The sequence below is a fragment of the Triticum urartu genome, chromosome 2 (assembly GCF_003073215.2).
Source record: "Triticum urartu cultivar G1812 chromosome 2, Tu2.1, whole genome shotgun sequence".
NCBI lineage: Eukaryota > Viridiplantae > Streptophyta > Magnoliopsida > Poales > Poaceae > Triticum > Triticum urartu.
This window is the reverse complement of record NC_053023.1, coordinates 5,328,114-5,400,202: the sequence shown is the minus strand read 5'-3', so window position 1 is coordinate 5,400,202 and position 72,089 is coordinate 5,328,114. Positions and strand designations below refer to the sequence as shown.

The 72,089-nt window shown below is 44.5% G+C and overlaps 1 protein-coding gene, 1 non-coding gene and 1 pseudogene across 2 annotated transcripts; 2 read left to right on the top strand and 1 right to left on the bottom strand.

The window, feature by feature from the left end:
- Positions 1-9,992: 9,992 nt before the first annotated feature.
- TRNAD-GUC lies at positions 9,993-10,064 on the bottom strand. The gene has a single exon. It is a non-coding gene; the product is annotated as a tRNA-Asp (tRNA).
- A 34,130-nt stretch (positions 10,065-44,194) lies between these two features.
- On the top strand, positions 44,195-49,922 carry LOC125540575 (annotated as a pseudogene).
- A 2,862-nt stretch (positions 49,923-52,784) lies between these two features.
- LOC125540574 (cytochrome P450 89A2-like) lies at positions 52,785-54,709 on the top strand. The gene has a single exon (XM_048704184.1). The coding sequence runs from the start codon at positions 52,810-52,812 to the stop codon at positions 54,253-54,255; it is 1,446 nt and encodes a 481-aa protein (XP_048560141.1). The 5' UTR covers positions 52,785-52,809; the 3' UTR covers positions 54,256-54,709.
- The last annotated feature ends 17,380 nt before the right edge of the window (positions 54,710-72,089 follow it).

Genomic DNA, 72,089 nt, shown 5'->3' with positions numbered 1-72,089 from the left:
ACCATCTCATGCATCCGTGTCACGTGATATAAAGGCAGAGTATTAAGATGTCATAGGGAATAAAAGTTGACATTTATTACTTCCCTATATAGCATTTATTCCTTTTTTGTATAACAAATCAAATTAGGAGTGGTACGTATGACACATGATTTTATTGGATATATACGAACCCTGCGAATGTACGTAATTTTGTTAGTAGGTATTACACACCCGTATTAGATAGTTAGGAAACAAAATAAAATGTAATAGATTAAAAAATAAACTATTAGGTATATACGTACCTACATATGTACATAATTACGTTAGTAGGTATTAGATACCCATAGTAGATAGTTAGGAAAGAAAAACATGTACAAGATTTTGTTAACATGTATTATATACTCGTATTAAATAGTTAGAAAACAAAAAAAGAATGTAATATTTCACAAAATAATTTATTGAGTATATATACCCGCGTATGTACGTAATTTCGGTAGTAGGTATTAGATACACGTATTAGATAGTTAGGAAACAAAAACATGTACAAAATTTCATTAATAGGTATTAGATACTCGTATTAAATAGTTAGAAAACAAAAATAGAATGTAATATTTCAGAAAATAATTTACAGAGTATATATACCAGCGTATGTACATAATTTCGTTAGTAGATATTAGATACCCGTATTATATAGTTAAGAAACAAAAACACTTAAAAAATCATTAATAGGTATTAGATACTCCTATTAAATAGTTAGAAAACAAAAATATAATGTAATATTTCAAAACATAATTTACCGAGTATATATACCCGTGTATGTATATATTTTCGTTAGTAAGTATTAGATACCCGTATTAGATAGTTAGAAAACAAAAATAAACATATTAGATACCCGTAGTAGTTCAAAAAAATAATTAAACATTAATACGATTTATTGTATAGCAAGTGTTGCATGTCTAATAGTGAAAAATGGAAACAAAAAGGAACTATGGAAAGTCTTGCATGAAGAATAGTTAGGAAACAAATCAAACAGTCATTATGTAGCGCTACATACCTAAAACAATCAAGGTGCCCGGGCACCTAGGTGTCCCAGATAATCAAGCGTGGTAAAAGAAAAGCGATGCATGCGAGAGCGTTGAGGGATGCGAGGCAATTTGGCAATTAATTTAGGCTAGTTAATATCCTTCACTCGTGCTCACTAATTGGGCAGATTCAAAACCAAAATCTCGCGCCGATGTGCCTTGGTCTTGCCATCTTGGCAATCCTGTCGGTTGGTCCAATAAATTCGGACGCAGTAATTCTTAAGTTTCCAGCCTCTCTTATTTTCAGAAAGACGTGTCAGCTCAAGGGGTCAGCCTCTTAGCATCAATTGCTAGAGGTCTACTGTTCAATTCCTAGCACCGGATAATATAGATTTGTTTTATGAATTTTTACACCCCGCAAACAACGCACTTCCTACAGGCTACAGCCGTGACCAATTGGCGTACGCCCTATACATCATTTCGGCAGGCGGGCGACGTAATTTTGGAAAAAGGCCATCCTATCCTTTCTTGTGAAAGGGTACGAAGAAATCTAGACCATTGATGTGTTTAAAGGGGTTGTAGGGACGCAGAAGTGAAATTTTCAGTGGTAGAGGTCTGTTTCCTTATCCTTGTCGTACGTTTCTATAGTCAAACAGGTCGACATCATGGGTGTTGACAATAAGGGATGCAAAATGTGGACCACCCCGTATCCAACTTTTGACCTGCTCACGCGAGCTTCAAGACCAACATGATAAACAACACTAGCCCCGCAGAGAAGAGAGAGAGAGAGAGAGAGAGAGAGAGAGAGACACGGGTGGGAGGGGGGGGGAGGGGGGGGGGGGGGGGGGGGGGGGGGGGGGGGACACTGGACTACAAACCTATATAAACTCGTGCCGATCCATCTTATTTTAGACAAGGAACTTGAGTAGTTTCACAAGTTACAAATAACTTGGCTAGAGATGGCATCGTCGTCGATCGGAGTTTGTTTCAAAGCTCGTGGTTTGGTCGTGTTTGTGCAAGCCATGCTTCTCATGTGCGTGGTGATCATGAGCAGCAGCTACACAATCCATGGCGCTGGCCGAGGTATGAGTTCCAATTTGTTTTCCTGTATATTTAATTATTTTCTGGAATACTATACATGTGTTTATTTTGAATCCTTTTTTGTTCTAACTAGAAATACCCCGCGCGTTGCTGCGGGAATTGGTTACAATATATTTTGATGAGATTTAATTTTTGTATACATGAATATTTGATTGGTAGAGAAGTAAAACTAAAAAATACATACAATTTATTTTACTATTTAACTGTTAAGATTACATGTGTACATGTTGAGAAAAATATATTACTGGAATAATCTATTTAGTTATATAGAATATGATGGTGCACCAAGCATTGATGTGGTACTCTTCGCTTGCATTAAGGGTCTTGTTTAAGAAAAAGAAATATAAGGCTAAATTGGCATTGACAATTTCAACAACAACAATGTGACATGGATAGAGTATATATCAACTTTTCTTGCACAGAGGGCCTACCAGGCAACATCAATCATAATTAGGTGAAGTCAGCACATCAATTATGTATGTTAACAAAATCGTGCATTTTTTATTTATCCCTGTAGTTCCCATGATTGTCAGAGATAATCGAAATTAAATGGTGATGTGACTGATTACAACTTTCCTGCTCGCGTCGCAATGAAGGGGCGACAGTCACGTGCATCAAACCCGCATTGAAACATGCCCCAAATTCTTGTAATTAACTAGACAATACCCCGCGCGTTGCTGCGGGAATTGGTTACAATATATTTTGATGAGATTTAGTTTTTGTATACATGAATATTTGATTGGCAGAGAAGTAAAACTAAAAAATACATACAATTTATTTTACTATTTAACTGTTAAGATTACATGTGTACATGTTGAAAAAAAATATTACTGGAATAATCTATTTAGTTATATAGAATATGATGGTGCACCAAGCATTGATGTGGTACTTTTCGCTTGCATTAAGGGTCTTGTTTAACAAAAAGAAATATAAGGCTAAATTGGCACTGACAATTCCAACAACAACAATGTGACAGGGACAGAGTATATATCAACTTTTCTTGCACAGAGGGCCTACCAGGCAACATCAATCATAATAAGGTGAAGTCAGCACATCAATTATGTATGTTAACAAAATCGTGCATTTTTTATTTATCCCTGTAGTTCCCATGATTGTCAGAGATAATCGAAATTAAATGGTGATGTGACTGATTACAACTTTCCTGCTGCAAAGAACTCTATTATGTCATGGCTTCCTCTTGTGGTTGTACTGCAAATTCTTTCCCGCAGACTAAAAAAACGAAGTTGTATAGATGTAACTGAGGAGGGTGTTCTCATAATCTATACTTTAGCATAGAAATACTCCACTGGAAAAGTAAGGAATTAGCGTAAGGCCCTTGTATATGCACCAAACTTAATAATTAGGCTTGTTAGCTTACAAAATATGACAAAGGGTACAATTCCACATAAATATAGTTATCTGAGTACACGCAAAATCTAACTGACAAAATGGAGATTGCAGGACAAGATGAGTGAGAGGACTGCATCGGACATCGTTCGCCATGAGTTTAGTACTCACAACAAAACATTAATCGCTTCCTCCCATTAAATCCAAACTCTTTTATCCAGTACATGAACAAATTGAATGGGTACGAAGCAGGTGTCCATCGATTGGGAATTAATAAACACATCATTATTCTGAAGGAGTGAGAATCGCTGATAATTGAGGAGAGCGTACCCGTAGCCGACTGCTGATCTTTGGCAACCCCTTGGTAGGCAGCATGAGAACAGAACACATCAATACTATTCCTGAAAAAAGCATGAGAAAATTAGACATATACTATTAGCAATCAAACACATGTCCAGGACTCCCGGCAACATGTCCAAGACAACTGAAAGAAAATGAAAATAGCATTGTATAATATATGAAGAGCATGAGAACATATACATAGGTAAGCATTGAGATCCATATTCCCATGTAGTTAAAAATGACAATCACATGCAAGCAACTAACCAATAATCATAGAAGGTATTACTTTGACAATACTTTCAGTTAAGCGGCCGATTTTATTTGAAGCAAGGGCAGATAGGAGATCAAAATGGACTCTCTGCAGAATATTCGTGAAAAGAACAGACTAAATTCATGCAAACTGATAAAAGTATTTTCATGTGGCCATGATTCTGACCGTCAAGAGGGCAATACTGAATGCCTTTACTGAACCTAATTAATCTTCTGCTTCATCCATACTCCCCTCTTTAATTAAGAAACTGTTGGGAGATCGACAAATAATAGATACGAAGAGATCGACCAGTGGACTGCTCATAAAAGTATAGATCCAAACTTCTCTAAACAAAACCCAATGCACATGTATGTGCAAATGCAGCAGAGCAGATCGTTAAATCATAATATGTGATGGTTAATTGGTTACTAATTCAAGATCAAGTGCAATATGTCAATAATGAAATTATTGTCCTTTAGATTCCAAAATGAAAAAAGAATTAGGGAAAGGGTCATGCATTACCCATTTAGCTTGCACACGGTAACATTGACACCAACAATAGGAAGGAGTTCAGTTTGCACACTGCAATAAAATTCCACGTGCTTAAGGTGGCGCTAGCGGTATTGAGAAGACAGGAGAGACATGGGTAAGGAAATTGGTTTGGTAGTACATGCGAACAAATCTCAACTGCAAATAGGGCTTCTTCTTCCTCTCTCACCTCAAACCATGCCGACCGGCTGGCCGTGCTCCAGGCCGGAGGAAACGGAGGAGGTACTGAGGGCTGTACCATGGGCGGCGGCGGCAAGATTCTTTGTGATGCCACGACTATGCGGGGTGGCGGGCATGTGAAGCCGAGGCAGAAGATTGATGGTGGTCATCCAAACGAACCCATGTGGGAGCCAACGAAGAACTATTGGCATGCAGCGGTTCCATCCAGGCACGATGCGGTGGCGCTGCATCCAACCCAATCTTGGCATGAAGGTCGCTCGCACCGGAGCTCAGTTTTGACAGCCGCAACTCTATAAGAAATATGTATGTGGGAAGATGAGATGCGTGAGGAAGTGAGAGATGATGCATCTGTGATCTTCTTCCAGTTATAAAAGGAATGCATCATATGTTACGAATAGGAAAGGATGGATAGCTTCGAGGACAGGACTCCAAACGCATCAAGTAAAAACTGAATTCTAAGTAAATGACGAATCGTTTTAGTGACCAGAGTTTGCTGCGTACTAAAAAAATCTTGTGAAAATGATGTGTCGCTTCGCTGACCTGGATCTTTACGTACTAATGAAAAACCGAGTCCCATGATTTGTTGATGGAATTGTGTGGGCGCCAGCTGTTGGGTTAGTGATGATGTGGCTGCATATAAAATCAGTTTTTGCTTAGATGGCATGGTTGCTGATGTGGACAGCTTGCATGTTGAGATAAATGAGGTAGTGGGGGTGAACTTTTTAAGTATATAGAATTTGCTCCCATCTATATTTAATTAGTTTGTGCTTTGATCTTTTTTGCCTATGCAATCCCGCGACCGTTCTTCCGCGAGCCGAAGACACCGGAAGTGCACCTACCAGCAAAATGTCTCGTCCCGCCTTGCCACTAGCGGGTGAATCAGCTTCGTCTAGAAAACAGAACAATAAGCGAGTTGTTGAATAAGCAATAGGGAAGCATCCTCTATGGGCGCATGCATGTCGTGTATGGTGATATCAAGCATCTAGCTGATACAATATCTCAAAAGGAAGTTTACACGTAGTCAGCAAATATATGTAACCACCATGTGTTGTGTGAAAAACATTCATGTGAAATCTATTTATTTCCGCATCGTTCTCCACCGACATCAAATGTGATATCGATCATGTTAGCTTGTGGTTCTCAAAAGTGCATTACAGAGTCAGCAAATATATGTAACCCCTGTGTGTTGTGTCTACCGAATAAAACAATTTTCATGTGAAATATATTTACTTCCTCGTCGTTCTCCACCGAAATGAAATGCTTTACATGAAGGACCTATGATTTCCTCTGAACAACGAGGCGGCCCGAGATTATCAAGAGCTACCCAAACATAGTTCGGGCTACTAACTGCCATGCATGCTAGATTACTCAAAACAAACTATTCTAAAGTTGATTTTGAAGTTCCCGTGCACTGAAAAATTGTTACTCTTTCCTTCTTGTTGCGGCAGCTAAGGCAAAGTCCTCATCCCCTCTAGGCTCCAAACTGAAGGCTTAATTTGACGGCAGAGGATGAATAGTATGATGAGCAGTGTCTCGAAGGAAAGGAGAGGAGCGTTTTCCATCAACTTCAGAGGGCTGCCACGATGGTGTGTCGCACCATCCTTATGAACTAATGCTCCACCAGCTATCCTTATTTTGCATGGATTACGTGTAATCTTCTGCAACTATCCTTATGAGGGCATGTACAATGGTGCTATCTTAGGAATGTCACGTATGATAAATGATGACATGGAGGAGAGATAACTCATAAGAAAAGGCTTGTCTTCTCTTATTTAAGAGAAGACAAGAGGTGATCTCTTAGCATAATATGTCTCACCACATTTTTAAGAATTGCTAGTTATTGAAAATAAGACTAAAAAATGACCCATTGTAGACAAAAAGTTTTGTCATCTCTAAATCACATGCAAGACTTAAGATAAGACTATTTTATCAACCATTGTACATGCCCTGAACTACTGCTCCACCTGCTAGAATAGAGTAGATCCCGCCGTGTGCTTGCATTTATATACTACCAAGTCACATCTTTTTTATTTTTTGCCCAAAGGAGAAACAGCAGCCTCCATCTCTCTGTATTTCGGCCCAGGATAACTAGACCATCGCATGCACATAGGCCCGATTTAAGTGAGCCGAAAAAGGAAAAAGGCACATCAGCCCCAATTTTTTTGGGCGTCCCTATATCTCCCCTACAGAGAGCTAGCCAAAAATGCTACACACACAGACTCCCACCTCACGGACTTTACGGACCTGCTGAGTTGTCCTGTTTTAATTTGTCTAATTAATCTCCTTCTCCTAATTAACCACCCCCCCCCCCCTCCCTGATTTTAACTGGTGGGCTGGGTGCCCAGGCCCGTAAACCCCCCGTAACTCTCCGTCGATGTAGCAAAGCCGGAGAGCTAGCCCAACTTCCGATCGGCCGAAGGAGCGAGCAAGATGGGCCAGCCCACGCACGCTGCAGGCCACAGCTTCTTTTTTTTCATATTTCATTTTTACTTTTGTACCTTTTTATGCTTTAAATTATTATATATATTGAAAAAACTCTAGTAAACACATTTCCAAAATGATGGTCAAGTATTTGAAAAATTTTCAACAGGTATTTGAAAAATATTGAACAACTATTTATTAAATGTTTTTTTGTGAATAACTATTTATAAAATGTTAATCAAGCAATCGGAGAAATGTTGAATGTGTACAGAAAAATTGTTGATCATGTAATAAAAATATGATGAAATCTTTTGATCATTTATATAAAAATGCTAATCAAGCATTTTTAAAAATAAATGTTGAACAAGTATTTACAAAATGTTAATCAAGCTTTAAGGAAATGTTAAATGTATATAGAAAAAATATATTAAATACGTGATAAAAAATGTGGACTGTCCCGTCTCCAAGTTTTGACCTACTCACGCCAGTTTCCAGATTAACATGATAAACACTAGCCCGGCAGAAAAGAAAAATAAATAAGAAGAGACTACCCTTACAACCCTATATAAACTCTCGCTGATGCAACTTATTTCAGACAAGGAACTCTCACAAGGAACTTGAGTAGTTTCACAGGCACTGGTAGAAAAAGGGCCTATAGTCCCGGTTCGTAAGGGCCTTTAGTCCCGATTCCTAAACCGGGACTAAAGTGTCGGTACTAATACCCTGACCCTTTAGTCCCGGTTCAATCTAGAACCGGGACTAAAGGGCGCGGCCACGTGGAGCTCCACCTTTAGTCCCGATTGGTAACACCAACCGAGACTAAAGGAAAATTTATGATTTTTTTTGAAATTTTTTTTGATTTTTTTTATTTTCAAACTTCTGAATTATTTTAACCTCTAGTCTGTAATCACCACCCCTCATCACTTCTCAATTTATCCTCTAATCACCCCTCATCATTCTAAGTCATCTAACTTCTCGAACGGTCACCCATCCTCCCACTCCCCCAGCCTGAGCACGCTAAACTTTCGGGTTCTATTCTCCCTCGCTCCAAGTTTGCACTTGTTGTTTTCCTGACAATAGTAAGATGTCAATCCTATTAAGCTTCAGGAATTTTGCTTGAGCATGAAGTGACACATTTCACTGTTTGAGTTTGAAACTATTGTTTTAAAAAACAATAATTATTTAGTAACACTAATATTTCTTGAATAATTAGTTTGACCACAGTTTGACCAGATTTGACCAAAATTGAAATAACTAAAATAATTATTTAGTAACACCAATATTCTAGAATAATTAGTTTGACCATTGTTTGACCACAGTTTGCCCACTGTTTGAATATTTTTCAATTTTTTCCACTCTAGATCTTAAAAGCCCCGTAACTTTTTTTCTATTAGGTTTTTGAGGATTTTGAAAATGTTTAACGGGGTTCCCCCCATTAAATTTGGATGTAACTTTTCGAGTAGATGATTTTTCATATAAAGAACTTTTTCATCCGAGTTAGTATGCAAAAGTTATGCCCATTTTTACAAATTTCAGAGAGATTTTGCAAATAAAGTCAAAATTCACATTTGCAAATTTTCCCAACAACTAGACCACATATCACATGAGAAACTTATTTTCTTTTATTTTTTTTGACATTTCCATTATTTTCTTTTATTTTTTTTAAAACTGAAAAGGCGATCCAAGGGGGGTAGAGTTTGAAAATGGGACCTTTAGTACTGGTTCGTGGCACGAACCGGGACTAAAGGTCATCGCACCCTTTAGTCCCGGTTCATGTCTTAAACCGGGACTAAAGGGCCCGAGTGAACCGGGACTAATGCTTTAGCCGCACGAACCGGGACCAATGCTCACATTAGTCCCGGTTCTAGACTGAACCGGGACTAATGCCTTAGCCGCACGAACCGGGACCAATGCTCACATTAGTCCCGGTTCTAGACTGAACCGGGACTAATGGGCTGAGCCGGCCTGGACCATAGCCCTGTTTTCTACTAGTGAGGTTACAAACTAGCTATGGCGTCGTCGATCGAAGTTAGTTTCAGAGCTCGCAGTTTTGTCGTGTTTGTGCAAGCCATGCTTCTCATCTGCGTGGTGATCATGAGCAGCAGCTACACCATCCATGGCGCTGGCCGAGGTACCAGTTCTAATTTGTTTTCATGTATTTATTATTATTTCCTGGAATACCACATATTAGTTTTTTTGTATCTTTTTCTGTTCATATGACGCTGTTCGATTAATTGGTTTGTGCTTCGATCTGTTTTGCACATGCAGTCCCGCGGCCGTTCTTCCGCGAGGCGAAGACACCGGAAGTGAACCTACCAGCATATTCCTCGTCCCGCCGTGTCACTAATAGTTGAATATAAGCTTACTCTAGAAAAAGTACTGTTGAATAAGCAATAGAAAGCATGGTCTATGGGCGCATGCATGTTGTGTATGGTGATATCGATCATGCCTGCTGATACAATTTCTCAAAAGTGCATTTACAGTGTCAGCAAAATATATGTAACCACTGTGTGTTGCGTCTACAGAATAAAACAATTTTCATGTGAAATATATTTATAACCTCATCGCTCTCCACCGAAATCACATGTTTTTTATACGAAGCACCTATGATTTCGGCCCAGGATACCCACCCCATCGGATGCAAGAAACAGCAGCCACCGGTTTTCTGTATTTCGGCCCAGGATAACCACCCCATCGGATGCAAGAAACAGCAGCCACCGGTTTTCTGTATTTCGGCCCAGGATAACCACCCCATCGCACGCAAATGGGCCCGATCTAAGTGGGCCAAAAAATGAAAAATGCGCCGTTGCCGGGGATCGAACCCGGGTCACCCGCGTGACAGGCGGGAATACTTACCACTATACTACAACGACTTGCTTGCTTTAAAATGCAGGAACAAGTTGACATTTGCAGCGGCACAAGGCAGGATGTGACAGTAGATGATACCCCGCACGTTATTGCGGGAATAGTTTGCAACATATTTCAATGTGATTTATTGTATGAAACATGAATATTTAAAATAATACTCCCTCTGTTTCTAAATATTTGTCTTTCTAGATATTTCAACAAGTGACTATATACAGAGCAAAAAAAGTGAATCTACACTCTAAAATATGTCTACATACATCCGTATGTGATAGTCCATTTAAAATGACTAGAAAGACAAATATTTAGGAACGGAGGGAGTAATATAAAAAGCTAAAACTAAAAAACATATAAGTTATGATGTTTGATTGAAAATTCTCATGTATGCTTGCATGTTGAGATGAGTGTTTTTCCATAAATGTCATGATGAAGTGGCATGCTTGTATGTTGACACACATATGATAGTGGGGGTGGGCCTTTGCTCATGCATGTTGTGCGAGATGTGGCATACTTGCACGTTGAGAGAAATAGTTAATGGAGGCAAGCTATTTAGATATAGAAGATTAGCATTTATGTGAAATTTTTTATGGAAAACAATATATATAGGTCGATTGGTCGTACACAGAAATCACCCGCTCCATCGCGCGCAAGAGGAAAAGTCGCCTCCTCACCATGTCCAACATAGCCATGCTTTTTCACCCCACCTCGGCACCTACATCTAGCCCCCCCCCCCCCCTCTCCCTTCTCAGGGAGCTCCTAGACTACTTCTATCGCATGATTTTTTTGGAATTTTTTCTTCCACCATGGACCTTGAGCACAGCTCAATAATGAAGTCCTCCAAGCGCATCAAGCCTGACGGAAACACCTATACTATGGGGAATGAGTAAAAAGCGGAGCTCGTCACATGGTGCTACTAAATTGGATATTGTAGTTATTCTGTCTTTGTTTTGACGAGAAGCATGATTTATGTCACACCAGACTAACACAACTAAGGTGCCTTGTTGCATGTCTCCATGACCCACATGGCATAAGACACACATTCCGCTACATGAGCAATTTGTGTCGCTCTGTTTTCCCTTTGACCTCCTGGGTCCCGATAAAACTTCAAAGAGCTGGATTCGCTTAACAGATCATTGTGTATGTGTGTGTGTGTGGGGGGGGGGGGTGCGATCTTGTGAAGTTCCCCCCCCCCCCCTACTGGTTCGAAGACGGGCCTTCTTCAAACATGCCTTTGTAAGTGGCTAAAAAATTATTAGCCAACCAATGCCAACACCATGACCATGATATGCATTTTCAAATCGAAAACAACTCATTTTTGAGAAACCGACTTGACTAACGCCTTCTTGTCAAGAAGGAGCTGAATGATGTTGTTTTTCACCGATAGGTCTTAATTGTTGTTTATTCAACATTGAATTTACGACTCATTCAATCTATTTTTGCAATTGTCTAGTCATTTTCTTATTCAACATGTTGGATCCTTGCATCTGTTAATTTGCTCAACTTTCCGCGGAATTCAACAAATGAGGGTCTTCATAATTCTTTCAAATGGCATTGAAAGTGGCAGAGCTAATCACAAATTATAGGGTGTGCCACCTAGAAAAACAATCGGCATAACACACGAATTGACCATAAAAGGAATACGAATAACCCTATTAAAATAGAAACCTAAAGTTTTTTGTGGGTTCTCCCAAAATCATTGTCCCCATGATATCGGGGGGTTTCTCAAAATTGTAACATCACATACGTCACACGTGAGAGATGAAGTAGTCATTCGAGGCAAGAGGGTTGACTCTGCGTGTCTCGCATCAATCGGGGGCAAAGAGGCCAATAGATGTTATCCATCACCATGCCCGACGCATATCACCGCGCCCCATTTCAAAACTCGGTTTTCCCGCATTATGGATTTATATGAGAGAAAAGGTTTTCAAAAACTCAGCCTCCAACACCGAAGCCCTCCAAGCGCATCGAGGTTGGCAGAAACACATGGACTATGGGAAATGAGTCCAAAGTGGGGCTCGTCGGATTGTGTTACTAAACTGGAGATGGTTTTTCTTTTGACGAGAACATGACTTATGATGAGACTAAACAACTAGGGCCCTCGTTGCGTGTATCCATTATCCACATGTTCTCATGTTCTGCTATGTAAAGCAATTTTGTGTCACTCTGTTTTCCTTTTCACCTCCTGTCGTGGAATTGTCACGGCAGATGTCCTTAGTGTCAGGACTTAGTCGCGAGGCCAACGCATCTATGTGGTAGTTTGAGAGGGGTTGAGCGGGACGAGAGACGCATGTTTTACCCAGGTTCGGTCCCTCACGGTGGAGGTAAAAGCCTACATCCTGCTTCATTGATATTGATTATGATGACCACGGTTATAAAAGTGCTCTTATCTCGAGAGCTATTGTCTAAACCTAACTTGTCCAAGGTTGTGGAACTTGTCCCCTTTTGGGGAGCCCTGCCCCTCCTTATATATGTTGGAGGGGCGGGTTACATGACTAGTCCTAGTTGGATTAGGACTAGTCTCTTTTCTATTACAAGACGGATAGCAATCCAGGTCTTATTCAAACTGTTTAAGTCGGCCTGCTGGGCCACCTCCCGTGATGGGCCGCGGCCTACCTCCATGAGGATACCCGTGTCCCATATCCACGACAGTAGCCCCCAAGCTTTCGGGTGACTCGAAGAGTCGGGCGGAAGGTCTTGATTTTGTTGATGCTTTTGTCTTCCTTGAACGTGGAGCTTTTTTCCGGGTCGTTGACGTAATGGATGCCGAAATGTTGATGATGTTGAAAATATGCCCTAGAGGCAATAATAAATTGATTATTATTATATTTCCTTGTTCATGATAATCGTTTATTATCCGTGCTATAATTGTATTGATAGGAAACTCAGATACATGTGTGGATACATAGACAACACCATGTCCCTAGTGAGCCTCTAGTTGACTAGCTCGTTGATCAATAGATGGTTACGGTTTCCTAACCATGGACATTGGATGTCGTTGATAACGGGATCACATCATTAGGAGAATGATGTGATGGACAAGACCCAATCCTAAGCATAGCACTAGATCGTGTAGTTCGTATGCTAAAGCTTTTCTAATGTCAAGTATCATTTCCTTAGACCATGAGATTGTGCAACTCCCGGATACCGTAGGAATGCTTTGGGTGTATCAAACGTCACAACGTAACTGGGTGGCTATAAAGGTACATTACAGGTATCTCTGAAAGTGTCTGTTGGGTTGGCATGAATCGAGACTGGGATTTGTCACTCCGTGTAAACGGAGAGGTATCTCTGGGCCCACTCGGTAGGACATCATCATAATGTGCACAATGTGACCAAGGAGTTGATCACGGGATGATGTGTTACGGAACGAGTAAAAGAGACTTGCCGGTAACGAGATGGAACAAGGTATCGGGATACCGACGATCGAATCTCGGCAAGTAACATACTGAAGGAAATATGCCCTAGAGGCAATAATAAAGTTATTATTTATTTCCTTATATCATGATAAATGTTTATTATTCATGCTAGAATTGTATTAACCGGAAACATAATACATGTGTGAATACATAGACAAACAGAGTGTCACTAGTATGCCTCTACTTGACTAGCTCGTTAATCAAAGATGGTTATGTTTCCTAACCATGAACAAAGAGTTGTTATTTGATTAACGAGGTCACATCATTAGTTGAATGATCTGATTGACATGACCCATTCCATTAGCTTAGCACCCGATCGTTTAGTATGTTGCTATTGCTTTCTTCATGACTTATACATGTTCCTATGACTATGAGATTATGCAACTCCCGTTTGCCGGAGGAACACTTTGGGTGCTACCAAACGTCACAACGTAACTGGGTGATTATAAAGGAGCATTACAGGTGTCTCCAAAGGTAGATGTTGGGTTGGCGTATTTCGAGATTAGGATTTGTCACTCCGATTGTCGGAGAGGTATCTCTGGGCCCTCTCGGTAATGCACATCACATAAGCCTTGCAAGCATTGCAACTAATGAGTTAGTTGCGGAGATGATGTATTACGGAACGAGTAAAGAGACTTGCCGGTAACGAGATTGAACTAGGTATTGGATACCGACGATCGAATCTCGGGCAAGTAACATACCGATGACAAAGGGAACAACGTATGTTGTTATGCGGTCTGACCGATAAAGATCTTCGTAGAATATGTAGGAGCCAATATGGGCATCCAGGTCCCGCTATTGGTTATTGACCGGAGACGTGTCTCGGTCATGTCTACATTGTTCTCGAACCGTAGGGTCCGCACGCTTAAGGTTTCGATGACAGTTATATTATGAGTTTATGAGTTTTGATGTACCGAAGGAGTTCGGAGTCCCGGATGAGATCGGGGACATGACGAGGAGTCTCGAAATGGTCGAGACGTAAAGATCGATATATTGGACGACTATATTCGGACATCGGAAAGGTTCCGAGTGATTCGGTATTTTTCGGAGTACCGGGTAGTTACGGGAGAAGTAATGGGCCTTGATGGGCTTTAGTGGGAAGAGGAAAAAGGCTGCTGCGCCCCCCCTCCCCTCTAGTCCGAATTGGACTAGGGAAAAGGGGGCCGGCCACCTTTCCTACTCCTCCACTTCCTTCTCCCTTCCTCCCCTCTTGATGGACTCCTACTAGGACTTGGAGTCCTAGTAGGACTCCCATCCTGGCCGCACCAATGGCCTTGGCCGGCCTCCTCCTCCTCCATCCTTTATATACTGAGGCAAGGGGCACCCCATAGACACACAAGTTGATCTTTGAGATCGTTCCTTAGCCGTGTGCGGTGCCCCCTGCCACCATATTCCACCTCGATCATATCGTTGTAGTGCTTAGGCGAAGCCCTGCGTCGGTAGATACATCAAGATCGTCACCACGCCGTCGTGCTGACGGAACTCCTCCCCGAAGCTTTGCTGGATCGGAGCCCGGGGATTGTCATCGAGTGTACGTGTGCTAAGAACTCGGAGGTGCCGGAGTAACGGTGCTTGGATCGGTCGGATCGGGAAGAAGACGTACGACTACTTCCTCTACGTTGTGTCCAACGCTTCCGTTGCGATCTACAAGGGTACGTAGATCATACTCTCCCCTCGTTGCTATGCATCACCATGATCTTGCGTGTGCGTAGAAATTTTTTTGAAATTACTACGTTCCCCAACAGTGGTATCAGAGCCTAGGTTATTTATGTTGATGTTATATGCACGAGTAGAACGCAAGTGAGTTGTGGACGATACAAGTCATACTGCCTACCAGCATGTCATACTTTGGTTCGGCGGTATTGTTGGACGAGACGACCCGGACCAACCTTACGCGTACGCTTACGCGAGACCGGTTCCCTCGACGTGCTTTGCACATAGATGGCTTGCGGGCCACTGTCTCTCCAACTTTAGTTGAACCAAGTATGGCTACGCCCGGTCCTTGCGAAGGTTAAAACGGAGTCTATTTGACAAAGTATCGTTGTGGTTTGGATGCGTAGGTGAGATTGGTTCTTGCTTAAAGCCCGTAGCAACCACGTAAAACTTGCAACAACAAAGTAGAGGACGTCTAACTTGTTTTTGCAGGGCATGTTGTGATGTGATATGGACAAAGCATGATGCTGAATTTTATTGTATGAGATGATCATGTTTTGTAACCGAGTTATCGGCAACTGGCAAAATCCTTATGGTTGTCTCTCTATTGCATGAGATGCAAGCGTCCAATAATTGCTTTACTTTATCGCTATGCGATAGCAATAGTTGCAAGAGCAATTGTTGGCGAGACAACCACGTAACGACACATTGATATAGATCAAGATGATGGAGATCATGGTGTCATGCCGGTGACGATGGAGATCATGGCAATGCTTTGGAGATGGAGATCAAAGGCACAAGATGATCATGGCCATATCATGTCACATATTTTGATTGCATATGATGTCTATCTTTTATACATCTTATTTTGCTTAGTTTGATGGTAGCATTTTAAGATGATCTCTCACTAAATTATCAAGAAGTGTTCTCCCTGAGTATGCACCGTTGCGAAAGTTCTTCGTGCTGAGACACCACGTGATGATCGGGTGTGATAGGTTCTACGTTCAAATACAACGGGTGCAAAACAGTTGCACACGCGGAATACTCAGGTTATACTTGACGAGCCAAGCATATACAGATATGGCCTCAGAACACGGAGACAGAAAGGTCGAGCGTGAATCATATAGTAGATATGATCAACATAGTGATGTTCACCAATGAAACTGCTCCATCTCACGTGATGATCGGACATGGTTTAGTTGATTTGGATCACGTGATCACTTAGAGGATTAGAGGGATGTCTATCTAAGTGGGAGTTCTTAAGTAATATGATTAATTGAACTTTAATTTATCATGAACTTAGTCCTAGTAGTATTAGCATATCTATGTTGTAGATCAATAGCTCGCGTTGTTGCTTTCATATGCTTATTTTGATATGTTCCTAGAGAAAATTGTGTTGAAAGATGTTAGTAGCAATGATGCAGATTGGATCCGTGATCTGAGGTTTATCCTCATTGCTGCACAGAAGAATTATGTCCTTGATGCACCGCTAGGTGACAGACCTATTGCAGGAGCAGATGCAGACGTTATGAACGTTTGGCTAGCTCAATATGATGACTACTTGATAGTTTAAGTGCACCATGCTTAACGGCTTAGAATCGGGACTTCAAAGACGTTTTGAACGTCATGGACCATATGAGATGTTCCAGGAGTTGAAGTTAATATTTCAAGAAAATACCCGAGTTGAGAGATATGAAATCTCCAACAAGTTCTATAGCTAAAAGATGGAGGAGAATCGCTCAACTAGTGAGCATGTGCTCAGATTGTCTGGGTACTACAATCGCTTGAATCAAGTGGGAGTTAATCTTCCAGATAAGATAGTGATTGACAGAATTCTCTAGTCACCATCACCAAGTTAGTAGAACTTCGTGATGAACTATAATATGCAAGGGATAACGGAAACAACTCCCAAGCTCTTCGTGATGCTGAAATCAACGAAGGTAGAAATCAAGAAAAACATCAAGTGTTGATGGTTGACAAGATCACTAGTTTCAAGAAAAGGGCAGAGGGAAGAAGGGGAACTTCAAGAAGAACAGCAAGCAAGTTGCTGCTCAAGTGAAGAAGCCCAAGTATGGTCCTAAGCCTGAGACTAAGTGTTTCTACTGCAAAGGGACTGGTCACTGGAAGCGGAACTACCCCAAGTGATTGGCAGATAAGAAGGATGGCAAAGTGAACATAAGTATATTTGATATACATGTTATTGATGTGTACTTTACTAGTGTTTATAGCAACCCCTCAGTATTTGATACTAGTTCAGTTGCTAAGATTAGTAACTCGAAACGGGAGTTGCAGAATAAACAGAGACTAGTTAAGGGTGAAGTGACGATGTGTGTTGGAAGTGGTTCCAAGATTGATATGATCATCATCGCACACTCCCTATACTTTCGGGATTAGTGTTGAACCTGAATAAGTGTTATTCGGTGTTTGCGTTAAGCATGAATATGATTTGATCATGTTTATTGTGATACGGTTATTCATTTAAGTAAGAGAATAAATTGTTGTTATGTTTACATGAATAAAACCTTATATGGTTACACACCCAATGAAAATAGTTCGTTGGATCTCGATCGTAGTGATACACATAATCATAATATTGAAACCAAAAGATGCAAAGTTAATAATGATAGTGCAACTTATTTGTAGCACTGCTGTTTAGTTCATATTGGTATAAAGCGCATGAAGAAACTCCATGCTGATGGGCTTTTGGAATCACTTGATTATGAATCAGTTGATGCTTGCGAACCATGCCTCATAGGCAAGATGACTAAGACTCTGTTCTTCGGAACAATGGAGCGAACAACAGATGTGTTGGAAATCATACATACTGATGTATGTGGTCCGATGAATATTGAAGCTCGCGACAGGTATCATTATTTTCTGATCTTCACAGATGATTTGAGCAGATATGAGTATATCTACTTGATGAAACACAAGTCTGAAACATTTGAAAAGTTCAAAGAATTTCAGAGTGAAGTGAAAAATCATCGTAACAAGAAAATAAAGTTTCTACGATCTGATCGTAGAGAAGAGTATTTGAGTTACGAGTTTGGCCTTCAGTTAAAAACAATGTGAAATAGTTTCACTACTCATGCCACCTGGAACACCACAATGTAATGGTGTGTCCGAACGTCATAACCGTACTTTATTAGATATGGTGCGATCTATGATGTCTCTTACCGATCTACCACTATCGTTTTGGGGTTATGCATTAGAGACAGCTGCATTCACGTTAAATAGGGCACTATCTAAATCCGTTGAGACGACACCATGTGAACTATGGTTTGGCAAGAAACCTAAGCTGTCGTTTCTTAAATTTGGGGTTGCGATGCTTATATGAAAAAGTTTCATCCTGATAAGCTCAAACTCAAATCGGAGAAGTGCGTCTTCATAGGATATCCAAAGGAAACTATTGGATACACCTTCTATCACAGATCCGAAGGCAAGACTTTTGTTGCTAAATTCGGAAACTTTCTGGAGAAGGAGTTTCTCTCGAAAGAAGTGAGTGGGAGGAAAGTAGAAAACTTGATAAGGTAATTGTACCTTCTCCCTTATTGGAAAGTAGTTCATCACAGAAATCTGTTCTTGTGACTACTACACCAATTAGTGAGGAAGCTAATGATGATGATCATGTAACTTCAGATCAAGTTACTACTGAATCTCGTAGGTAAACCAGAGTGAAATCCGCACCAGAGTGGTACGGTAATCCTGTTCTGGAAGTCATGTTACTAGACCATGACGAACTTGCGAACTATGAGGAAGCGATGATGAGCCCAGATTCCGCGAAATGGTTTGAGGCCATGAAATCTGAGATATGATCCATGTATGAGAACAAAGTATGGACTTTGGTTGATTTGCCCGATGATCGGCAAGCAATTGAGAATAAATGGATCTTCAAGAGGAAGACGGACGCTGATAGTAGTGTTACTATCTACAAAGCTAGAATTGTCGCAAAAAGGTTTTTCGACAAGTTCAAGGTGTTGACTACGATGAGAGTTTCTCACTCGTATCTATGCTTAAGTCTGTCCGAATCATGTTAGCAAATTGCCGCATTTTATGAAATCTGGCAAATGGATAAACAAAACTGCATTCCTGAATGGATTTCTGGAAGAAGAGTTGTATATGATACAACCAGAAGGTTTTGTCAATCCTAAAGGTGCTAACAAAATATGCAAGCTCCAGCGATCCATCTATGGACTGGTGCAAGAATCTCGGAGTTGGAATATATGTTTTGATAAGTTGATCAAAGCATATAGTTTTATACAGACTTGCAGTGAAGCCTGTATTTACGAGAAAGTGAGTGGGAGCACTACAGCATTTCTGATAAGTATATGTGAATGACATATTGTTGATCGGAAATAATGTAGAATTATTCTGTAAAGCATAAAGGAGTGTTTGAAAGGAGTTTTTCAAAGAAAGACTTCGGTGAAGCTACTTACATATTGAGCTTCAAGATCTATAGAGATAGATCAAGACGCTTGATAAGTTTTTCAATGAGTACATACCTTGACAAGATTTTGACGTAGTTCAAAATGGAACAGTCAAAGAAAAAAAAAGTTTCTTGCCTGTGTTACAAGGTGTGAAGTTGAGTAAGACTCAAAGCCCGACCACGGCAGAAGATAGAAAGAGAATGAAAGTCATTCCCTATGCCTCAGTCATAGGTTCTATAAAGTATGCCATGCTGTGTACCAGATCTATTGTATACCCTACACTAATTGGCATGGGAGTACAATAGTGATCTAGGAGTAGATCACTGGACAGCGGTCAAAATTATCCTTAGTGGAATAAGGATATGTTTCTTGATTATGGAAGTGAAAAAGGTTCGTCGTAAAGGGTTACGTCGATGCAAGTTTTGACACAGATCTGGATGACTCTAAGTCTCGATCTAGATACATATTGAAAGTGGGAGCAATTAGCTAGAGTAGCTCCGTGCAGAGCATTGTTGACATAAATATTTGCAAAATACTTACGGATCTGAATGTGACACACCCGTTGACTAAGATTCTCTCACAAGCAAAACATGATCACACCTTAGTACTCCTTGGGTGTTAATCACATAGCGATGTGAACTAGATTACTGAATCTAGTAAACCCTTTGGGTGTTGACCACATATCGATGTGAACTATGGGTGTTAATCACATGGTGATGTGAACTATTGCTGTTAAATCACATGGCGATGTGAACTAGATTATTGACTCTAGTGCAAGTGGGAGATTGAAGGAAATATGCCCTAGAGGCAATAATAAAGTTATTATTTATTCCCTTATTTCATGATAAATGTTTATTATTCATGCTAGAATTGTATTAACTGGAAACATAATACATGTGTGAATACATAGACAAACAGAGTGTCACTAGTATGCCTCTACTTGACTAGCTCGTTAATCAAAGATGGTTATGTTTCCTAACCATGGACAAAGAGTTGTTATTTGATTAACGAGGTCACATCATTAGTTGAATGATCTGATTGACATGACCCATTCCATTAGCTTAGCACCCGATCGTTTAGTATGTTGCTATTGCTTTCTTCATGACTTATACATGTTCCTATGACTATGAGATTATGCAACTCCCGTTTGCCGGAGGAACACTTTGGGTGCTACCAAACGTCACAACGTAACTGGGTGATTATAAAGGAGCATTACAGGTGTCTCCAAAGGTACATGTTGGGTTGGCGTATTTCGAGATTAGGATTTGTCACTCCGATTGTCGGAGAGGTATCTCTGGGCCCTCTCGGTAATGCACATCACATAAGCCTTGCAAGCACTGCAACTAATGAGTTAGTTGTGAGATGATGTATTACGGAACGAGTAAAGAGACTTGCCAGTAACGAGATTGAACTAGGTATTGGATACCGACGATCGAATCTCGGGCAAGTAACATACCGATGACAAAGGGAACAACGTATGTTGTTATGCGGTCTGACCGATAAAGATCTTCGTAGAATATGTAGGAGCCAATATGGGCATCCAGGTCCCGCTATTGGTTATTGACCGGAGACGTGTCTCGGTCATGTCTACATTGTTCTCGAACCGTAGGGTCCGCACGCTTAAGGTTTCGATGACAGTTATTATGAGTTTATGAGTTTTGATGTACCGAAGGAGTTCGGAGTCTCGGATGAGATCAGGGACATGACGAGGAGTCTCGAAATGGTCGAGACATAAAGATCGATATATTGTACGACTATATTCGGACATCGGAAAGGTTCCGAGTGATTCGGGTATTTTTCGGAGTACCGGGTAGTTACGGGAGAAGTAATGGGCCTTGATGGGCTTTAGTGGGAAGAGGAAAAAGGCTGCTGCGCCCCCCCTCCCCTCTAGTCCGAATTGGACTAGGGAAAAGGGGGCCGGCCACCTTTCCTACTCCTCCACTTCCTTCTCCTTTCCTGCCCTCTTGATGGACTCCTACTAGGACTTGGAGTCCTAGTAGGACTCCCATCCTGGCCGCACCAATGGCCTTGGCCGGCCTCCTCCTCCTCCATCCTTTATATACTGAGGCAAGGGGCACCCCATAGACACAAGTTGATCATTGAGATCATACTCTCCCCTCGTTGCTATGCATCACCATGATCTTGCGTGTGCGTAGGAAATTTTTGAAATTACTACGTTCCCCAACACATACCGATAGACAAAGGGAATTGTATACGGGATTGATTAAGTCCTTGACATTGTGGATCATCCGATGAGATCATCGTGGAACATGTGGGAGCCAACATGGGTATCCAGATCCCGCTGTTGGTTATTGACCGGAGAACGTCTCGGTCATGTCTGCATGTCTCCCGAACCCGTAGGGTCTACACACTTAAGGTTCGATGACGCTAGGGTTATAAAGGAAGCTTGTATGTGGTTACCAAATGTTGTTCGGAGTCCCGGATGAGATCCTGGACGTCACGAGGAGTTCCGGAATGGTCCGGAGGTAAAGATTTATATATAGGAAGTCCTATTTCGGCCATCGGGACAAGTTTCGGAGTCATAGGTATTGTACCGGGACCACCGGAAGGGTCCCGGGGGCCCACCGGGTGGGGCCACCTATCCCGGAGGGTCCCATGGGCTGAAGTGGGAAGGGATCCAGCCCAAAGTGGGCTGGGGCGCCACTTCCCTTATGGCCCATGCGCCTAGGGTGAAAGGAGAACCCTAAGGAAGAGTCCCAAGGAGGGAAGGCACCTCCTAGGTGCCTTGGGGGGGAGGGAAACCTCCCCTGGCCGCCGCCCCCCTAGGAGATTGGATCTCCTAGGTCTGGCGCACCCCCCCCTTGGGCTCCCTATATATAGTGAGGGTAGGAGGGCCTCTTGAGACACACCTTTGCCTTTGGTGCAGCCCTTCCTCTCTCCCAAGTCCTTCTCCTCTCCCGTGGTGCTTGGCGAAGCCCTGCAGGATTGCCATGCTCCTCCACCACCACCATGCCGTTGTGCTGCTGTTGGATGGAGTCTTCCTCAACCTCTCCCTCTCTCCTTGCTGGATCAAGGCATGGGAGACGTCACCGGGCTGTACGTGTGTTGAACGCGGAGGTGCCGTGCGTTCGACACTTGGTCATCGGTGATTTGAATCACGACGAGTACGACTCCATCAACCCCGTTCACTTGAACGCTTCCGCTTAGCGATCTACAAGGGTATGTAGATGCACTCTCCTTTCCCTCGTTGCTGGTCTCTCCATAGATAGATCTTGGTGACACGTAGGAAAATTTTGAATTTATGCTACGTTCCCCAACAGTGGCATCATGAGCTAGGTCTATTGCGTAGATTCTATGCACGAGTAGAACACAAAGTAGTTGTGGGTGTTGATTTTGTTCAATATGCTTGCCGTTACTAGTCTTATCTTGATTCGGCGGCATCGTGGGATGAAGCGGCCCGGACCGACCTTACACGTATTCTTACGTGAGACTGGTTCCACCGACTGACATGCACTAGTTGCATAAGGTGGCTAGCGGGTGTCTGTCTCTCCCACTTTAGTCGGATCGGATTCGATGAAAAGGGTCCTTATGAAGGGTAAATAGCAATTGGCATATCACGTTGTGGTCTTTGCGTAGGTAAGAAACGTTCTTGCTAGAAACCCATAGCAGCCACGTAAAACATGCAAACAACAATTAGAGGACGTCTAACTTGTTTTTGCAGGGTATGCTATGTGATGTGATATGGCCCAAAGGATGTGATGAATGATATATGTGATGTATAAGATTGATCATGCTCTTGTAATAGATAATCATGGAGCCCCAAGATGGAGATCAAAGGAGCTATATGATATTGGCCATATCATGTCACTATTATTTGATTGCATATGATGTTTATCATATTTATACATCTTATTTGCTTAGAACGACGGTAGTAAATAAGATGATCCCTTACAACAATTTCAAGAAGTGTTCTCCCCTAACTGTGCACCGTTGCTACAGTTCGTCATTTCTAAGCACCACGTGTTAATCGGGTGTGATGAATCCTTACGTTCACATACAACGGGTGTAAGACAGTGTTACACATGCAAAAACACTTAGGGTTAACTTGACGAGCCTAGCATGTACAGACATGGCCTCGGAACACAGAAGACCGAAAGGTCGAGCATGAGTCGTATAGAAGATACGATCAACATGAAGATGTTCACCGACGTTGACTAGTCCGTCTCACGCATAGATCGGACACGGCCTAGTTGACTCGGATCATGTAATCATTTAGATGACTAGAGGGATGTCTATCTAAGTGGGAGTTCATAAGATGAACTTAATTATTCTGAACATAGTCAAAAGGATTTTGCAAATTATGTCGTAGCTCACGCTATAGTTCTACTGTTTAGATATGTTCCTAGAGAAAAATTAGTTGAAAGTTGATAGTAGCAATTATGCGGACTAGGTCCGTAAACTGAGGACTGTCCTCATTGCTTCATAGAAGGCTTATGTCCTTAATGCACCGCTCGGTGTGTTGAACCTCGAACGTTGTCTGTGGATGTTGCGAACATCTGACATACACGTTTTGATAACTACATGCTAGTTCAGTTAAACGGTTTAGAGTTGAGGCACCAAAGACGTTTTTGAAACGTCACGAAACATATGAGATGTTTTGAGGGCTGAAATTGGAATTTCAGGCTCGTGCCCACGTCAAGAGGTATAAGACCTCCGACGATTTTCTTAGCCTGCAAACTAAGGAGAAAAGCTCAATTGTTGTGCTTGTGCTCAGATTGTCTGAGTACAACAATCGCTTGAATCAAGTGGGAGTTGATCTTCCAGATGAGATAGTGATGTTTCTCCAAAGTGATTACCACCAAGCTGCTAGAGCTTCGTGATGAACTATAATATATCAGGGACATATATGATGATCCTTGAGATATTCGCGATGTTTGACACCACAAAAGTAGAAATCAAGAAGGAGCATCAATCGTTGATGGTTGGTGAAACCACTAGTTTCAAGAAGGGCAAGGGAACAAAGGGATACTTCATGAAACGGCAATTCAGCTGCCGCTCTAAGTGAAGAAACCCGAGGTTGAACCCAAACCCGAGACTAAGTGCTTCTATAATAAGGGGAACAACCACTGGAGCAGAATTACCCTAGATACTTGGTAGATGAGAAGGCTGGCAAGGTCGATAAAGTATATTGGATATACATTGTGTTAAGGTGTACTTTACTAGTACTCCTAGTAGCACCAGGGTGTTAGATACCGGTTCGGTTGCTAAGTGTTAGTAACTCGAAATAAAAGCTACGGAATAAACGGAGACTAGCTAAAGGTGAGCTGACGATATGTGTTGGAAGTGTTTCCAATGTTGATATGATCAAGCATCGCACGCTCCCTCTACCATCGAGATTGGTGTTTGCGTTGAGCATAGACATGATTGGATTATGTCTATCGCAATACGGTTATTCATTTAAGGAGAATAACGGTTACTCTGTTTATTTGAATAATACCTTCAATGGTCTTACACCTAAAATGAATGGTTTATTGAATCTCGATCATAGTGATACACATGTTCATGCCAAAAGATAGCAATGATAGTACCACCTACTTGTGGCACTGCCACGTAAGTCATATCGGTACAAAACGCATGAAGAAGCTCCATGTTGATGGATCTTTGAGCTCACTCGTTTTTGAAAAGTTTGAGACATGCGAACCATGTCTATTGGTGTATATTGTTGGGGAACGTAGTAATTTCCAAAAAATTCCTACGCACACGCAAGATCATGGTGATGCATAGCAACGAGGGGAGAGTATGATCTACGTACCCTTGTAGATCGCAACGGAAGCGTTGACACAACGTAGAGGAAGTAGTCGTACGTCTTCTTCCCGATCCGACCGATCCAAGCACCGTTACTCCGGCACCTCCGAGTTCTTAGCACACGTACAGCTCGATGACGATCCTCGGACTCCGATCCAGCAAAGTGTCGGGGTAGAGTTCCGTCAGCACGACGGCGTGGTGACGATCTTGATGAACTACAGCAGCAGGGCTTCGCCTAAACTCCGCTATAGTATTATCGAGGAATATGGTGGCAGGGGGCACCGCACACGGCTAAGGAACAGATCACGTGGATCAACTTGTGTCTATGGGGTGCCCCTTGCCTCAGTATATAAAGGATGGAGGAGGAGGAGGCCGGCCAAGGCAATTGGTGCGGCCAGGATGTGGAGTCCTACTAGGACTCCAAGTCCTAGTAGGAGTCCACCAAGAGGGGAGGAAGGGAGAAGGAAGTGGAGGAGAGGAAAGGTGGCCGGCCCCCTTTTCCCTAGTCCAATTCGGACTAGAGGGGAGGGGGGGCGCAGCAGCCTTTTCCTCTTCCCACTAAAGCCCATCAAGGCCCATTACTTCTCCCGTAACTACCCGGTACTCCGAAAAATACCCGAATCACTCGGAACCTTTCCGATGTCCGAATATAGTCGTCCAATATATCGATCTTTACGTCTCGACCATTTCGAGACTCCTCGTCATGTCCCTGATCTCATCCGAGACTCCGAACTCCTTCGGTACATCAAAACTCATAAACTCATAATATAACTGTCATCGAAACCTTAAGCGTGCGGACCCTACGGGTTCGAGAACAATGTAGACATGACCGAGACACGTCTCCGGTCAATAACCAATAGCGGACCTGGATGCCCATATTGGCTCCTACATATTCTACGAATCTTTATCGGTCAGACCGCATAACAACATACGTTGTTCCCTTTGTCATCGGTATGTTACTTGCCCGAGATTCGATCGTCAGTATCTAATACCTAGTTCAATCTCGTTACCGGCAAGTCTCTTTACTCGTTCCGTAATACATCATCCTGCAACTAACTCATTAGTTGCAGTGCTTGCAAGGCTTATGTGATGTGCATTACCGAGAGGGACTAGAGATACCTCTCCGACAATCGGAGTGACAAATCCTAATCTCGAAATACGCCAACCCAACATCTACCTTTGGAGACACCTGTAGTACTCCTTTATAATCACCCAGTTACGTTGTGACGTTTGGTAGCACCCAAAGTGTTCCTCCGGCAGACGGGAGTTGCATAATCTCATAGTCATAGGAACATGTATAAGTCATGAAGAAAGCAATAGCAATACTAAACGATCGGGTGCTAAGCTAATGGAATGGGTCATGTCAATCAGATCATTCAACTAATGATGTGACCTCGTTAATCAAATAACAACTCTTTGTTCATGGTTAGGAAACATAAACCATCTTTGATTAAACGAGCTAGTCAAGTTAGAGGCATACTAGTGACACTCTGTTTGTCTATGTATTCACACATGTATTATGTTTCCGGTTAATACATTCTAGCATGAATAATAAATTATCATGATATAAGGGAATAAATAATAACTTTATTATGCCTCTAGGGCATATTTCCTTCAGTCTCCCACTTGCACTAGAGTCAATAATCTAGTTCACATCGCCATGTGATTTAATACCAATATTTCACATCACCCTGTGATTAACACCCATTGTTCACATTGACATGTGACCAACACCCAAAGGGTTTACAAGAGTCAATAATCTAGTTCACATCGCTATGTGATTAACACCCAAAGAGTACTAAGGTGTGATCATGTTTTGCTTGTGAGAGAAGTTTAGTCAACGGTCTGCCACATTCAGATCCGTAAGTATTTTGCAAATTTCTATGTCAACAATGCTCTGCACGGAGCTACTCTAGCTAATTGCTCCCACTTTCAATATGTATCTAGATCGAGACTTAGAGTCATCCAGATCTGTGTCAAAATTTGCATCGATGTAACCCTTTACGACGAACCTTTTTGTCACCTCCATAATCGAGAAACATATCCTTATTCCATTAAGGATAATTTTGACCACTGTCCAGTGATCTACTCCTAGATCACTATTGTACCCCCTTACCAAAACAGTGTAGGGTATACAATAGATCTGGTAACAGCATGGAATATTTTATAGAACCTATGGCCAACGCATTGGGAATGACTTTCATTCTCTTTCTATTTTCTGCCGTGGTCGGGCTTTGAGTCTTACTCAGTTTCACACCTTGTAACACAGGCAAGAACTCTTTCTTTGACTGTTCCATTTTGAACTACTTCAAAATCTTGTCAAGGTATGTACTTATTGAAAAACTTATCAAGCGTCTTGATCTATCTCTATAGATCTTGAAGCTCAATATGTAAGCAGCTTCACCGAAGTCTTTCTTGAAAAACTCCTTTCAAACACTCCTTTATGCTTTACAGAATAATTCTACATTATTTCGATCAACAATATGTCATTCACATATACTTATCAGAAATGTCTGTAGTGCTCCCACTCACTTTCTTGTAAATGCAGGCTTAACCGCAAGTCTGTATAAAACTATATGCTTTGATCAACTCATCAAATCGTATATTCCAACTCCGAGATGCTTGCACCAGTCCACAGATGGATCGCTGGAGCTTGCACATTTTGTTAGCACCTTTCGGATTGACAAAACCTTCTAGTTGCATCGTATACAACTTTCCTTTAATAAATCCATTAAGGAATTCAGTTTTGTTTATCCACTTGCCAGATTTCATAAAATGCGGCAATTGCTAACATGATTCGGACAGACTTAAGCATAGATACGAGCGAGAAACTCTCATCGTAGTCAACACCTTGAACTTGTCGAAAACATTTTGCGACAATTCTAGCTTTGTAGATAGTAACACTACTATCTGTGTCCGTCTTCCTCTTGAAGATCCATTTATTCTCAATTGCTTGCCAAGCACCGGGCAAGTCAACCAAAGTCCATACTTTGTTCTCATACATGGATCATATCTCAGATTTCATGGCCTCAAGCCATTTATCGGAATTTGGGCTCATCATCGCTTCCTCATAGTTCGTAGGTTCGTCATGGTCAAGTAACATGACCTCTAGAATAGGATTATCGTACCACTCTGGTGTGGATCTCACTCTGGTTGACCTACGAGGTTTAGTAGTATCTTGATCTGAAGTTTCATGATCATCATTAGCTTCCTCACTAACTGGTGTAGGTGTCACTGAAACAGTTTTCTGTGATGTACTACTTTCCAATAAGGGAGCAGGTACAGTTACCTTGTCAAGTTCTACTTTCCTCCCACTCACTTCTTTCGAGAGAAACTCCTTCTCCAGAAAGTTTCCGAATTTAGCAACAAAAGTCTTGCCTTCGGATCTGTGATAGAAGGTGTATCAATAGTTTCCTTTGGATATCCTATGAAGACGCATTCTCCGATTTGAGTTGAGCTTATCAGGATGAAACTTTTTCATAAGCATCAACCCCAAACTTTAAGAACGACAACTTTGGTTTCTTGCCAAACCATAGTTCATACGGTGTCGTCTCAACGGATTTAGATGGTGCCCTTTTAACGTGAATGCAGCTGTCTCTAATGCATAACCCAAAACGATAGTGGTAGATCGGTAAGAGACATCATAGATTCGCACCTATCTAATAAAGTACGGTTATGACGTTCGGACACACCATTACATTGTGGTGTTCCAGGTGGCATGAGTAGTGAAACTATTTCACATTGTTTTTAACTGAAGGCCAAACTCGTAACTCAAATACTCTTCTCTACGATCAGATCGTAGAAACTTTATTTTCTTGTTACGATGATTTTTCACTTCACTCTGAAATTCTTTGAACTTTTCAAATGTTTCAGACTTATGTTTCATCAAGTAGATATACTCATATCTGCTCAAATCATCTGTGAAGATCAGAAAATAATGATACTTGTCGCGAGCCTCAATATTCATCGGACCACATACATCAGTATGTATGATTTCCAACAAATCTGTTGCTCGCTCCATTGTTCCGAGAACAGAGTCTTAGTCATCTTGCCCATGAGGCATGGTTCGCAAGCATCAACTGATTCATAATCAAGTGATTCCAAAAGCCCATCAGCATGGAGTTTCTTCATGCGCTTTACACCAATATGACCTAAACGGCAGTGCCACAAATAAGTTGCACTATCATTATTAACTTTGCATCTTTTGGTTTCAATATTATGAATATGTGTATCACTATGATCGAGATCCAACGAACCATTTTCATTGGGTGTGTAACCATATAAGGTTTTATTCAATGTAAACAGAAAAACTATTTATTCTCTTACTTAAATGAATAACTGTATTGCAATAAACATGATCAAATCATATTCATGCTCAACACCAAATAACACTTATTTAGGTTCCACACTAATCCGAAAGTATAGGGAGTGTGCGATGATGATCATATCAATCTTGGAACTACTTCCAACTCTCATCGTCACTTCACCCTTAACTAGTCTCTGTTCATTCTGCAACTCCCGTTTCGAGTTACTACTCTTAGCAACTGAACTAGCATCAAATACTGAGGGGTTGCTATAAACACTAGTAAAGTACACATCAATAACATGTATATCAAATATACTTATGTTCACTTTGCCATCCTTCTTATCCGCCAATCACTTGGGGTAGTTCCGCTTCCAGTGACCAGTCCCTTTGCAGTAGAAGCACTTAGTCTCAGGCTTAGGATCAGACTTGGGCTTCTTCACTTGAGCAGCAACTTGCTTGCCGTTCTTCTTGAAGTTCCCCTTCTTCCCTTTGCCCTTTTCTTGAAACTAGTGGTCTTGTCAACCATCAACACTTGATGTTTTTCTTGATTTCTACCTTCGTTGATTTCAGCATCACGAAGAGCTTGGGAGTTGTTTCCGTTATCCCTTGCATATTATAGTTCATCACGAAGTTCTACTAACTTGGTGATGGTGACTAGAGAATTCTGTCAATCACTATCTTATCTGGAAGATTAACTCCCACTTGATTCAAGCGATTGTAGTACCCAGACAATCTGAGCATGCTCACTAGTTGAGCGATTCTCCTCCATCTTTTAGCTATAGAACTTGTTGGAGACTTCATATCTCTCAACTCGGGTATTTGCTTGAAATATTAACTTCAACTCCTGGAACATCTCATATGGTCCATGACGTTCAAAACGTCTTTGAAGTCCCGATTCTAAGCCGTTAAGCATGGTGCACTAAACTATCAAGTAGTCATCATATTGAGCTAGCCAAACGTTCATAACGTCTGCATCTGCTCCTGCAATAGGTCTGTCACCTAGCGGTGCATCAAGGACATAATTCTTCTGTGCAGCAATGAGGATAAACCTCAGATCACGGATCCAATCCGCATCATTGCTACTAACATCTTTCAACCAATTTTCTCTAGGAACATATCAAAATAAACATATGAAAGCAACAACGCGAGCTATTGATCTACAACATAGATATGCTAATACTACCAGGACTAAGTTCATGATAAATTAAAGTTCAATTAATCATATTACTTAAGAACTCCCACTTAGATAGACATCCCTCTAATCCTCTAAGTGATCACGTGATCCAAATCAACTAAACCATGTCCGATCATCACGTGAGATGAGTAGTTTTCAATGGTGAACATCACTATGTTGATCATATCTACTATATGATTCACGCTCGACCTTTCGGTCTCCGTGTTCCGAGGCCATATCTGTATATGCTTGGCTCGTCAAGTATAACCTGAGTATTCCGCGTGTGCAACTATTTTGCACCCGTTGTATTTGAACGTAGAGCCTATCACACCCGATCATCACGTGGTGTCTCAGCACGAAGAACTTTCGCAACGGTGCATACTCAGGGAGAACACTTCTTGATAATTAGTGAGAGATCATCTTAAAATGCTACCATCAAACTAAGCAAAATAAGATGTATAAAAGATAAACATCATATGCAATCAAAATATGTGACATGATATGGCCATGATCATCTTGTGCCTTTGATCTCCATCTCCAAAGCATTGCCATGATCTCCATCGTCACCGGCATGACACCATGATCTCCATCATCTTGATCTATATCAATGTGTCGTCACGTGGTCGTCTCGCCAACAATTGCTCTTGCAACTATTGCTATCGCATAGCGATAAAGTAAAGCAATTATTGCGCTTGCATCTTATGCAATAGAGAGACAACCATAAGGATTTTGCCAGTTGCCGATAACTCGTACAAAACATGATCATCTCATACAATAAAATTCAGCATCATCTTTGTCCATATCACATCACAACATGCCCTGCAAAAACAAGTTAGACGTCCTCTACTTTGTTGTTGCAAGTTTTACGTGGTTGCTACGGGCTTTAAGCAAGAACCAATCTCACCTACGCATCCAAACCACAACGATACTTTGTCAAATAGACTCCGTTTTAACCTTCGCAAGGACCGGGCGTAGCCATACTTGGTTCAACTAAAGTTGGAGAGACAGTCGCCCGCAAGCCATCTATGTGCAAAGCACGTCGAGGGAACCGGTCTCGCGTAAGCGTACGCGTAAGGTTGGTCCGGGTCGTCTCGTCCAACAATACCGCCGAACCAAAGTATGACATGCTGGTAGGCAGTATGACTTGTATCGCCACAACTCACTTGTGTTCTACTCGTGCATATAACATCAACATAAATAACCTAGGCTCTGATACCACTGTTGGGGAACGTAGTAATTTCAAAAAAATTTCCTACGCACACGCAAGATCATGGTGATGCACAGCAACGAGAGGGGAGAGTGTTGTCTACGTACCCACGCAGACCGACTGCGGAAGCGATCACACAACGTAGAGGAAGTAGTCGTACGTCTTCCCGATCCGACCGATCCAAGCACCGTTACTCCGGCACCTCCGAGTTCTTAGCACACGTACAGCTCGATGACGATCCCCGGGCTCCGATCCAGCAAAGCTTTGGGGAGGAGTTCCGCCAGCACGACGGCGTGGTGACGATCTTGATGTTCTACTGTCGCAGGGCTTCGCCTAAGCACCGCTACAATATGACCGAGGTGGAATATGGTGGCAGGGGGCACCGCACACGGCTAAGGAATGATCACGTGGATCAACTTGTGTCTATGGGGTGCCCCTTGCCTTAGTATATAAAGGATGGAGGAGGAGGAGGCCGGCCAAGGCCATTGGTGCGGCCAGGATGGGAGTCCTACTAGGACTCCAAGTCCTAGTAGGAGTCCATCAAGAGGGGAGGAAGGGAGAAGGAAGTGGAGGAGTAGGAAAGGTGGCCGGCCCCCTTTTCCCTAGTCCAATTCGGTCTAGAGGGGAGGGGGGGCGCAGCAGCCTTTTTCCTCTTCCCACTAAAGCCCATCAAGGCCCATTACTTCTCCCGTAACTACCCGGTACTCCGAAAAATACCCGAATCACTCGGAACCTTTCCGATGTCCGAATATAGTCGTCCAATATATCGATCTTTACGTCTCGACCATTTCGAGACTCCTCGTCATGTCCCCGATCTCATCCGGGACTCCGAACTCCTTCGGTACATCAAAACTCATAAACTCATAATATAACTGTCATCGAAACCTTAAGCGTGCGGGACCCTACGGGTTCGAGAACATTCTAGCCATGCCCGAGACATGTCTCCGGTCAATAACCAATAGCGGAACCTGGATGCTCATATTGGTTCCTACATATTCTACGAAGATCTTTTATCGGTCAGACCGATAACAACATACGTTGTTCCCTTTGTCATCGGTATGTTACTTGCCCGAGATTCGATCGTCGTATCTCAATACCTAGTTCAATCTCGTTACTGGCAAGTCTCTTTACTCGTTCCGTAATACATCATCTCACAACTAACTCATTAGTTGCAATGCTTGCAAGGCTTATGTGATGTGCATTACCGAGAGGGCCCAGAGATACCTCTCCACAATCGGAGTGACAAATCCTAATCTCGAAATACGCCAACCCAACATGTACCTTTGGAGACACCTGTAGAGCTCCTTTATAATCACCCAGTTACGTTGTGACGTTTGGTAGCACACAAAGTGTTCCTCCGGCAAACGGGAGTTGCATAATCTCATAGTCATAGGAACATGGTATAAGTCATGAAGAAAGCAATAGCAACATACTAAACGATCGGGTGCTAAGCTAATGGAATGGGTCATGTCAATCAGATCATTCAACTAATGATGTGACCTCGTTAATCAAATAACAACTCTTTGTCCATGGTTAGGAAACATAACCATCTTTGATTAACGAGCTAGTCAAGTAGAGGCATACTAGTGACACTCTGTTTGTCTATGTATTCACACATGTATTATGTTTCCAGTTAATACAATTCTAGCATGAATAATAAACATTTATCATGAAATAAGGAAATAAATAATAACTTTATTATTGCCTCTAGGGCATATTTCCTTCATATATGCATGAAGAACCTCCATGCAAATGGACCGTTTGGACTCACTTGATCTTGAATCACTTGAGACATGCAAATCATACCACATGGGCAAGATGACTGAAAGCCTCGGTTTCAGTAAAATGGAACTAGAAAGCAACTTGTTGGAAGTAATACATTTTGATGTGTGCAGTCCAATGAGGGCTGAGGCGTGTAGTGGATATCGTTATGTTCTTACTTCATAGATGATTTGAGTAGATGTTGAGTATATTTACTTGATGAATCACGAGTCTGAATTATTGAAAGGTTCAAGTAAGTTCAGGGTGAAGTTGAAAGATCATCGTGACAAGAGGATAAAAGATCTATGATATGATCATAGAGATGAATATCTGAATTGCGAGTTTGGCACGGAAGTAAGACATTGTGGAAATTGTTTCACAACTAATACAGCCTGGAACACCATAGTGTGATGGTGTGTCCGAACATCATAACTGCACCCTATTGGATATGATGCATACCATGATGTTTCTTATCGAATTACCACGATAGTTTATGGGTTAGGCATTAGAGACAACCACATTCACTTTAAATAGGGCACCACGTAATTCCGATGATATGACACCATATGAACTATGGTTTAGAGAAACCTGAGCTGTCATTTCTTAAAAGTTTGGGGCTGCGACGCTTATGTGAAAAAGTTTCAGGCTGATAAGCTCGAACCCAAAGCGGATAAATGCATCTTCATAGGACACCCAAAACAGTTGGGTATACCTCCTATCTCAGATTCGAAAGCAATAAGGGATTGTTTCTAGAATCAGGTCCTTTCTCGAGGAAAAGTTTCTCTCGAAAGAATTGAGTGGGAGGATGGTGGAGACTTGATGAGGTTATTGAACCGTCTCTTCAACTAGTGTATGGCAGGGCACAGGAAGTTGTTCCTGTGGCACCTACACCAATTGAAGTGGAAGCTTATGATGGTGATCATGAAACTTCAGATCAAGTCACTATCAAACCTCGTAGGATGACAAGGATGCGTACTACTTCAGAGTGGTACATAATCCTGTCTTAGAAGTCATGTTGCTAGACAACAATGAACCTACGAGCTATGGAAAAGCGATGGTGGGCCTAGATTCCGATAAATGGCTCGAGGCCATAAAATCCGAGAGAGGATCCATGTAGACTTTGGCAGAATGGCTCGATGGTCGTAAGGCGGTTGAGTACAGATGGATTTTAAAAGGAAGACGGACAATGATGGTAAATGTCACCATTAAGAAAGCTTGACTTGTCATTAAGATGTTTTCTGACAAGTTCAAGGAGTTGACTACGATGAGACTTTCTCACTCGTAGCGATGCTAAGAGTCTGTTGGAATTATATTAGCGATTACTGCATTATTTATGAAATCTTGCAGATAGGATGTCAAAAAAAACATTGTTTCCTCGACGATTTTCTTGAGGAAAGGTTGTATGTGATACAACCGGAAGGTTTTGTCAATCCTGAAAAGATGCTAATAAGTATGCAAAGCTCCAGCAATCCTTCTAAGGACTGGAGTAAGCATCTCGGAGTTGGAATGTATGCTTTGATAAGATGATCAAAGATTTTGGGTTTATACAAAGTTTATGGAAACTTGTATTTCCAAAGAAGTGAGTGGGAGCACTATAAAATTTCTGATGAGTATATGTTGTTGACATATTGTTGATTAGAAATGATGTAGAATTTCTGGAAAGCATATAGGGTTATTTGAAAGGTGTTTTTCAATGTAAAACCTGGATTAAGCTACTTGAACATTGAGCATCAAGATCTATAAGGATAGATCAAAACGCTTAATGGTACTTTCAAATGAGCACATTCCTTGACATGATCTTGAAGGTGTTCAAGATGAATCAGTCAAAGAAGGAGTTCTTGCCTGAGTTATAAGGTATGAAGTTAAGACTTAAAGCTCGACCATGGCAGAATAGAGAGAAAAGACGAAGGTCGTCCCCTATGCTTAAGACGTAGGCTCTACAGTATGCTATGCTGTGTACCGCACCTGAAGTGTGCCTTGCCATGAGTCAGTCAAGGGGTACAAGAGTGATCCATGAATGGATCACAGGACAGTGGTCAAAGTTATCCTTAGTAACTAGTGGACTAAGGAAGTTTCTCGGTTATGGAGATGGTAAAAAGAGTTCGTCGTAAAGGGTTACGTCGATGCAAGCTTAACACCTATCTGGATAGCTCTGAGTAGAGATACCGGATACGTATAATGGAGCAGCAGTTTAGAAATAGCTCCAAGTAGAACAGTTATTTGGAATAACTCCAAATAGAACGTGGTAGCTACATCTAGGAGATGACATAGAGATTTGTAAAGCACACCCGGATCTGAAAGGTTCAGACCCGTTGACTAAAACCTCTCTCACAAGCAACATGATCAAACCCAGAACTCATTGAGTGCTAATCACATAGTGATGTGAACTAGATTATTGACTCTAGTAAACTCTTTGGGTGTTAGTCACATGGTGATGTGACCTGTGAGTGTTAATCACATGGCGATGTGAACTAGATTATTGACTCTAGTGCAAGTGGGAGACTGTTGGAAATATGCCCTAGAGGCAATAATAAATTGATTATTATTATATTTCCTTGTTCATGATAATCGTTTATTATCCGTGCTATAATTGTATTGATAGGAAACTCAGATACATGTGTGGATACATAGACAACACCATGTCCCTAGTGAGCCTCTAGTTGACTAGCTCGTTGATCAATAGATGGTTACGGTTTCGTAACCATGGACATTGGATGTCGTTGATAACGGGATCACATCATTAGGAGAATGATGTGATGGACAAGACCCAATCCTAAGCATAGCACTAGATCGTGTAGTTCGTATGCTAAAGCTTTTCTAATGTCAAGTATCATTTCCTTAGACCATGAGATTGTGCAACTCCCGGATACCGTAGGAATGCTTTGGGTGTATCAAACGTCACAACGTAACTGGGTGGCTATAAAGGTACATTACAGGTATCTCTGAAAGTGTCTGTTGGGTTGGCACGAATCGAGACTGGGATTTGTCACTCCGTGTAAGCGGGGAGGTATCTCTGGGCCCACTCGGTAGGACATCATCATATGCGCAATGTGACCAAGGAGTTGATCACGGGATGATGTGTCACGGAACGAGTAAAGAGACTTGCCGGTAACGAGATTGAACTAGGTATTGGATACCGACGATCGAATCTCGGGCAAGTAACATACCGATAGACAAAGGGAATTGTATACGGGATTGATTAAGTCCTTGACATCGTGGTTCATTCGATGAGATCATCGTGGAACATGTGGGAGCCAACATGGGTATCCAGATCCCACTGTTGGTTATTGACCGGAGAACGTCTCGGTCATGTCTGCATGTCTCCCGAACCAGTAGGGTCTACACACTTAAGGTTCGATGACGCTAGGGTTATAAAGGAAGCTTGTATGTGGTTACCGAATGTTGTTCGGAGTCCCGGATGAGATCCCGGACGTCACGAGGAGTTCCGGAATGGTCCGGAGGCAAATATTTATATATAGGAAGTCCTATTTCGGCCATCGGGACAAGTTTCGGGGTCATCAGTATTGTACCGGGACCACCGGAAGGGTCCCGGGGGCCCACCGGGTGGGGCCACCTATCCCGGAGGGTCCCATGGGCTGAAGTGGGAAGGGATCCAGCCCAAAGTGGGTTGGGGCGCCACTTCCCTTATGGCCCATGCGCCTAGGGTGAAAGGAGAACCCTAAGGAAGAGTCCCAAGGACGGAAGGCACCTCCTAGGTGCCTTGGGGGGGAGGGAAACCTCCCCTGGCCGCCGCCCCCCTAGGAGATTGGATCTCCTAGGGCTGGCGCACCCCCCCTTGGGCTCCCTATATATAGTGAGGGTAGGAGGGCCTCTTGAGACACACCTTTGCCTTTGGTGCAGCCCTCCCTCTCTCCCAAGTCCTTCTCCTCTCCCGTGGTGCTTGGCGAAGCCCTGCAGGATTGCCACGCTCCTCCACCACCACCATGCCGTTGTGCTGCTGTTGGATGGAGTCTTCCTCAACCTCTCCCTCTCTCCTTGCTGGATCAAGGCGTGGGAGATGTCACCGGGCTGTACGTGTGTTGAACGCGGAGGTGCCGTGCGTTCGGCACTTGGTCATCGGTGATTTGAATCACGACGAGTATGAATCCATCAACCCCGTTCACTTGAACGCTTCCGCTTAGCGATCTACAAGGGTATGTAGATGCACTCTCCTTTCCCTCGTTGCTGGTCTCTCCATAGATAGATCTTGGTGACACGTAGGAAAATTTTGAATTTATGCTACGTTCCCCAACAGATGAAGAGATTGCCGGGTCATGAAGCGTCGACGTTGATGTTGTCGGGTTGTCCTCCCAGGCTGGATTCTGTCTCCAAGCCGGGTCTTTCTGAATTTTTTCAGACCCCAATAGCATGTATATCATCTGTAGCCCCCGAGCGCTGGGTTTGTAGGCCTTTAACAACCCGGAGGTCTGTGAACTTGTGTTTTGGTAACGAACAAAGTCCATTTTTTCACAATTTCTGGCTTGATAGCCCTCGAGGCTTGAGGCGACTCAAGGAGTCGTCTTCAAGCTCTTTGTTCCTGAAATAAAACACATGAATGCATTACACCGTTCGTGATATATAAAACAAAATTAAATAATAATTTTGATGACTTTGTCAACTTGTGTTCAAGTTGTTAATCGTTCGACTCGACTAAATAGGCTTTCGCGTAGACTTTTTTCATGAAATATGATATGTTCAGGGTCGACAAAGTCCATGATAGGCATCAGAGTCGATTGACAATACCGTACCCACTACTTGGTCGGTTACGAGTTGCATCTGACTTAGTAAAGAACGAACATAAAATAATTTCGCTGATATGTAGGGCACCCATGTTTGAACTGTGCATCATGGCAAATAGTCCTCTTTGGTAACCTTACGACTCAACTTTATGAGAAGAAATTATAGCCCCCGAGATTAACTCAAAGGTGCCGGATATATATAATTGACTAGAAAAAAAATGAAATTTAAATATCAAAGTGACTTAGCTTGTTTTTATGATGTGGCATAAGCCAGCGGACCGTTGGGGTCGACGAGGCAGTGGAAATGGCAGGCTGGCGAAGGCAACTCGACGGAGACGGGCCTAGATGGCGTGGCGATTCACGATAAGCCGTGAGCATCAGTGGAGTTTTCTCGGGCTCATGCTTTCTGCTCTTAATTGCACCTTCAGTCAAGGTAATGGACCTTCTCAATAATATCAACTTCAGATCTCCAGTACTCATCATGTTGAACGCAACTTATCCTTTGTTTAAGGGTCAAGTCCTTTTGAGGTTTTCTTCGAGGCCTGACTCCGTATGATTCCCTTTTTCAATTTGCTCAAATGCTGGGGCAGCTTGCAGGACACAGAGGCGGCGGCGGCCTGCAGTTGGTGATGTGAGGCTGGCCCGGCGATAGCGGGTCACAACGGTGCCGCGTGGTGAATGTAGCAAGCCTCTCCTGGGGAACAGCTTGAGGAAGCCCCGGGGAAGCAGAACGAAACGGCCATAACGGCGGCTCTGTCACATCCATACTTTATACTAATTGAAGCCTTCTTATAGTACTTGATACTAGCACCAATACCGTACGCGGCGCTGCCACATCCATGTACTGCTATTGCTGTAGCTTTGTGCTTCGATCTGTCCTGGCAGTCTGGCCTTCCCAGACGTTGCCGCATCGCCGCTTCTCTTTTTTCAATGGAGGAAAAAAATAGCAATTCAGCAGCAGATCTGCAAAACTTTTCCATCTCGATTGCCCAGCTTGGAAAGTCAACCTTTTTTTCCAGAACAGACAGGGCATGGTTCTTCACACCAACGAAGAAAGGAAGCCAACGCTGTTGGCCGCAGCGTGACGAGGCCATGGCAGCAAAGGCAGTCTGACTCGAGGCGGATACAGGTCGGAAGCAGAGGCGAATCGCCTCGACGGGGCGGTGATGCGGGTTGCCGCACCGGCGCAGCTTGCAGGCGGAGACAGGCGGCTCGGAGGTACACCGGTGTGAGCGGATCGAGGCCGGCGTTGGTCTAGTTGCCGGCAGCTTGATGTGTGGGTGCCAGCATTTTGCAAAGGCAGCGGCGGCTCTCCATGGCCACGTTGGAGGCGGCTTAGAACAGGGTTGAACCGGCGGAAAAGGCCGCGAGCAGCTCAGACGCGGACGGCACCGGTGGCGGAGGAGTTCGCGTCCGAGACCGAGGCGAGGCAGATTTATCCGCGGCGGGTCACCGCGGTAGACGGGGCAGAAGCGGCCCGTTGGAAAGAGCGGCGGCTCGTCTGCGGGGGAGCGAGGCCGAGGCGCACGTGATGATGGGCCGGGTACCGGCAGCGGAGAAAAACACATGAGGCCAGGCTGCAGCGGTGGAGCTCGCATCCATCACCACTTCTGAGTCGTGGCCAAAGCTGATTCCGTCTCGTTGACTATCCGTGGGCTGTCTCTTCTTCTCTTTCTGCTTTTCTTTTGCATGTGGATTTGAAGTGACCCTGTATGTTCCCGAATCGTGGTGACGCTTGACGAAAGTCCCGTTGGTTTCTCCGACACGCAAGCGCTCCAAAAGATTTGATCTGACTTTTGATCGCACCGCCTTCGGTCTAGTCAACTCGGCAACCGTATGACGGCCCACCTAATGCAACCCTAACTTTTTGAATCTTTTTCGTCTCATGAATTGCAAACTTCTCGATCCCTAATAGATCGCTTCAAAAACTCAACACCACCATGCTTCTCGATCCCTCATAGATCCCTCCAAGAACTCAACACCCCCGTGTGCGTGCCCCACGGTGGGCGCCAATTGTCGTGGAATTGTCACGGCAGATGTCCTTAGTGTCAGGACTTAGTCGTGAGGCCAACGCATCTATGTGGTAGTTTGAGAGGGGTTGAGCAGGACGAGAGACGCGATGTTTTACCCAGGTTCGTCCCCTCACGGTGGAGGTAAAAGACTACATCCTGCTTCATTGATATTGATGATGATGACCACGGTTATAAAAGTGCTCTTATCTCGAGAGCTATTGTCTAAACCTAACTTGTCCAAGGTTGTGGAACTTGTGAATCTTGTCCCCTTTTGGGGAGCCCTGCCCCTCCTTATATATGTTGGAGGGGCGGGTTACATGACTAGTCCTAGTTAGATTAGGACTAGTCTCTTTTCTATTACAAGACGAATAGCAATCCAGGTCTTATTCAAACTGTTTAAGTCGGCCTGCTGGGCCACCTCCTGTGATGGGCCTGTTGGAAACATGCCCTAGAGGCAATAATAAAAGCATTATTATTATATTTCCTTGTTCATGATAATTGTCTTTATTCATGCTATAATTGTGTTATCCAGAAATCGTAATACATGTGTGAATAATAGACACCAACATGTCCCTAGTAAGCCTCTAGTTGACTAGCTCATTGATCAACAGATAGTCATGGTTTCCTGACTATGGACATTGGATGTCATTGATAACGAGATCACATCATTAGGAGAATGATGTGATGGACAAGACCCAATCCTAAACATAGCATAAGATCGTATAGTTCGTTTGCTAGAGTTTTTCCAATGTCAAGTATCCTTTCCTTAGACCATGAGATCGTGTAACTCCTGGATACCGTAGGAGTGCTTTGGGTGTACCAAACGTCACAACGTAATTGGGTGACTATAAAGGTATACTACGGGTATCTCCGAAAGTGTCTGTTGTGTTGACACGGATCAAGACTGGGATTTGTCACTCCGTGTGACGGAGAGGTATCACTGGGCCCACTCGGTAATGCATCATCATTATGAGCTCAAAGTGACCAAGTGTCTGGTCACGAGATCATGCATTACGGTACGAGTAAAGTGACTTGCCGGTAACGAGATTGAACAAGGTATTGGGATACTGACGATCGAATCTCAGGCAAGTAGCATACCGATTGACAAAGGGGATTGTATACGGGGTTGCTTGAATCCTTGACATCGTGGTTCATCCGATGAAATCATCGAGGAGCATGTGGGAGCCAACATGGGTATCCAGATCCCGATGTTGGTTATTGACCGGAGAGCGATCTCGATCATGTCTACATGTCTCCCGAACCCGTAGGGTCTACACACTTAAGGTTCGGTGACGCTAGGGTTGTAGGGATATGTATATGCAGTAACCCGAATGTTGTTCGGAGTCCCGGATGAGATCCCGGACGTCACGAGGAGTTCCGGAATGGTCCGGAGGTAAAGAATTATATATAGGAAGTGCTATTTCGGCCGTCGGGACAAGTTTCGGGGTCACTGGTATTGTACCGGGACCACCGGAAGGGTCCCGGGGGTCCACCGGGTGGGGCCACCTATCCCGGAGGGCCCCATGGGCTGAAGTGGGAAGGGATCCAGCCCAAAGTGGGCTGGGGCGCCACTTCCCCTAGGGCCCATGCGCCTAGGGTGGGGGAAACCCTAAAGGGGGGGCGCCCCCTTGCTTGGGGGGCAAGCCCCCCACCCCTTGGCCGCCGCCCCCCTAGGAGATTGCATCTCCTAGGGCCGGCGCCCCCCCCCTAGGACCCCCTATATATAGTGGGGGGATGGAGGACCTCTCACCTTTGCCTTTGGTGCCTCCCTCTCCCTCTCCAACACATCCTCCTCCTCCATAGAGCTTGGCGAAGCCCTGCCGGAGTACTGTAGCTCCATCACCACCACGCCGTCGTGCTGCTGCTGGAGCCATCTTCCTCAACCTCTCCTTCCCCCTTGCTGGATCAAGAAGAAGGAGACGTCACGCTGACCGTACGTGTGTTGAACGCGAAGGTACCGTCCGTTCGGCGCTAGGATCTCCGGTGATTTGGATCACGTCGAGTACGACTCCCTCATCCCCGTTCTTTGAACGCTTCCGCTTGCGATCTACAAAGGTATGTAGATGCATCCGATCACTCGTTGTTAGATGAACTCATAGATGGATCTTGGTGAAACCGTAGGAAATTTTTTGTTTTCTGCAACGTTCCCCAACAGGGCCGCGGCCTACCTCCATGAGGATACCCGTGTCCCATATCCACGACACCTCCCGAGTTTTCGAGAAATCTTCAAAAAAGTTGGATTCACATATATAACAGATCATTGTATTGGGGCGGGGGGGGGGGGGGGGGGGGGTATAGTGCGATGTTGCCATGTTCAACTTTCTCAAAATCTCCCCTCACTTACCGGTATGTAGGCCGAGGTTTCTTCAGACATGCCTTTGTAAGTGGGTAAACATTTAATCAGTGAACTAGTGCAATGCACAGTGGCCATGATATTTTCTTTCCAATCGGAAAGAACTCATATCCAAGAGACGAACTTGCTGAATCCTAATCTTTTTGACAGAATAGGTCTTCCTCATTCGACCTGCTTTTGCAATTGGATAGTCACTTTTTTATTCAGCATGTTGGATCCTTGCATGTGCTAGGTTGCTCGATTTTCCATGGATTCAACAAATGGGGGTCTTCATAATTCCTTCCTTCAAATGGTGTTGTGGTAGAGCCACTCGCAAATTATAGGGTGTGCCACATGAAAAAAATCAACATAACACACATAGTGTTAAATTGACCAGAAAAAGATATACGAATAACCCTATGAACTAATCCTAAAGTTTTCCATAGGTTATCCCAAATTTGTTTTCCCCATAATATCGGGGGTTTTCTCCAAAATGTAACATAACACACGTGAGAGATGAAGTGGTCATACGAGGCAAGAGGGTTGACCCCACGTGGCTCACATCGAACGGGAGCAAAGAGGGCGCAAAGAGGCCGAAAGATGTGATCCATCGCCCCGCCCAATTTCTAAACTCGGTTTTCCCGCGTTGTGGATTTATGGTCGATTTACAAAAGAAATCGCCCCAACTCAGAATTCAAGTTTTCAAGTAAAGTGTCAAGAATCGAATCGGGCCCAAAAATAGAGAAAATGTGTGCGATTAGCTCTGATGATTGGAACTTTGGAAGTCCAAATTATGGAACTCGTTAAAAACCAAGGGACCGACTAAAAGTCAGGTACTTGAAATTATTTCCCGCGTCAACCCCTTCTTTTTTTGTCGCCGGATCTTCATCGAACGGCTTACGCATCGTCTTCCACCTCCCAACTGCTTTCTTCTTCCCATGATCTGATCCTCCCACCTCTGCAGCTGCCGGCCTACCTCGCCCCATCCGCCTGCCTCCCCCCCCCCGCCCCCCGGTCGACGCCCTGGCCGCCTCTCCGCCATGTCCTCCCCTCAACCTCCACCTAGCACCGTTGCTGGCCACCGGCCCGGCCATCCCTCTAAGCCCCGACGCGGCGGAGAAGAATTCTGGCGATCCCTGCATCCCCCACACCTATATAAGACAAATAATAAGGCAATTCTTTCAATAGATGGTGGGCCAATGGCTTCTACGGTGAGATTTTTTCCTTCTCTGGTGGCTCACCCCTAAAGCGGTGACCTGATCCAATAGCGAAACCCCAAAACCAATCCAGTATAAATACTCTCTCGGTTCGATGCGGTGAGAAAGCGACTGCGTCGGCAGACAGATCTCACACGCTTCCCATCTTCTCTTACCTGGCACGCCACAGCCGCCGCCGCGGCGAGCGATTCTGATGGCGGCCACGGGCGGCGGCAGCGGAGGCGGTGGCGGTGGCCGCCACTGGATCGAGGCGGAGACGCCCGACTTCCGGGCCAGGATGCGCCGTATCTACCTGTGAGCAGCGCCACCACTCCTCTCTCCTCCCCCTTCTCCCCAGCCCGTGCTGCGTCTGCCCTCGATCTGATCCCGCCGTGATCGCGCGACTAGTAGCTCGAATTTTCTGGGGGTCGGATATAGGTGGTCGTGCGCCTGGTCTCCATTCGGATCTGGGTGGTCGGATCGACTGGGATCGAACGGATTGGTTGCATCGAGGGCTTAGGGTTTCGCCCACTTGGTCGATTACTCGCAGCCGTTTCTCGACAATTCCTGCTCGCGTCTACTTTCGTTGCTCGGTGAATCGACTAGATGGGTTCTGTACGAGGCTAGGTAGATTGGTTCGTGCGTAGAGTACTGGTTTTGTTCTGTAGGGTTTCCGTTACTTGATGTGTTGGTTAGGCCTCCAGCTGAATACACTGTTGTTATTGTTACATTTCACGATGTGCCTCAACTGTTTGACAAATATTACGCATGGCATGCTTATGATGACTTGGTAGCTCGAATTCCCGCGGGATTATCGATCTCCGTCCGGATCTGGGTGGTTTGATTGAATGGGGTCGGACACATTGGTCGAGGGCTTAGGGTTTCACTCGCTTGGCCGATTATCTGTAGGCCTTTCTTGGCCAGTTATCCAACTGATTGGTCGAGGGCTTAGGGTGTTTGGCGAATCTGCCGGGTGCGTAGGGTGGCCACGGGATTCGTCAGTAGTTCTGGACCTCAGTTTGGGTTTCATCTGGAGGCAGGAGGGTTTCCGTTGCATGATGTTTTTGGTAATGCTATTTAGTTGGTTTAGGTTTCCGTTATGAGACTAGTTTTTTTCTTTTTTTTTTTGCAAGGAGTAATAAGACTAGTTTGGTTATGCAGAACATGGAAACTGTTCTACGCTGCCATTTGGCGGGTTTGTTAGTATTCATATGGTTAATTGTGAGAACAATTTGAGTAATTCGGGAATTTTAAATTGTTCTGCTAAGTTGCATACGAGTTGAGCTCATGTTATCAGATTGTTATATTATAATACCACATCAGGTTTTGATGTTTACTAACCCCATTTCCTTCTAAATTTTTTTAGACCTACCAAATTGGCCACATATTTCCAGCACAGTATTCCCCCAATTCCATGGAGGCCCAAACACTTATTGCCAGATTGGAGGAGGATGCCTTCAGGGGGACAAACAGTAAGGTGCGTTTATCCGCTCGTGCTTCCTTGCACCAGTCGGACAGCCTTTTCATGTGTTTCTGCTAGTTAATTGGGCAACAGAGACTACTAGGCAGTAGCCTTGTGGCAAGGGTTGCAGTGGCGTGCCCAGGGTTTGACTCCCTTCGGGAGCGGATTTCTGGCGCCTCACCCGGGTGGGCTCCTTCTATAAAAGTATGTCCTGGGTGCTATTGCCCATGGATCTCTCCTTTCTTTTTAATTGGAAACCGCAAGGAAGCATTAGATGTTTTCTTTACTTGCACACGTTTGACCCATTATGTGGCATGCTATCTAATTATATGTTTCTGCTAGTTAATTAGACAATGCGAGGAAGCAATGTTACAAAGTTGCAATTATGCATTAGATGTTTTCTTTACTTCGCTCAGATTTTGAATTTGATTCTGTGTGATGCTGTCACGATTTAATTTAATTTTCCATTTGTCCAGGTAGAGTATGTGAAAAAAATATCTGACAAGGTGGTCACTATGTTGAGAAATAAAACTGACGAGCTACAACGACGAGCGCAGTTACAAAGCCAATTGCAACAGGCTATTGAAGCACATGCTTTACATGGAGGCAGTTCTTCTGTAATGCCAGAGGCAGTGATGGTGGCTAGTCGAAGGCCAACTTCTCTGTCTATGACACCTCAAACTTCAGGCCTAGTGCCAAACCAGAACATGCTTCACCCTTGCACGTCAAACATGCAGATTGAGGTTGAGAAAAAGCATCATGGTCAGGATCATTATCCAAACTTTCAGCCCATGGGAATTACTAGAGCAGGGCCGGGTGTCCAGTCCAGTCCATGGACGATGCAGTCAGGAGCCAGTCAGAGTGAGAGCCAATACATGGCCAGGCAACCGCAGGCTACAAATTTTGTTGGCTACAGCCTAGCAAGTGGGTCAAAGCCAGTTATTCGGCCAAATTCTCAGCACAATCACATACTTGGCCAAAATGATAGTGCTATTGGAGTGCGACAGCCTCAGATTACAAGGTTGAATGAAATTTTGAGAGCCAACCAACAAGAGATGGGCACACAAAGGTACCAAACTCTTGGAGCACAACAAGCTGATGCCTCCAACATGCAGCCTGGTCAGCTTAGAATACAGAATAATCAGGAGGATGCTAGGCAAACAGGTTTCTTACATCCACCATTCAAGGCATCTGAGCCCATGACTCCACCTGTACAACAGATTCCAGGTGCTCAGCAAAGCACTTTGTTTTGTCAGAACTCTCAGATTCCAGATACTTAAGTGGCTTTATTTAACAAAAAATTGTGAATGCCATAAAACTCCAATCATTGTTTTCCTTTGATTTTGTTTGTTTTTCACAAGTTACTATGTCTGATATTTCAGCTATGATGAGGAGTACTACAGAATATGATCTCGAGGAAATATTTTGTAAGGTGAGAGAATCCTCTATTTTATATATGTGCGTTATATTATTTCTATAAATATATTCCTAATATGGGTAGTTATGCACAGTTGCTTGAGTAAACCCAATTTAATTAAGGTTCTTGTACATGTAATGGGATGTTGTGTTTACCTGACCTTGTAGTTTAATGCAGAAGCCATCCTAGTTGAATGACTAAATCAAGTTGATGAGTTGTCGATGGTTGTTTTGTTAAATTTGTACAGCTCGGCCTGATTGTATTGCTGCAATATTTCATTGCAGATCAAGTCTTGGAAAGATGCTTATTTTCCTCAGTTTTTGGAACTGGATCGTAGAGTCATTCTTCCAACACTAACAAAGGTCATTTCTCCTTTTCCTAGAGATGAATCTTCATTCATTGTTGATTTTGCGCATCTCTGTCACTTAAACCCTTGGTTCCATCTCCATACAGGAACAATTCTCATCACTACCTGAAGAGAAAGCTAATCAATACAAACGCAAAGCAGATTTCAAGAAATCAATCAGAAGGATACTGAATTTGATGTCGTTGCAGAAGAGTGATGTGCACGAGGGTTTGAAGGTGGACCTCCCCAAGTACGAAAAACTCATAAATCATTTTCTGGCTCTTCTCGAGAGGAATAAAACTTGCCATGCAGAGATGAATACAGGATATCAGTTGCAGAATTGTGATGAGCAGCGCAAAGCCATCAATCTTACTGGCAATGCATCCCCAATCAGTGGTGGTACAAGGTAGGTAAAAGCAATAGCTTGGACAAATCTGGAGATATTTGTTTTGAAATATCAAAATAGAATGCTAAGATATATTGCATAGCTAGCTGGAACTGTCAACAAAGCATGTCATCCTTAATAGCTCAAATAGCACTCACTTTTTGTTTAACATTGTATGGTAACCAACGTCATTAGCAATTCTGCTTACTCTTACTCCCTTTATTTAATGTGTTTATCCTTTTTCATTTGCAGTAGGGAGCAAAAGCAACCTGCAAATGCAAGCATTTTGCAGCCGAGGCAAACAACTATGGCTAGAACAACAACACCTCATCAACAGAGCAATGATAACTACTTGCTAGGAACAGAAAGTGCTTCTTTCTCTTCACCAGGATCATTGCAGTCTTCATTGCAGTCTTGGTCTTCCAGTATGCTCAAGTCCATGAGGCCCTCACCACATGCAAATCCAATTGTAGCACCAGCGTCACCCTGTGCTCCAGTGCCCATAATCTCAATGGACGTTGACAGCATAACTGCCTTCTTGATGGATGACAATGCAGCAGCAGCACCGCCACCAAAAGCAAATGGTTCTAACCAAGTCACTCCTACTGAACCGATAGTACCAGCCTCACCACTTCAGGCAGACATAGCAGCTGGTCATGGAGAGGTTCAGGCACGAGGTGGAGATGGAACACCGGTGACTAAGAGGCCCATCGACCGGCTAATGGATGCGGTAAGTGTTCCATATGGCTGAGCTCATGAATTGTTGCAATCATTTATACTGACAGTTCTGTCCTTATTTTGTATGTAATTGTAACCTCAGATAAGATCTTCATCGCCTGGAGCGCTACGCAGCTCTGTTAATTCAATTAGGTCTTTCCTTAGCATGAGCGACATTGTACCACATGGGAGAATCGGCACAATGTTGGATTGCAAATCCTCCCTGCAGCAGCAGGGTGGATCTAATACTGTGAACAAAATGAAGCGAGTTTTCAATCATACAGTGTCGCGATCTGAATCACTACCGCTGGGAAGCATGGATGGCAGTTGCATGTCATTTGAGTGTGGAGCCTCGGACTCTGGATCAAGCAGCGAGGTAAACTTTAAGAGGCAGAAAACACAGGTAAGACAATTGATCATTAGTTTCTTAAGTTTCTGAAAAATCCAGTGCTATCTGTTCTCATATCTATTGGAGCACGCACTTGATTTTCTCTTTGTCGTCACTTTGCAACAGTCTAACATGTGTACTTCCAACAATTCTTGTCACTTGACAGAATGCTAGTAATGAGGCTCTGTTGGAAGAAATCAAATCTATCAACAACACACTAATCGATACAGTGCTCAGCATATCTGATTACTGTGGTATGGATGGGATCTCCCTCTGTGATGGCGGGACAACAATCAAACTGTCCTACAGTGCTGTGTCGCTTTCGCCGACCTTTAAATCTGTCTTTGCCACATCTGAAGCGGTACTTTGGATTTCAGAGTTCAGACACTTGCTACACGTTACGCTCCAATGCACTGACTGTTTCTCTGACTGATTGATGCAGTGTCTTGTCTTGCCGGTTAAGCTATTCGTCCCGGCAGATTATCCCAGCAGCTCTCCGGTGCTCAGAAATGACGAAAGAGATGAGGTGCCAAGGTGAGTTGAGCCCGACCATGCTTTTCTACTTCGTACTGCTGATCATCAGATATCTCCAAATCCGCCCCAGCTGCTTGACAATAGCTTCTTCGCCCATGCGCAGGAACAATTCCAGCGCCATCTCTGCCTCGGCGGATGTGGCGTTCCGGCACGCCCTCAACGCTCTCCCGGAACCCCGGTCAATCGAGGCGATGGCCAGGGCGTGGGACGCCTCCGTGCGGAAGGCCGTGATGTGGTTTGCGCGTCAGCAAGGTGGAGGGACGATCAGCTCGATGTTTGGTGGGTGGAAGAGATGTGCGGCCGCATGAGAAATGGATCAGATTTAGGATGCCACACATCTGTGGCTTGTTTGTTGTAGTATTGAAGAAACTGTAAGGTGAGTCTGTACCCAAACTGTAAGGCATGTCTGTTGATGGTGATCCCTGTTGTAGATGATGTAAACTGTTGTGTTTGTACTGTGCGAGATAGATGTAGAATAGCAGCTTAGGATAAGTAGAGGAGAAATTCTGTTTGGAATTCGAACTGGCTACAGGCATGCCGAAACTGCTGTTGTATTTTCAATCTTGTTCTGATGGGACAAAGAATCCTGCAATTTACTTGTGGTAATAAGAAACAGTTCGTACATGCATGGTGAATGGGCTTGAATGAAGTATGTGTGTTGTGCTCAATGAGAAAGTATCAGCTGTGTCGGCATCTTAATTTGTTGAATTTATCTGCATTCGGACAAATTACATCTCCCATGTTTACTGTCACTGTGCTGGAAGGGTGAACCAGATTTGCTTTGATGAAATTCCGGTGAAAAGGGTGAACCAGATTTGCTCCGATTTTCCATCTGTAGATGTGATGCTGTATTGCCACCTTATTGCACTGTCAATTTATGGCATTCTGATGAAATTCCACCTTTTTAGCGGATGAAAGGGAGTTTTATTCATCAGTCAAGAGCATGTTCAGTCTTACATAGATCAGGGACATCGCCTGGCCCTGACCCGAGCCATACAACCGTGCAACATTTCAGTTATTCCAGCTAACATGGAGTAATGGGATCGATCTCTATCCGCTGCTGTGATCATCTTAAGAGCAACAAGGCAGTCTGTCTCCACTTCAATATGTAGTTGCGTCCACTGCAAGGCAAGGCTCATACCCTCCATGCAGGATAGAAGTTCGGCTTCTAAAGGTTCTGCACATGCCCTCAGTTCTCTGCATGATTAGAAGATCTTACTTGAACTGTCTCGCAGAATCATTCCGGCGCCGGACGTTCCGGTGGAAGTGCAGAACATCCGTCAACGTTGAGTTTGGTCCACCCATCCGCAACCTGAGCATGTGGTACCGGCTTGCTCGGCGCCACCGCGTCAACCACTTGTTTGCCTTTCGCCGGGTCTGTACTCGGATTGTTTTGGATGCCCACGAGTGAATCAACGTAACTGAGAAGGAACGGCTGCTTATGATGCGTCATTTTATTGCATACGTGCAAGCAGACAAGCAGTGTCGAAGGGTCGTCATGAGCTCCATCCTCTCCATGTCAGGAAGGTCACCAAGAGTTGGGGCGAGCCACTCCGTACCCGTCCGATGGAATGTTGTAGCAGCAGGGATCCACAATCGCTTGCCAAAGCGCCACCGCCCTAGGACATCTGCAAAAAGCATCAAACGTGTCCTCCAGCTCCATCGCACAGAGAGGGCATTGGTCAAAGACTTCCAATCCTCGCCCTTTTTTTATTAATCCAAGTGGGCAAGCAGTCCGTGAGAAATTCCACCTTTTATGTGCACATCTATCTTGAATTGCAATGATGCGAGTGTTTTTCTTTCTTGCTCATAAAGCATTAGAGCAGGATATCCATGTATCATAAGTTCATAACCAGCTAGTGCAAATGTTAGCAAATGATCCACAAATATAGAAAAAGAGAAGGGCCTGATGTTGAAATGCCAACTACTCACTATGAAGCAAGCAAAACTATGGAGTATATACTCCCGAGCTCAAATGCTCATTGATGAACAATAAAATCAAAAAAATAGTTAAAAATCAAATAATTCTGATTTTTTTGTGCTAACTTCGACAAATGTTTGGGTGCTTGCAAAAAGTTATCACAAAATACATTACTGGAAGTCGTGAAAAAAAATCGATGATCCAAAAATGCTATTTTTAAAGCATTTTGGAGTACTGATTTTGTTTTTCTTGCCACGACTTCCACGAATGTCATTTCGTGATGAAATTTGTCAAGCATACAATTTTTTTTTCAAAAAAAAAGAATCAGATTTTTCTTCTTCTGATTTTACTGTTTATCCCGAGCTCATTTGAGCTCGGGAGCAGAAGAATACTTTCGGCAAAACACCTAGTTAAACGGATCAACTGATTGACATGTAAACAAATAGTGGTTCACTCTTTGTGTTGCACAGCAAATGAAACAAAATCGCTCCTTTAGGCGTAGGCATATCGACACAAAGCTTGATTCAAATAGATTCTGAAAGATGAATGAGCTTTGATCTGAATTCAATATTTGGTTGAGCTCGTACTCTCGTACTATCACGTCTTGTTGACTTTACAAAGGTTTTGCATCTGACGCCCAATTTACTGTTTAGAATGTCCATAAAACCCTTCTCCTTTTTATCTAATTTCCACATGTAGTGCGTTAGTTTGATAAAAAAATTGGCTTCACTATTTTCTTATTCCGTCAAATTCCATATCTCAGGTGTATGTAGCGTGTGTGTGTTTTACGTGCACCTCCACCTCAAATTACAATCATGCGAGGGTTTTTCTATATCAGTTTCGAGTCCCCACTAAATTATTTCTCTCAACATACAAACATGTTGTGTCATCATAAAACATGCATGCATGAGAAAACGCACACCTCAGTAATGCAACCATGCATGCATGCATTTAAAAATTGCACCTCAACATATAGACATGCAATAAACCATGTGTATTTTCGGTTTTAGTTCTCATATTAATCCTCCAAATAAATATTCATGTATCACATAAGCAAATATCATTGAAATATATTGCAAAACCCCCGCAAAAAGAAGAAATATATTACAAAACATTTTCGCAACAATGTGGCGGTATCATCTAATGTCCTTAGTGACTTGGTGACCAAAGGGCCGGTGCAGTAGCCAGTAGGGATTAACAACCCATCACTGGGCACCCATCCAGTAGGTATCATCTTATGTCTTCAGTGCTGTAAAAAAAATCATCTAATGTCTTTAGTAACTTGGTGACCAAAGGCCCGGTGCAGTAGGGCTGAACAACCCATCACCAGGCACCCACCCAGTAGGTAAAAAGGGAAAGAACCGATAATGGTGTCACGTTCTGCATATAATATACTCCTACCAAATTTACAACAATCGTTAGGTAGATGCTCATTCATGTACACATATTACGGGACATAACCAATAATGACCATTGCCTTTTTCTTAGATAACGGAGGAGATAATGCATAACGATCAAGTGCGCCTAGCTAGAGCATGCATTTGGACTTCTATTTATACCACACGGTCAAACACAAACATGCACCAAGGAGACAATGGAGGTCCTGCTGCTCCTCGCCGTCCTCTTCTATCTGGCCATTCTTCTCCGGCAAAGAACTAGGAGGTCCCGTGCTCAGACGACCCTTCACAAGGTTGTCGACACCGCCGCCGCCCACCGCGCGCTGAACGAGAAAGCGAGCGCCTTCTCGAACCGCCCCGCCGCCATCTTCCCGGTGGTCCTGGCCACCGGGCTTGGCGGCGAACGGAACGAGAACATAACCACGGTCAAGTATGGCCCCCACTGGCGCGCGCTCCGGTGCAACCTCATGGCCAAGAGCCTCCACCCCTCGCGTCTCGGTTCCCTCGCCCCGATGCAACGGGAGGCCAGCCAGGCCCTCGTCGCCGACCTGTCCGGACTTGTCCGGGACGCAGCCGGCGACGTGCTCGTTGTCCGTGGCCACATCAACACCGCCGTGTTCGGGCTGGTCGCGCGCCTGTGCTTCGGCGACGGCGTTGACGTGGGCCATGTGCGCGCCATGGAGCTCGTGATACAGGACTTTATCGTCTCCATGGGGGAGCTCAACCCTGTGTTCGACGGCACGATGTTGTGCAAGCTCATGAACTGGAGGCGGCTTGGACGGCTCTTCGCCTTCCTCGGCCGGCAGACCAAGCTGTTCCTCCCCCTCATCAACGAGCGAAGGCGGCCCGAGTCTCGGTCCTGCACCGCCGATGGCGGCGTCGAACCGTACGTCCATTCACTCCTTGATCTACGTGTCCCCGACGACGATGCTGGCGGCAAGCAGGGAAAGGACGCCCGGCGCGAGCTCCGGGACGACGAACTGGTGAGCCTCGTGTCGGAGTTCCTCGGCGCCGGCTCGGGTTCGGTCGTGGCCAGCTTGGAGTGGACCCTCGCCCACCTCGTGGACCAGCCGGACGTCCAGGACATGCTGCGTCGGGAGATCATCGACGGTGAGACCAGTAATGGCGGGGTAATCTCCACCAAGAGCCTCCGCCGCATGCCGTACCTGCACGCCGTGGTGATGGAGAGCCTCCGCATGCACCCACCCGTGCCGTTCATCCTGCGCGGCGTCCACGGCGAGGGTGCCGCGACGGTAGGCGCTACGTTGGCGGCCGTGCCAGCTGATGGCCTGAGGGTACAGTTCATTGTTGGCGACATTGGGAGGGATAGCAAGACGTGGACGGACCCGGACGAGTTCCGGCCAGAGCGGTTCCTCGCCGGAGGTGAGGCAGAGGGCATCGGGCCAACACCAGGCCCCAAGGAGATCCGGATGATGCCGTTCGGGGCGGCGCACAGGCACTGCCCTGGCTCGAGCCAGGCGATGGTGAACATCAAGTTCTTCCTGGCCGCGCTTGTACGCGAGTTCGAGTGGGCGGCGCCGGCGGATGACTGCAGCGTCGACCTCACAGAGCTCGACGGGTTCTTCAAGGTCATGAAGAAACCACTTTCGGCGCGTGTCACACGGCGCACTCAAGTCGTGTAAAACTTGGCATTTATGTACGGGCATGCCAAGTTGTCACGTAGTATGTGTTTTCTTGTATATGCATGTGCGTGCAAGTGTACCAGTGTTTTAAATAGCGGGCTATGCAAAATAGTGACGGTCCTCCAAATCAGCTATAGGTTTAGCGGGCCAGGACACTTAGTGAAACCTGCTCAAACAGGTATAGCGGGGGGCTATTTAAAACTTTGATCTGTACATGTCAAAGTCGTTTTTTTTTTCCAAACAAACCTGTGATTGGATGGCCAGCTCACCAGGTTTTAAGTCGTAGATTTGACATCAATGCTCGTATATTCCTAAATTAATTTCAGGCCTTTTGGTGATATGTGTTCGGTGGAAGGAGATGTTTCTATCGACTATGAAGACATCTGTGACAACTTGGTTAATTTCAAGATGATATGCCGGCTCAGTCTCTCGAAGGTGCCGATAAGAATAAAGTGCGCGTTTATAGAAATGAGTGTCTGTGCATATACATAATCGTCTTGGTTTGTATTGTGTTAGAAAAAAAGTCCCTCCTTTTTGGACGATGCTAGGCGCCTGTGTGCCTGCTCAGTCTCGGGCCGATTGCCTGATGTGTACTTCACGTCATCTTTTCTTCCCCAAAAGAAAGAGAGAGTGAAAGAGGGTTGACACATGGTGTGGGCGGGCACATGCACGAACTAGAGCATATGGCAGCGCTCTTGACCCAGAACACCATCACCCTGCACCCAGCTGATCCAGTTTTCGGTTTAGTTCTCATATTGGTTCTTCAAAAAAGTATTAATGTTCCCAATAATCAGATATTATTGAAATATGTTGTAAAATATTTTCGCAACAACATGCCGGTATCATTTAATGTCTTTAGTAGCATGGTGACCAAAGGTCCGGTTTTCACCTGTTGCAGTAGGGCTTAACCACTCATCAATAGGCAGCCTTCCACTTAGTAAAAAGGGAAAGTACCAATAGTGGTGTCACGTTCTGTATATAATATCACACTTACAACAAATGTTAGGTGGATGGGTCATTCATGTACACATATTACAGGACATAACGAATAATGACGATAGCTTTTTTCCTTAGATATAATGGAGGAGATAATGCGTAACGATCAAGTGCGCCTAGCTAGTGCATGTAGTTGACTTTTATATATACTTCCTCCATCCAAAATTACTTGTCACATAAATGAATGTATCAAAACGTATTTTTAGTTTTAGATACATCCCCTTCTGTGAAAAGTAATTCAGGACGGAGGGAGTACCACACAGTCACACACAGAAATGCATCTGGCAGCTCTGGTTGAAGCTTAAATCACCAAGGAGACAATGGAGGTCCTGGTGCTCCTCATCGTCCTCTTGTATACGACCATTGTTCTCCGGCAAAGAACTACGAGGTCTCGTGCTCAGACGACCATTCACAAGGTTGTCGACTCTGTCGCCACCCAACACACATTGAACGAGAAAGCCAGCGTGTTCCCGAACTGCCTCGTCGCCATCTTCCCGGTGGTCCTGGCCACCGGGCTTCGCGGTAAACGGAACGAGAACATAACCATGGTGAAGTACGGCCCCCCCTATTGGCGTGTGCTCCGATGCAACCTCATCGCCAAGAGCTTCCACCCTTCGCGCCTCAGTTCCCTTGCCTGATGCAACAAGGGGCCACAACTGGTCAGGACGTGGCAGGCGAGGTGCTCGTCGCCCGTGGCCACATCAATGCCGCTGGTTTGCGTTGCTCGCGCGCCTCTGCTTCGGTGATGGCGTTGACAGGCGCCACGTGCGTGCCATGGAGCTGGTGATACATGACTTTATCATCTCTATGGGGGAGCTCAGAGGTTGTTTGTTTCGACTTATTGGTTTAGGGACTTAAAAAATTTCTATAAGTCCCATCTAAACCAAACAGGAGGGACTTATAGGGACTTAAAGTGGGCATTTGAGACTTATGAAATAAGACTCTCAAGGAGGGACTTATAGTTGTAATATGGTCTTTTAGTCAATGTTAAATTCCAGGAACCAAACAGATAGGAATTTTTTAGAGACTTGAGATTTATAAGTTGGGACTAAAAAAAGTCCTAAGACTTATGAACCAAACAAGACCTCAATCCCATGGCACGATGTTGTGCAAGCTCGTGAACTGGAGGCTGCTTGGACGACTCTTTTCCTTCGTCGGCAGGCAGACAAAGTTGTTCCTCCCCCTCATCAATGAACGAAGGCGGCTCGAGTCTCGAGCCTGCACCGCTGGCGGCGGTGTCCAACCATATGTCGACTCACTCCTTGATCTACGCGTTGCTGACAACGATGCTAGCGGCAAGCAGGGCAAGGATGTCCGGTGCGAGGTCTGGGACGATGAGCTTGTATGCCTCGTGTTAGAGTTCCTGGGTGCTGGCTCGGGTTCAGTCGTGACTAGTTTGGAGTGGACCCTCGGCCACCTTGTGGACCAGCTAGATGTCCAGGACAACCCACATAGGGAGATCATCGACGGTCAGACAAGTAATGGCGGGGTTGTCTCCACCAAGAGCCTCTGCGGCATGCCGTACCTGCACGTCGTGGCGATGGAAAGCCTCCGCATGCACGGATGCACCCACCGGGGCTGTTCATCATGCGCGGTTTCCACAGCAAGGGCACCGTGGTGATCGGCAGCATTACGATGGCGGCCATGCCGGCTGGCGGCATGAGGGTACAGTTCATCGTTGGTGACATCGGGAGGGATAGCAAGACATGGACGAACCCGGACGAGTTCCGGTCAGAGCGGTTCCATGCCGGAGGCAAGGGGGAGGGCATCGGGCCGACACAGGGCCCCAAGGAGATCCGGACGATGCCGTTCGGGGCGGCGTACAGGCACTGCCCCGGCTCGAGCCAGGCGATGGTGCACATCAAGTTCTTCTTGGCCGCGCTCGTGCGCGAGTTCGAGTGTGCGCCGCTGGCAGAGGATTGCAGCGTAGACCTGGTCGAGCTCGACGGGTTATTCAAGGTGATGAAGAAACTGCTTTCGGCGCGTGTTAAGAAGCACACCCAATCTATGTAAATCTTGGCATTTATGTACTTGCATGCCAAGTTGTCAAATAAGGGTCCAGCTATGTCACATCTAGATGTGAATAATACATCACATCTAAGTATGACATCATATTACATCAGGGGATAAATAAAGCCTGCCATTGTATTATTTGTTTGTTTTATTTCTTTTTGCCCTTTTTTATGTTTGTCGCCCACGAAAACATCACACGCCCACTATGTCGTAACCGGGACAAAAAAGGTCGGCCCCCAGTTACGAGTTGAGGGTGGACTTGTAATTGGGATAAAAAAATTCAGACCTCTGTTGTGATTTGAGGATGGACTTGCAACTGGGACAAGAAGAAGGTAGAGCCCTAGTTACGAGTAGAGGGTGGGATTGCGAGTAGAAGGTAGAGCCCATTTACGAGTCGAGTTTGGACTTGCAACTGCAAAAAAAGGTATGGCCCCGGTTGCGAGTTGAGAATGGGTTTGCAACCACTATTAGGAAAAAGCCTAACAGCAGTGCGGGTTTTCGGCCTTTTAGTAGCGCGGGGGCCGGCGCTACTAATAAGGCGCTACAGCTAACGTATAGCAGTAGCGCTGGTCCACCCGCGCTACTGCTACACAAGTGTTGCAGCAGCGCGCTTAAAGGAACCTCGCTGCTGCTAATAGCTATAGCGCGCTTCCCCTGTCCGCGCTACTGCTACAACCGCGCTGCTGCTAACTTTTCTCCACTCGCTACTGCTAATTTTAGTAGTTTTTTGTTTTTTTCGGCATATTTGTTTTGTATTTGAACAGGCTTTATAGAAGAATCTTTAGCACATACAAATGTCATCATGATACACATACAAATGCCTGCGAGACCACAAATGTAATCATAGCATATACATACAAATAGTCTCGTCATAATCATCATCCAACACAAAGTGGTATCTTGTCATCATCTCGAAAATAGCGATACATGCAAGTCTCGAATACTTGCAACTACAACGTCTTCCATCTAAACAAAGGTATACGCGAGAAGAGCTATCACTATGAGTGAGAGCGGAATTATGCAGTACATGAGATGGCGGTTACGAGTCCTCTCTCGCGCTAGCGTGAACCTCAAGTAACTAGTTTCTCCTTCTTGTCTGCTTTTGAAGCCTTTATGGCTGGCGTCCGAGAACCCATTCACTTGCGCCTGACACTCATGCCACTCGTTGTACACCCCCGAAACCTTCCCTTTGTACACGACATAGCAGTTCCATCTCGCCATCAAGAAACTAGGTACCTGTTAGAGATGCATGTTCATGAAGAGGATGTACAATCATATATATGCAACAAAATATACTAGAGAACACCGAAAAAGAAAGGGTTAGCAACTAGATGCAACATACAGTACGCAAATTAATTAACTAGAGGTACGCAGGTCATCGTGCGCAAACTAACAAAGTAGCGTTACGCAAGTTCGGCAGGGATCGTGGACATCACAAAGTTGCATCGCTACAAATAGTATACAAGTTCAACCGACACATATCATCATCATCGACATCATAAATCACTAGAAGTTCCATCCTTCCATATCATCGAGGATGGACCCTAACTTCTTGAACGGCGTGAGGTCTAGACGTTGCATGCCTATGCGAGTTCGGACGTCAGCTCGCGATATAGGGCCGTGGTGGAAAATCCCCTTCTCATCGACGACTTCTTTCATGATGATCGTCGCAATGTCGCTTTGGATGCGAAAGAAGTCATCTCTAAGTTTATAATCCGCTTCTCCATGAGATTCTAGCCACTTGTGGATATGATCATCATTTCTGCTTCTCATGCGAAGCTTTTGGTGATCCGTGTTGAACTGAATCATGAGATGGAGGATGTACGGTCCATCCTTCTTGCTTGGTTTTGGGACTTGGATGCAGGAGAAGTTAGTTTTATGCGCGAAACCCATCTTCTTGTTCCTTTGTTTCCTGATCTGCATGTGGCCACCTCTAAAGCTGAAGCCTTGGAGAGCATCATCTAGAATATTCATTATGTGGGTGTAGTCTTTTTTCTCGTAGTCTCTGGAAGGGTCAAAATACACGGCGTGGGAGACTTGCGGATAAAGAACGATAAGGACGGCGCGCCCGTTGCTGCGGGGAAAAGACACATCAAATTATTCCCCATAGAGAGAGAAGGAATGATTGAAATGTATGAAAGGGTTGTTCGAAACTGACTTACTTTGGATGATAAGGCACGAGGTCAATTTTCCGGTCCTTATTCTGTACCATGAAGTTTTGGAGGTAGTCCCTAGCAGTTTCACGCTCAAAGTCGCTGAGACTCAAGAAAGACTCGTGCATGTAGTACGGATCCGCCACACAGATTTGCGAGACTTCTTCACTGTTCATGACAGAGCTCATATGTAGCGCAAAAAGGCGGACGATTGTAAAATCGAGCCGCCTTGTCAGAAACATCTCAAAGATATGGTCAAACCACAGGAAGAACACCTCCGCGGGCCGTGTCTCGACGTAGCACTTCCCCTCAGGCACACGAGCCGCGTATGTCGGATATCCTGGATCCTTTGAGGCTAGTAGGCTTTTCTCAGTCGACAGCACATGGTCGTGCAGTCTCCTGAGATCCCCTGATAGTGCCTCCAGCGGTTTCGGCGGTAGCATCGGCTCGCCCGTGAGATGGAACATGGCCGCACCTTTCACGAATACACGCTCTTCAGAATGCATCGTTTGGCTGCTATGTGCTCTGGCTTGTTTGGAGGCAGCTATCTTCCCCGATCTCTTTCTCTCCTTTTTCTTGGGCACACCTTCTAGACCCTTCCTTAACCCCTGCCCCAGTGTTCCCGGGCTAAGTACTGTACGACCCTCGCGCTGGGATAGTTGAGCCTGTGTTGAGGCGGCATCTTTAGGCGTGTCCTGTGACGATTTCATGAAGAGAGACTTTTTGCAATTCCTGCTACGACCTTCCTGCCCGGGCATATCATCCATATCCTCATTAGCAAGCTGATAGCCCGATTCGTCATATGGTTGACTCATCAATTCTATGTCACAGTCATACGCGTTTGTATTGAGGAAATCGATAGGGTCGACCTCCGTCTCATCATCCATTCTCTGTTCTACAGGACAAATTACATCAGCCAGCACTATTGCACCCCCTTCATCATGTCGTCTGCCGCTCTCACCCAGCACTACAGGAGCTGGTAATTGCGTAGGTGGGGTGGTGGTCTCCGCACAGCTTGTTGATGTGTGGTTATTGGTGTGCTCTCGGCCGGCTCCAGACGAATAAGATTCTTCGGCCATAGCAGCACCCAACCCTTGCAGCTTCCAATCCGCGGCGGGGTATCGTCGTCCGCTCCCACATGCTGTACTGGAGGAGGAAAATCCTCGTGCCCCGATTTCACACTGGACAAGCTAACCCTGAAGTGCCCAGCAGGGATCGGCTGGTTGTGGCGGACCTGCAAACCTTGCTTAGCAGTCAAAAAGTCGAGGTAGTCTTGTTCACCCTCATAATCCATCTCGTCTGCATCTTGGTCAGAAGGCCCAGTTTCTTCGTTGTTCGACATGTTTCCTATGATTAAGTGTCCTCATTTATTTCTAAAAGTATGAATAAATGAGAAATGAGATAAAAAAGAAATCTATGTGCCAGCACTCGATATGCCAACTATGTAGCACAAATCATGCCTTTATTCACAGGAAATTTCGGCATGACCTTTGCTAAAAAATGGACATATCGAGCGCTTGAAATTCACCGGAACGGAAATGAATCAACATTCCGGCGTAACATAGGCAACTCAGATCATTTACCAAAACATGACATGTCCAAACATGACATATCCACATATCACATGTCCAGTTCAAATTTGCATATAAATTCAGCAAATTTTGAAACCTATCTAAATTCATAACTAAATAGATAACCTAATTAACATAACTAAAACCTAAGTAAATTAACCCTAGCTAGCAGAGAGAGAGGGGGGGTGGTTTACAGAGGGTGTAGGGCGAGGAGGCACGCGCGACGACGGCCGAGGTTGGGAGGGGAGGAAGCAGAGGAGGGAGGCGAGGGCCGACGGGTCGGGGGCGAGCGCCGGCGCCGGGGGCGAGCGCGCCGGGGTCAGGCGCGGCGGGGTCAGGGGCGGGGGCGGCGGGGTCGGGGGCAAGCGCGCCGGGGTCGGGGGCGAGTGCGCCGAGGTCGGGGGCGGGCGCGGCGGTGCGACGGGGCCGGGGAAGAGAGAGTGGGGATTTGGGGGAAAAGAGGCGGGATGAAGCAGGGAGAGGGAGAATTTTGGGTTAAGTGGACGTAGCAGTAGCGCGTTTACACGAAACGCGCTACTACTATTACGAGCAGCTATAGCGATTTTCTATAGAAACCGCTACTGCTACCTTGACTAGCTATAGCTCTTTTTCACTAAAGCGCTACTGCTATAATCAGTTTCCCTTTTTTCTTTTCCTCAGCATAATAGGAACATATATATTACATCATTGGACCCTTGCATAATAATGGCTAAGTGTGTATACAAAGTAGGAACATATATATGTTACATCATTGGACCCATGCATAATAATGGCTAATTAAGTGTGTATACAAAATAGGAACATATATATATATATATTACATCATTTGACCAATTCCTCAGCGCTGATGTTTTCGGTTTTCGTTTTTGAGTCAGCTTCTTTCCCTTCTTGTTCGTTGAAGAATAATTAAGCCCCTCATTGTGACTTTGCCTTTTCCATGGAGTACAATTTTTCTTTGGTAATGTAGTATTGATTCTTCTTTTGACATATACTTCATCATCATCGTCATCTTCCCTTATTGGGTTGCCGTACTGATCATAGTCTTCCTCGTTGGCGACTCCATCCATTCTAATGATGTTTCTTTTGCCTTTCCTCACGACAACACGACTGGGATTGCATGGGTCAGTTATGAAGAAGCATTGTGTCACGTGCTTAGCGTGTACCCATGGCTCGTTTTTTGCGATAGCGTTTCACGGTAGCGCTCTTGGCGTCGGGTATAGTCATGGTAGTGAAAATCCGGCTTTCTCTTTAGACATTCTTAGCCCATCTGACACGGAACATCGTCGTGTTATGCAGTCCAGAGTAGTCAAGCTCCCAGATCTCCTCGACCCTTCCATAAAATCGTTCAGTTGCGCCGTTGTCGCTGCCGGTCATGCATTCCATCGTCACCCCTGAGTTCTGATATTCATCACTGTCCATATCTTTGGCCTCTATGTAGAACGTGTATCCTTTGATATCATATGCCTGATAGGTTACGAGGTTGGGCGAGGGGCCATGTGCTAAGGCGTATATGAGCAATCCGTCCTTAGAGCCCTCCTCCCGGGGATTAGCAATAATATGCTCTTTGAACCAATGCAGGAAAGTGGAGTTGTGCTCTCTAGTAACGTCGGCGTCCGTCCTGCATACCCCCCGGTCACGATACTTCTTTGCGATAATTTCTTTGTGCAGTGCCATGAAAGGATCTACCTTGTCTAGGTGTTGTAGCACTATCAAGTTTGCTCTGTCAAAGTCGCTGCCTCGATCTGAGTATGCCACGTGCAGTTCCCTGCGACCGTTGCAGTGACCTTCTCCTTCGAGCCTCCCATCGTGCTTGTTAACGGGCAAACCAACACTAACACCAGGCGGCTGGTCTGCGCCATATAGAAAATTCTCACAAAAAGAGATGCACTCTTGTGTCAAATAGCCCTGGACGATGCTTCCATCCGGACGGGACATGTTACGAACGAATCCTTTGATGATCCCATTCATCCTCTCAAACGGCATCATGTTGTGCAGGAATGACGGCCCCAGGTCTATTATGTCATCCACAATATGGACACACAGATGCACCATCACGTCAAAGAACGCGGGCGGGAAGTACATCTCAAGCTCATTCAGTATCACAACGATCTCTTCCTGTAGCCTTCGGAGCTGCTTCACACTGATCGACTTTCGAGAGATGACGTCGAAAAAGTTGCAGAGACCAATAAGTGTGTCACGAACGTGCTTGTCCATTATCCCTCTAAGGGCAACAGGTAATATCTGCGTCATCATCACATGACAGTCATGAGACTTCATCCCGCTGAACCTTTTCTTGTCCGTGTCTAGATATCTACTTATCTTGCCACAGTAACCGGAACTAACTTTGACTCCGGTAAGGCACTTAAAGAATTGATTGATCTCAGCCTGACTTAAGGTGAAGCAAGAAGGGGGGCAATAATCCTCATTCTTTATTTTCTTGCCCTTCTTCTCCCGTGCCTCTGTCTCCGTCTCTGTCTCGTCTGACATTTTACGTGGCGGCATGTGCAGATCTTCCCTGATTTCCAAATCTTGAAAGTCTTTTCTTGCCTTCGGCCCATCCTTGGTCTTATCCGGCATGTTCATCAGTGTTGCGAGCAAGCTCTCAAGGACATTCTTACAGATATGCATTTGATCAAGGCAATGAGGTGTATCGAGTTTGTGCCAGTACTCCAAGTCCCAGAACACAGACCTCGTCTTCCATACCTTCAGCAGCGGCTCCGGCGCCTTTCTCATCGTCTTTCCCGGCGCGGGGCACTCCTTCCAGTTTTTCAACAGCTCATCGATTTCGGCACCGCTCCGCTTACGTGGAGGTCCTCAATGCTCAGCGTGACCATTGAATAGATCTCCACGGTTTCTCCACGGGTCGTCCTGTTTGAGCCATCTTCGATGCCCCATGTACACGATTTTCCCAGACCCGCCATCTTTCCTACGTTAGCTGCTGAGACGTCGTATCATCCATGCACCGCGTGCATCCGCAATATCCATGGCACACCTGGCCTGCCACATATCCGTAACCAAGATAGTCGTGCACTGTCGTGATCAGCGTGGCTCTCATGTTGAAATACTCGCCTTTGCTGGCGTCCCATGTCTTGGCCGGTGTTTTCCATAACGTGTCTAACTCCTCCTGAAGTAGCCCCAGATACAAATTAATATTATTTCCTGGTTGTTTCGGCCCTTGAATAAGCATGCTCATGTGAATGTACTTCGATTTCATGCACAACCAGGGGGGAGGTTGTACATCCATACAAACACGGGCCATGTGCTATGGTTGGTGCTCTGGTTGCCAAACGGATTCATGCCATCGGTACACGCGCCAAGCACGATGTTCCTTGCATCACATTCAAAATACCGATAGAAGTTGTTCAACGCTCTCCATTGGCTTCCATCCTTGACGTGTCTTAGCTTCGGATCATCTCCATCGTCGGGCTTCTTCCTCTCCGCGTGCCAGTGCATTAGCTTTGCTTCCTTGGGATTTACAAAATACCTCTGGAGACGGAGAGTGATCGGTAAGTACCATACCACTTTCTGGGGACATTTCTTCCCGGCCTTCTTGTATCGACAAGCATTGCACACCGGACAACTTGTTTTTTCCGCGTGCTCCTTCCGATAAATTATGCAATCGTTGATGCATGCATGGTATCTAACGTGTGGCAGATCAAGAGGGCACACGATCTTCTTGGCCTCATCAACACTACTAGGACATAGATTACCATCGGGAAGAACATCCTTTAGGTACTTGAGATGCTCATCGAGGCTAGTGTCGGTCCATTTGTTTTTAGCCTTCGTCTTCAGCACTTGGAGCGTGAAACTCAAGCAGGTCACCTCAGGATTGCAACCATCATACAATGGAGTGTTCAAGTCTACCACCAGTTGCTCCAGCTTAGCCTCCTCTCTAGAAGCAGCTCTCTCAGTACTCGTCTCCTTGCGAAGCAATGCTTGAACTTGAGGGTCCCGCACGATTGAACTTAGTACCAACGAACTCTGCTGCGTGGAGTCCATGTCGTTCTCTCCGCCGCCATGTCCGGCCTCTTCCCCGCCGCCATTATCGATCATCTCTTCGTCTTGCCCCGTGTCATCATTGCCTGCCCCGTCGGTATCCTCAACATCGTCATCCTCATCTTCAGTTATCCACCGAGTATAGCCATCCATGAAACCAGTCATGAGTAGGTGCGCTTTGACACGACCATCGACATGGGGGTCAAGCCAAACTATTCCTTTGCATTTTCGACACGGACATAAAACCTCTATCAGGTTATTTTCCTTCATGTCCTGCACCGCCGACTGCAACCACCTGTCCATCATCGTTCCACTGACCATCGTGAACTCTGCACGATAATAATAAACAAATTGATTATAAAAATGCGTGCATTCATCAAAGTCATACAAAAATTCGGCATGACCTTCCTTAAAAGTAGGACATATATAGATCTAGAGTTTGCCCGGAATTCGCCGAAACGGAAATAAATCGACATTTCGGCAAAACAGAGGCAACTCAAATGCACAATTTGGCGTCAACTCATGCCACACACACAATTTCCGTAAAAATATCACACACACATGCATAAACATATTTCCATTTTGCAAAAGCATGAAATATTAATCACACCTCTATCTCGAGATCGAGCACACGGTGGAGATGATGATGTAGGGAGGTCAAAAGTGCACAAAGCTCTTCTTGACAAAGAAAGATCTAGTTAGGGGGCAAATAGGTCACTTAACTAAATGCTACATCTACCTAGCTAGCTAATTTGGAAGGAGACAACTTCAACTAATGGAGGGGGGAGGAAAAAGAGAAAGGAGATGAATTAATGGAGGTGGTGTAGTTATAGCTAGGAGTAATGAAGAGAGAGAAAGGTAGGTAGAAGAGGGAGAGTAATGGGGGGAGAAGTATTGAGGAAGAAGAAGAGTGAGAGAGGGAGGATGTGGGAGGTAGGGGAAAGGGAGGAGAGGAGATGGGGAGGGGGAGGTGGAAAAGATGGTGGGTGCTGCGTCTTAGCTGTAGCGCGGGAGAGAAAGCGCGCTGCTGCTAAGAGCGTAGCAACAGCACGCTTTCCTGTCACGCGCTACTGCTAAACGGGCCAACCCTGGGCACAACTTCAAAATTAGCAGCAGCGAGGTGACAAAAAAGCGCGCTGCTACTATGGCTGGCGCCGCGCTACTGGTAAACTTATGTCGTTGTGTACTGTCGGTGGATTTTTGTAGCAGCGCGATTTAAGCGTCACGCGCTACTGCTAAGTTTGCACCAGTAGCGAGCTTTCCGTAGCCGCGCTGCTACTACTTAGCAGCAGCGCCTGTTTTTATGCCGCGCTACTGCTAAGATTCTGTGTATAAGGTTTTCCCTAGTAGTGAACTAGGACAAAAATGGTTGGGGCCTGGTTGCAAGTCAAAAGTGAACATGCAATTGGGGCAAAAAAAGGTCACGCCCCAGCTGCGAGTCGAGGATGGACTTGCAACTAAGGCAATAAAATGTTGGGCCCCAGTTGCGAGTCGAGGATGGATGTGCAATTTACGACAAAATGGTCATGCCCTATTTGTGAGTCAAAGGTGGAATAGCAACAGGGACAAAAAAGGTTGGAACCAGTTGCGAGTCGACGGTAGGCTTGCAGCTAAGACAAAAAAGGTTGATCTCAGTTGTGAGTCGATGTTGGACTATCAACTAGGAAAAAAAAGGTCGGGAACCCAGTTGTGAGTCGTTGGTGGACTTGCAACCAAGACAAAAACAGTCCGCCCCAGTTGCAGATAGAAGATGGACATGCAATTGGGTCTAAAAAGATGGGGCTCCAATTGCGAGTCAGGGGTGAACTTGCAACTAGGACTAAAAAAGTTGGGTCTCAGTTGTGAGTCGAGGGTGGACTTAGAACTATGACAATAAAAGTTTGGACACTAGTTGCGAGTCAAGGATGGACTTGCAACTGAGTAACGAAAATGTCAAAGCCCAGTTGCGGGTCAAGGATGGGAATACAAGTGTGAGAAAAGAAGGTCGGGACTCAGTTGCAAGTTGAGGTAGACTTGCAACTGGGACAAGAAAAAATACGGCCCCCTTGTTTGCTGGTGGACAGACAGCTAACAATGATGGAAAAGAAATCATGAATTTAGAAAAATGGAAAAAAGAAAAGAAAAAGAAACAAGGAAAGGATCTCATGAATTAAAAAAGTGTATGAATTTGAAACAGGTAAATGAAAAAAGAAGAGACGGAAAGCAAAGCACGAGGGTTGTGAAAAAAACCCGGCCTAAACGCCACCATGGTAGCCCCTCGCGCGAGCTACAGTTACAGGAACAACACCAAAAGACAAAAAAAGACCAAAGAATAAGAATCTTGATGTCTAAATTGTGTGACTAGAAAGTTAGATGTGAGGTAATAATTTCACATCAGGATGTGAAAATAGAAAATCTGTTAAGAACATTTTGGTGTTTGTAAACGCCACCATATAGGTGTGCACCATGCGATGGAGCGTGGGTTTGATTCATCCCTCACATCTTGTCCCTCTACCGGCGCGCCTGCCCTCCCACTGTGTGGCGTAAAGACTATGTGCACAGAACAGTCGCGCCATGCATGGGGACGATAGCTTGTTGTCGACGCTTACTGAGGGCGGGCCAGCTGGCGTCAGTTGTTGCCGGGCGTAGTCGTTCCCGGGTCTTGGCCGTCCGGGCTTGTTGCTGGATGGTTCTGTCTTCCTTTTTCCACCTTTCGTGTCTTGGATGGAAACTATGAGCCTGGGCTCCTTGAAGCGGTTGTTGATGTAACACTTGATGAATATCTGCATACCATCACTGGTTTACAGGGGAAAAACCTGTTATGAGTAATTTTTCTGTCTTCTTGAGTTTTAACCAGGGAGCGACCGTGACTCGTGGGTAGTTGGGTCCATGAACCTAGCTGTCACGGTACCGACACACTGATTCGCTGTGTTATGCTCCTGAAGAAATACATCTGTTTTCTATAGAAAAACTTAATGGTACACGGAAGTTATTTCAAACATGAATATTTTCTCACTCGCAGCATCGTGCATGGTTAGGAACTCTCTTTTTTGTGCGTTCGTCCTGGAGGGCCGAACGGGCTCACCGGAGAGGGGAACCGCGCTGACAAGATTGCATCCGCCTGGGCTTGCCCAAACTCACTCATCACCCCCCCCCCCCCCCCCCCCCCCCCCCCCCCCCCACACACACACACACACTATGCTATTGGGGGAACCCAATCGATATGAACTTATTTTATCCAAACACAACCTCTACTATAAGAGAGGCGACTCAATCAAGACTAAATTATTTGACCAAACTCCATGACATTTGGCTCTTCCGGTTGAATTCAGAAAGCACAACCAGACCAGCCGACACATGTCAAGCTAAATTATAAAAAATTACCGGAAACTCAATTTGGCTCCTTACAGCACATGCTCCTACACGTGAAAAATAATTTTTGAAATGTCAAAAAAATCCCAACAACTTTTTACGTATTTATAGTCATATCCAAATGCTACATGCAAAGTTTTAGGCAAAAGGTTAAACATTTTGACCTGTGCAAAATAAATAAATTTGAACACCGAATCTTACCCCAAATTTGTATTTTTCGCCGAGAAAACACTACTGCTCCATTTGTATGAAAATTTTCAAGCATGCTTGCGACACTATCATGAACATCCAAAAAAATTAATAATTTTTTACATAATGACAGTTTGCTCTTCTGGATATTTTGCCAAACACTAATTCATATTTTGCCAAACACTAATTCTGCTATGGGGACAACTCACACAATGACAGTTTGCTCTTCTGGATTAATTTAAAAAGCAAAATCAGAGAATGCTCCAATCATCATACATATGTTAAAAAATTACATCATACATAGTTGCAAACACATTGCACTTCAAAGGATGCATGATTTTATAAATTCCAAAATACACGACCCCATCAGCACTTGAACAAGACACAACTTTATACGCAACCATAGCCTTTTCGAAAAACAGAATCCAGATATATAGCACCAGCTTTCTAGACAAGAGCATAATTACCAGCCTGGATCAATGGGCCGATAATAATAACCAGAATCAACTCCTTTTGTAGAGTTTGTATACTTCAAAGGTTGTTTCATCAAGATAAAAACCATTTTTACTGTATGACTTTGATAGAGCGTACGAATATATCGATAATATATATGTACGTACTTTTCTAGGTTTACATGGCCAGAGAGATTGTTGAACATTGGGACTAGTAAAAAAAGAGATAGCTTATTCAAGCCAGGTATCAGGCTTGCATGTAGATGAATGCATGCCTTTGGATGGAGGATCCATCGACTATGGGCACTTGAGCTTGCCGGTCTTTGAGTCAACCAAGTTGGCGTAGCAGGGGCATTCGTTACGGGTCTCCTGGCCTGTGCCGGAAGGGACGCAGTTACACTTGTCGCAACAGATATTGCAGTCCTTGTTACATATCTTGTTCCTCCAGTTCTTCGCGCAACGAGCGTTACACGATAACGGGCAATCTGCAGATCATATATCATCGCAACCATTTGTCAAGGTACCACATCAAATCAAACGAGACAAATTAGGTTTTATTTGTTGATCAAGGACACGTGCATGCATCCATGTACCGATGTGCGTACCTATCTTGGGTGTTGGCTGAGCATCCGCAACCATGAGGAGGGCGGTGAGGAGGAGAGTGGCGAGTACGATGGCATGCTTGGAGAACGCCATGGATGCAGCTCAAGAGACCAAATACGTATGACCTATATGACTTCAATTGTTGATGAAGCTACTGATATGTCACCCCATATATCTACTCGTATATCTATATCTATATATACAAGAATAAAAAGACCCAATGAGACAGATTCTAGTAATCTTGGCCATCAAAGTAGGTCAATCCAACGACCGACGAGTGCTCGACATGTTTAGCGTGCAATTAATATCATACCAAAATATCACTAATCAAAAAATTAGCACACAAATAATATCCTACCTAATATGGGCGTGCAAGTAATATACCGCCTAATGTTAATGTCCATTGCAAGTAGACAATTAGTAGTACACTTGAAAAGCAAAAACTAATTAAGGGGGTAATAAAATTAGGCCAATCCTGTAATGCCTTATTTTAACATCTCATTACTACCATTGATTCATATTTTGGAGCATACGTAAGTTAGGTAGAAGATCCAACAATAAATTCGATATGAGAGGATAACCGTCACATAAAAAAATCTTAGTCTGGAATGTGAATTATTTAAATAGGGTAAATTAAGAATTTGCCTTTCATGCTTGAGCCTAGCTAGATTTCATTAGCATTAAATTTATTTGGTTGCTTTGGGGCACAAAGATATCTTTGGAATTATTTAGAACCTTAAATTCAGTTTTGGATAATATTTATAATGCCACCTCACACATTTAGTATAGGTAATTTATTTAATTTTTGGGTAGTCGGTGTGGTGGACCGGACGGGAGTTTTTTTTATCCCCAACCACTTCTTCGGTGCGGGCGGCGGTGCGGGCCTGGTTTACGGCAACGATGCGCCGGCGGTGGTGGTGGAAGGGTTTTGGCAACCCATTCTGTCCGGAGTTGTGGTCATCGGCGGCGATGGTGGCGGAAGGGTCTTGGCAACACATTCCCTCTAGAGTTGCTGTCTTCAGAGGCGATGTTGGTGCATGGGGAGGCAACGGCAGGAACTATGGCGTTGTGCGGATGGGAGAACGATGTGTTGGGAATTTTACTCGTCTGGGCAGAGTTGAGAAATTTTAGGAGCCACGGACCAAATTTTCGTCGGAGATGTAAAATTTTAATCCTCTAACCAATTTAGGACTTCGGCTAGGTGCGGTTTAAAAGAGTAAAGCTGAAATTTTACTCCTCTTTTGATTTTTAGGGGATCGGCTACAGATGCCTTTATGTAGCTTAGTTTTCTGTTCCTTCACATGAAATAACAGTCCGTTGCGAGGCAGCAATGTATGACCACTTAGGGCGATTCAATTGCACCCAGGCCACGTGCCTTGCCACGGCACCTCACGGCTAAATTTTGAAATGAAAAAAAAAACTTAGCCTAGATTTAATGGAAATAACTAGTGTAGCAAATAAGCTCTAAGGACATGCATGCAGTTTCCTTCCCCTACTTGTGAACTGAAAGCTGCTTCTCTTGGATGGCTGAAGTAAAGACCAGAGACTTGCATCTATACACAACGAGTGCCGCACCGGCAATATGACATCACTCGTCGCTGTCCCATCTCTGCCATAGGGGCAACTCAAGCAAGATGAACTTATTTTTACCATACACCACATCCTGTGTATGAACCGAAATTATCTCCCGTGACATGCATTTTGCTTCCTCTGCTTATGAACTGAAATTTGCTCCGGTTTCAAACAAGAACTATTCTGATCTGAGAAAACATTTGTTTGAGCTATGTACCAAGACTATGATTCCATCGATTCGACAATTTGCTTCCTTGTTGCTTCCATATGTTTCCAGATACCCAAACGTTTGCTTCATTCAGGTCCCAATATGCTAAGTTCCTCATATTTTATATGACATGTCTCATGTAGAACACTGATTTGCTTTGTTCAGCTAGTAAAACAATATAGATAGTTCCTATAAAGAAGCACAATACATGACATGAATGTTATTTCAATAACATGAATACTTTCTTAGTCGTGGCATGACATGTTGTTTCCAGCTCTCATTCTTTTTGTGTGTGTACCCTCATCGACTTCTCTGAAGCGGAATCCTGGACGAAGACGCCACACTAGAGGGGTGCACAAAGGGCCTAACAGGTTCCTATGAGGAGTGACATACCAGCAAGATCACATCACAAGCTCACTTGTTGCCGGCCCATGTTTGCTATAGGAACAACTCGAGCGATATTAACTTGATCTACCAAACACCACCTCTGCTAGGACGACAACTCAAGTAAGAAAAACTTATCTTTCAGGGGAGCGTGATGCTGATCGGATCGTCATGCACCTCCACCACCTCCATATCCGGTAGGTTCTCCTCTGGTTCCATGCGTCAGCCGTGGAAGGGAAGATGAGAGTGGGAGAAAAAGCCGAGAATTGGGTGGAGAGCAGCGGGATGGAGGCAGAGAGTGTAGGATTTGGCGAGGAAACAGTGCGTGCAACTACAAAAGTGCGGG

Bases quoted from the DNA above. Each gene is read 5' to 3' on its own strand.
- LOC125540574 (XM_048704184.1), top strand. From the start codon at position 52,810: ATGGAGGTCCTGCTGCTCCTCGCCGTCCTCTTCTATCTGGCCATTCTT.